This window comes from Pagrus major, chromosome 2 (assembly GCF_040436345.1).
Source record: "Pagrus major chromosome 2, Pma_NU_1.0".
Classification (NCBI taxonomy): Eukaryota; Metazoa; Chordata; class Actinopteri; order Spariformes; family Sparidae; genus Pagrus; species Pagrus major.
In genome coordinates, this window is record NC_133216.1 from 5249657 (window position 1) to 5320761 (window position 71105).

Below are 71105 nucleotides of genomic sequence, written 5' to 3' on the forward strand. Positions count from 1 at the left end.
GCATGATTTTAATATGAAGGGCAAGAGGAACACTTGATTGTTGCTGACTTTACCCATCTGGGAAACCACCTGTTTGAGATCTCGGTCCTGTGCATCAGTGCCTGCACCAGCCGCCACGGCAACCGCTTCTCCCCAATTAAAAATATGCTCTCTGAAAACACACACACACACACACACACACACACACACACACACACACACACACACACACACACACACACCATCGTCTGACTGACTGACTGAACAAACAAACAAATCTGCACATGGCGGCTGGTTATTAGATTATTCGAGCTATTTATCAACGTCAGCCACTGGTGCATCTTTGTTTTGCGTTGTGCTTCACTGCATCTCAAGTTGATACTTTTCTGTCTGAGGTATTCAAGATGATGTAGTTTCATTCTGTTTGTCATGTCCTGTATTTAACATGCACCTCAATGCTTTTCTTTTGTTACTACATTGTACGTTCCTGCCTCTCGCGGGACTATATCTCACAAATGCCTTTGGTTCATAAGCCAGGAAGACCCCTCAGATCCTCCGGCTCTGCTCTTTCAGCTGATCCACAACGCACCACTAAAACATTTGGTGATGCTGATTTCAGCCATTACGCTCCGAGCTGTTGGAAAAGCTTTACAGAGGAAAGAGAGGAGCTGGAAATATTGATCTGTTCAGTCTGACTTTTATCTAGTGTGTAATGATTTTATGGTTTTAGTGTTTTCATTTATTTATTTGTTCTTTTTCATAATTATTTATTTTTGTTTATCAACATTTGACTGTTTATCATTAATATTACTATATTCATTTATTTTATTAAAGGAGACATACTGCATATGCTTATTTTCAGGTTTCTAATTTTACTTTGGCTTATTACTCAAATAGGTTTACATGTTTTAAAGGTGCTATTTGTAAGAAAACTTGAATTTTGAGTGTCATTCCCAACTCATCAGATAATGATGCTCTGGGATTGTAGGACGGGTCAGCTGCCATCCTAAAGCATCATTATTTGACGAGTTGGGAATCAAAAATCAGCTTTTCTTACAAGCAGCACCTTTAACGGTAAAAAAACCCCCCACAGTTTTCTCATGCTGTCCAGTGCAGCAGCTGTATTTACCCTCTGAAACGCTGTGTTTCAGACATCTCACAGATGCACTGCTCACCGTGTCCCCGGTCGCCTCTGTCATGTTTTCAGCTTCCTGTTAGCTTCATTTCTATGATGAATAAAGGCATGTTTAAGGCAAATGTGTGACATTATGACGAAGTGTGATGTCAAGAAGTCACGGGATTAAAGGCGGGACTACTGACGAGGTGTTTCAGGCACTTCCACACCCACTTTTTTATCCATCAAGACCTTTTACATGCACAAGAACCTGTAGAGCATACTGAAGGAAAGGAAAAATAATCAAAAAATTACAATAGAGCTCCTTTAACATTTATTAAATCTTATTATCTTTTATAATGTGTAACTAGTATGTTATGTATGTTATAGCTGTTTTGGTGTGGATTAGTTTTTAAATCCATTTATGTTTTTTGGTTCAGTACCTCATGTTTTTATCAATCATTTGTAAAGCACTTTGAATTGCATATTGATTTGCTTGAAAGGAGCTATATAAATAAACTTTAATTGATTATGTGTAATGTATTGTATGCATCATTTTGCAACCCAAAATATTGAATACATCGCACAATTTCAACATGCACATATACATGTGTTGCATACAGTGTATAATAGTTTAATTTATGTGCGTTTAATACGAGAAAACAACCTGAGGATGTTGATACTTTTGTACAAAGAACAGACACACATGCGTATTAAAGCACCTGCTATTGTCTGTGGAGTACAGGCTGTTCTCAGATGTAATGCTCCACTCTGAAAGCAGTGCTACAGAGATTGTAGGTGAGGGACTTGACTTCCTACATTGCTACGCACAATGGCAGGGGTAGTGTTTGTCACCACGGAAACCATTCGTTTCTTGGCAACATTCCTATCATTTCTAGCCGCCTCTAAAATCAAATCTAATGATGGGATTCCAGCAGTCGAGTGAAAAGGAGAATGTTTGCAAAAGTAAAGTGCCGGCAAAGGCTTTGTCGGTGTGAAAGAGCTCACAGGTGAGAGGGGAAATAATGATGAGGTGCAGAAAACTTTTGCTCTTTTTGTGTCCCTGTACCTGAATGGGTCGGCACAGGCTCACATTTTGGGCTTGAATCCCGTCATCTGCAATACTCTTGAATGATAAGTGTGAAGAGGGTCAAGGTGCGTCTCCATCTCCAGCTGCAGCCGAGCCACAAGTTGTTTACCCACATTAGTGATTCAGCCGCTCAGACTGACCTCTGCACCTCTCAAACTGCTGCTTTTTTTTTTTTTTAATTAGTCATTTATGGAGAGCTGTGCAGCCTGGAAAGATGAGTGGTGATCCTCCCCAGCTGTCTCCAAATATGATGTTTGAGGTCAGTACATTTAAAGATCTGTAGTTTGTCACCATCATTACTATTGTGATTTTACGTTTGTTCCAAATGTCATTATTTGCATATAATGTGATGGACGGTCCTCCCTTAAATACATCTCCCTGCTTGTTTCTTCCCTGTAGCGCCATCACATTCCCTAAGGGTAAACCAATTTACATTCTTGTTTTGCTCTTCAGATCCATGCCAGTTTCCATGACAACATAGTTTCACTTTCTCATCCTCTCTGTCTCACTCCCTCTATCTCCCTCCTCTCTCCCTCTCTCTCATTCCCCACTGCTCCTTTTCTTATGTTCTCTTGACCTTCCTCCAATGTTTCATTTTCTTTCCCTCCAAATTCCTCTTCTCCTCTCATTTCCTCACCTAATTGAGCTCATTCCTCTGCTTGCCATAGCCCAGCGGAGAATAATGGACTCAGATAAAACATATCTCGGGGGGGGGAGGGAACGGTGGGATAGGATTCACAGCATCTTTTTGCATTTTCATCATAAAATACAAACGCTGCATACTGTGTCTCCGGGCTGTTTTATTCCCTCTTAAATATCCCCGGGCTGGTCTATTTGGCAGGAGTGACGCCTGGAGCCTAAAATTATTGAATCAAAACAACGTGCAGCAGAGTATTCTCGCCTTTGATTAAAACAATACTCTTGTTCGACAGTTGTCTACACAATAGCACACACGCAACTCAAAAGGGAGGGGGAAAAAAAAAGAACAATAAGAAATACAAGACGTCTCCATTAAATACCCATATACGTTTCCTCATCCTTTAATTTAGTCATTCAAACAAAAAAAAAGAGGAAGCTTTCATCCTGAATCCAGCCTGAGCTCCCTTCTGATTTGGCACATAACAGCAGAATAATGTAGAGTGCAGATCTCTACCCAATGGCATAATTAAAATCTCAAGCTATTTAATTACTCAATGATTAAAAAATGTCTGATGCCAACAGGTGTGATGGCGTCCTCGGCTGATTAATGCCAGTCCTCTCTGCCTCGTCTGGAAGGAGAAGGTCGTGACGAATGTGCTCGGTCTCCTGCACGACTTTGACCGGTCTGCCGGCTCCCGCTCCACGTCTGCAGGTCGGGGGGTCGCAGCAAGTCACCTCTGTGCTTTGTGATGATTTCCACTGCTCCACACTGACCTGTATCTGCTGCAGATTTGTGTTTTATTCAACTCCCTCTCGATATAAATCATTGCAGCTCCCTCCTTGTGAATGTAGGACTCACCCTGTATATGTCCTTCTCTAATATTTAACTGGTTGCCTCAAGAAAATCAGAGCAGGGTTTCATGTTCAAACTTCCTGCACGAAAGGAGAAAAGACTCGAGCACTGTGGGTGGTCCAGAAACCTACATTATCAAGGTTAGAGGAGCAGCTGTTGCAGGTGCAAATCCTTGCAGCAGTGGAAACATCTGGATAAGGATAGGACGTGCTCTCCATCAGAAACATGTCTCCTCTCCTTGATTAGGGCTACACATCTGGCTTACTGTAAGCGTTCTTTCCTGCATAAATCTGCAGCAAAGCACGTTTATCCGTCAACAAATGGCGTGAAACATTTGCTGGACTCGCACTCTCTCTGTCAGCACACGTGCAGTAGATGCATCCATCCCATAAGTTCACCCAAGTTCATGTTGCCAAGCCTACTTCTGCTACCCATACCACCAGAGGGAGTATTCAACTAAAAAAAAAGAGCAGGTTTAGCAGAGCAACAACTGGATCTTCACTCTGAGTAACTTTATAATGAATCCTCCTCTTAAAACCTAAAAGTGTCTGAGCTCAGCCGAGTGTTTCTGATGTTGCTCCTCTGACAATTTGAAATCATCATCAGATCCTCTTCTATCAGAAAACATCTGAGATGTAAAGGCTGATCTAAAACATGTCATATCTGGTATTTCACTGATTGATTAATTCGCCTTCCAGGAATAAAAAAAAAACAAAAAAAAACACCCACAGTTTATTTTAAGTCAATTTCATGTCAGTGTGTTGACATCATCTTTATCAGGAAATATTAGGATAATGATATAATAATAAATAATAATCCCACTGTGATCCAGCAGCAGCAGCAGCACACACACACACACAAGTCCAGTGTGACATATCAGCACAGTGACATACGGATGCCCGTGTGGCCACACTAATTATTGTCAGCGGCTGGGAGTGAGACATGGACTCGCAGAGAAATGCAACGTCCTGCCCTTCTTCTGCATCTTGAACAGTGGGAGTCATGAACCGCTGCAAGGTGACGCGTCCTCTGATTTCAGCCGAAACTTCAACCTAGACGCTGCCGTGTTATTTATCACCCATCTGAACCATCTGAACTGCACCAGCTCCCTTTTTTCTTCTTCTTCTTCTTATCAAACATCGGGATCGGGACCATCTTGCGCAGTGGTACGGCGGAGCGGAGCAAGCGGTGGCGGCGGCGGCCACTCCGGGGAATGTCGACTGGCCGTCAGTGCTGCCTGACATCGGCCTCTTCTGATCTCACACACCAGGTACAGTAACACAGCATTTTCCCCAACAACACTGTCACCGCCGGAGCTTTGCTAGCTGTTCGCGTATTTACGCAGCCCGTGTCTCCTTTTTAGTGTGTGTGTGTGTTTGGGACTCGTGTAACTTTCTCTTCCCTTTTTTTAAATTTAAAGTCTTCGGGTCGCCAATAACAAAGTTCACAATCCCGTTAGCTAGCAGATGTGTGCTACGTCGACGTCAGGTTTACAAAGCAAGTAGAGCTAGCGAAAGACGTGAATTAGCATGCTAAGTTAGCCCCCCCCCCCTCCCCGGTTTGGACCCTGGCTGGCGCAGCAAGTCGGTGGGTTCACACCAGGGGCACGCGTCCTGAAATCCTCCTGACGAGGTGCTTTGCTCCACTTTCACAGAAACATTTCAATCCAGATGTGTGTGTGTGTGTCTAACTGACTAATATTAGCTTGTCAGGAAGCTAATGTTGTCGGACCCAGCCAGAGCAACGGGGTTTTTTTTTAGCTGCTTTAGCTCACAAAACCTCGTCCACACAAAAAAAGACACCCTCCGTCGAGGAGGTGACGGACTGCGTAACGATACCTGGCTGTCACCTCCACGCAGCGTGCGGGCATGTGGACACCGACATGTAGGTTAATGCTGCCGCTGCTCAACACCGCGTCTGACACTTGTAACGTGCTCCACGTTAATTCAGTGTAGGAAAAATATGTGTTTTATAATTACAAAATATGTTATTTTGAAAGTCATTTCCTGCCCCGCTGTGATTCAGACACACACGCACAAGTCAAGCGTACAAGCTGGACGTCAAGCTGCAGGTTTATAAAGGTTGTGTTGGTTAAAGTTAGTTGTCAACATGAATATGTTGAAGATTAGTGTTGGTTTATTATAATTTTGTAGCTAAATGTTGACATACAGCCGGTGGAAAGTGCTCTAACACACACACACACACCCTTTTTCCTGTCTCTTCCTCCCTCCCTCTCTCTCTCTCTCACTGTATATGTGTTGTGTGTTTGTGTTTGTGTGTTTGTGTGTGTGTGGTCTCAGCCTTATGACAACCCATGACCCCTGCTAGTTCAGCCTGTTGAATATACTGTGATAATGCTGCACTTAAACCTGTTCACACACACACACACACACACACAGACACACACAGAGATACTACAGCTTTTCTCTTCCTGTGTGTGTGTGTGTGTGTGTGTGTGTGCACAGGCACGTCATGCTGTTTGTGTATCTACAATATCCTGGTGAGCTATATATAGCACCTAACAGAGTTTGCAACTTGATCCGAATTGTCTTTCAGAGCCACAGTACACTGTGCGCTGCTTTCAGCTGGAAGTGAAATATCTCCTGGTTCAGAGCATCTTCTTCTCTCCTGACTTTCGTTTGAGAAGGACAGCCCACCGGCGCCGACCTGTAGGCCTCCAGACGAGCCTGTTGTGTTGTGTTTTTGTACGTGTTTTGTCCTGAGTTGGTCCCCGTAGATTTTATTGTAGTGAGTAATGAGGAAACCTTGCGTGAAACAGTTAATCTAGTATGTCAGGCAAGTTACTTTCAAAATGCAATATATTACGAGTTACCTTTATTTTAAAGTAGTATATTAATTACAATATTACTGTCTGCATAGAGTAATATATTACTTATTACACTACCTTTTAGTTACAGTCAACAAACCCTATATAGAACAATTAAATAGCCTAGATCTTTTTAAATAAATGAATGGCCTTGGACACGGTGATGAGCAGGCAGACGAAGGATCACAGTCTGATATATTATGAGATAAAATATTTTATTTTAAATTGTAGGCTCAGTCATATGAAACACAACAGACCTATACCTTCTATAATGTAGCCTATAATGACGTGACAAGACAAAAATCTCTTTCTTTTTATTTTAGTCCACAGAACAAGGAATACATGGTGCGATTCAAGAATGTAAATTAAAGTGCGCTCGGAGGATGACGCTTCATCATTAGGCTCATTTCAGTCACACAGAGACTCAACAAAGAACTTATAGGCTCGGCTATATTAAACACACAGAGCCTATATTAATACTCCGGTCGGTAACGGGGTTATATTACTCTGTACCCCGTATATTACTCAAAGGATCTCACCTGAGGGTAAAACCTCTTACCTTCATGGACTCTAGATCTGTTTCTTGGCTGTGCATTGTCAAATAGAGGTATTAAAGGATAAGTTCAACCAAAAAAATTTAATTCAGTCTTTATCTACACACCCCCATGCTGATAAAAAGTTGGCTGAAGTTTCATACTAAACATTTCTGTAGCTTCACAGCAAAACAGCGTTGTGGCTTTCTCCTAAACAACTCAAGTAGATGTGGACTTGTTTTAAAGTTTAAAGAAACAACCTAAACATCATAACATGGCTCCATACAGCTCATCCAGCGTAATCCAAGTCTCTTGAAGCCCAGAAATTGATTTGAAAAGACATATTTACACCCCTTTTTAAGCTGAAATCTTCACCGTATCTGCTTAGTAAAAATGTTAGCATGCACCCCCTGTGAAGTGGGTGCACAAGCTCGACCGCACATCAAGGGTGCATATAATATCTCTTCAAATTAATTTGGGATCTCAGAGACTTGGATTATACCAGACCATAAGTCCCCAGCTTCTTCAGTTGTCTCCTCAGTTGGCTGAATGTTTCATTTTTGGGTGATCTTATCCTTTAATAGGACTTGAGTGGCTAAAAGAAGTGACACAAAAGGTGATGATGCGGCAGTCACAACACAAAGGCTGATGTATCTATGATCGTATAGTAAGTTCCTGCCTCTTTTGTTTTGTCCGGAGTCGATTTGAATGAACAGGCATGTGGCAGCCGCTGCGTGTCCACACAGACTGCTCCAGTGCAAGCAGAGACAGATTTGGTGAGCTGCTGACAAAGTGTTTCTTATCTGGTTAGGTGATCTGAGAACTTTGGGGTGAGTTACAGGGAGCACCGCTAAGGTGAGCTATGAAAGAATAATGTGATATTGAGAACGTTTCCACACGACAGAATACGAAGACACTTAAGTAACGGACTCTATAGGCCTAGTGAAGAAAAAAGGGAAGGCCTCGGTCTAATCCTTAACTAGAAGCAGGTAGGCTAGGCATTTTTGTGACACTTGCGTTATTGTCCCAGTGTCTGTTGTAGTTCTGTGCCTCCTTGTGTGCTCGTCTTTTGCATATGTTTGCATACAGTTTTTGCTGACAAAAGTACTCTGTCCACACGGCTGCTGGTCCTCAACCTTTCCAATTACATTCTTATATTTAGTCACACCAGGAATTGTCAGAGCGGGCGTTTTAACCTCAGTTTGTTCATTCAGATGTGAACAATGCCATTTGATCTCAGGTGTGCACCAGGTTACCACACTTGAGACCTTGTGAGACTGCAGTTCGTGGTTCTTGTTAGAAGTGAGAATGTAATATGAACCAACTACAGGATTTAACCCTCAGATACTGTACACAGTTTCGTGACATGGGTGAAGGAGGTCGGATGTTCACCTCTGTTTGTCAGCACTTAGTTATGCTCGGAAGGCATTGTGTAACAAGATGAGTCTGGTGTATACTTAGAAGATTAAGATTACGGCTGCAACTGATGATTATTTTCATTTTCAAACAATTTACAGATTATTTTCAAAAATAATCGATTAATCAATACAATCAATTGTGTAAAATGCTCATCACAATTTCCAGAGCCCGACTTCAAATTGATTGTTTTGTCCAACAAACAGTCCAAAATCCCCCACATTTGATATAATAAATGACAAAAAAAGCAAGCAAATCCTCAGCAAACGTTTGACATTTTACCTCTAAAAATTACTGAATCGATTATCAAAATAGTTGCGACCTCATTTTCTTTCCATCAACTTATTGATTAATTGTTGCAGTCTCAAAACTGATGTGAACATACGAACATGTACAATCTACTGAAGAGTGAATCCTACATGATCACAGGGAGAGGAGTCCTGATTTGTTTTGACCCCTGTCGTACCGCCATATTGTCTCAATATCCAAAAGAATGACATACTTTTGGGCCTGTGGGAGTTTTGTTTACAAGTTTTTGAAACCCGTCAGTGTTAGACTAGATGACTCAAACAGGAAAATGCATCAAAGTAAACTTTTCCACATACAAAACCAACCGTAGGTGGGATTACAGGCTCGGTGAGAATTGAGCCCACGTTCCTCCTTTACCATGAGGCTCTGATCATATCCAACCAATGAAAGCTCTTTAAGCAGTCTTACAAACAGAGTGCATTAACGTGGGAACTTAGTACTGCGTTTTACACGTTAACAGATAACAATCACAAGTCTTGTTGAGGAGGCTGTGACTGCACATCGCATTGCATTTTAAAGTGCCTTATACATTATTAAAACCATCTGCAATATCATCTTTTCTTTGGCTAAAACTTTAGGTTGGTAACAAAAATCAAATACATCAAGGAAGTGGTGGACGATCTTTTACCGTACTTGATAGGAAGTTTAAAAAAAAAGTGTTAAAAATGCAACAATTAGAGAAACAATGCACAACATTTTGATTCATACGCTGACTAGAGAAAATCACTGAGTTACTTCCTGGTATGTGAATGTTCAACTCCTCACAACTTGGCAGAGGCTTGTTTGACTTGTACAGTCTGCTGTGTGAATGCACAATAGTATTTGATCATTGTGGAGGTCTCATGGAGCTCTGTGTGGCTCCAGCAGTGTATACCATTATTCCCTCTAAGTAGGGTGTATTGCAAATTGTATTACATACAAATACACAAACAAACAAACAAGGATCTAACTGGGATTATACATCCGGATGCTGCGTCTGTCACCACCTCTATCCTCTTAAGCTTTCTTGTCCTATGCTTTGTAATCATGCCATTACTTACAGTTGGTATGTATTATTAGAATTTGAAAAGCAATCTCACTGTTTTACAGAAAAACAAGATAAAGAACATTACTTTTAAATTAAGATTGGTTACTTCACAAAGTGTCTGATAGAGTACATACTGTGGATTAGCCAGTAAAGGCTAAACATGTGCAAACACTTTGATAATGTGGAGGTAATTTCCCTTGTTTTAAATCCATTGCAATAATTGCAAGTATACTTTTTAAATCCAGGTGAATTTTCATCTTGTCTTTGGCTTTCTTTCATCTCTTTTCCATCTTAAAGGGACAGTTCATCCCAAAATCAAAAATGCATATTTTTCCTCTTAACTGTAGAGCGACTTATCTGTGTATTGTTTCGACGTGAGTTGCAGAGTTTTGAAGATATCAGACGAAGAGATGTCTGCCTTCCACGAGAGAAGTTTCATGTAGGAACTATTTTCTTTCAGCTGAACTACACCTGCAAACTGTACCACCACGCAAAATAAAGTGTGCATCTACTCATGGACGAGGGCACATACTTATGCCTGATGTAAACATGAATTAATGGCATCCTCCTTGGCTGAGCTGTAGTGTTAGCTAGCTTAGTTAGCTTAGTTATCTAGCCTCTCATCAATGATTGAATGCACACTTCCTACTGCGTAGTGATACGGAAAGAAAACGGTTCCTACATGAAACTGCTGACAACAAGGTCTGTGGGTTATCTTGAGTAACCAGGTCATGATTTCTAGAAACAGACAATGCTGTTGAGGTTTTAAAATGTATTTTTTAGGCACAAGCTGTGTGCAATCTAGTTCCATTATATTCCTGAGAAGTCAGACATCTCTACGGCCGATATCTCCAAAACTTGTCAACCCACATCAAAGCAAACATGATGGAAAAATGGTACTACAGGAAGGAGGATAAAATATGTATTTTTGATTTTACTATTTTTACTAGTTTCTCCCAGCTTGCATCATTTCTTCAGGTGAGGACATTTACCTTTTATTTCTACCTTTACCACTCTTTATGACCAGTTTAAAGTCATAGTAGGGTGATATCTAAGTTTGACTGTGGATTGGACATCTGTAATTGTAGTCCTTCTGTCGCTCAGCTGGGCTAATGTTAGGGTAAGTTATTTTAGTGAAGGTCAGGTTATGCTGGCTGGTCACTGTTTATGATTTGTTCAGTCTTGTTTTGGGAAAACGATGCTGTTTACAACCCCGACTGCTCCCCAGGGAAGCAACAGTTTCAGTCAGAAAACAGTCCACAAACCCACAGATTGTTTAGGGCTGCAACTGCACATTATTTTTCAACATTAACTGATTCATTTTTGGTCTATAAGATGTCAGAAAGTAGTCCAATGTCCATCCCAGTTTCTCAAACTTTAATGTAACGTCTTTATATGTCTTGTTTTGTCTGACCAGCAGTCCAGAACCAAACAATTCAGTTCAATAGGATATAAACCCCAGAGAAGCAGAACATCTCCATATTTGAAAGGCTGAAAGCAGCATTTGCGGCCATTTTTATGCCAAAAATGATCAAAGTAGTTTTCTGTCAATCTACTAATCGATAAGCTGACTCATCAGTGCAGCTCTGATAATGTATGTGCACCATGTGTGGAGTGCTTTCTTTAACTCATTTCATTGATGATGATCTTTGACCCGTGGGGAAAACCTGCGACACTGTATCTGATTGGACAGACTGGTCGTCTTCTGATAGGTGTGTGTTCATCTTGACACTGAATGGCTTCCGTCCATCAGCCCTCCGTTTTCCGACTGCTTCTGTGCTGTAACGCCTGCACCGAGGCTGCAGTTAGGTCTTTTTCCTTGCTCTACTTGGCTTTCTTCCCAGAATGTGTTGGAAAGGATACAACCCTTGACCCTCTGTACAAAATGAGCCCAGTACTTCCCTGTCCCTGAGCTGAGCTGAGGCTAAACCATGGACGAGGTGCCTACAGTCTTCTTACCAATTAATTTTCACTCTGTTGAGAAGGTGTTTGTCTGAAGTAGCCAACAAGTTCTGTGTAAACTGCTCACATTTTCCAGATCACATAGAAGTGCAGTATCCACCTTGGTCGTGGTTTCATTAAATTAGTTAGCCTCATATTTTCGCTTCCTCCTCTGCTTAGCTCACTGCTTTTTGTCTGCTTCATAATGTTTTCCCTTGGGGTATAAAGAAAGGTACATCTCAGGTCATCAGTTTCATCAAAAGACAGAAAAGCTTTGAGATCTTCACAAATGTCTCTGTTTTTCTTTTTTCTGTGGCCTTTCCTGTGTTGCAGGCCTTCTCTGTGCACATCGCCTACTGGTTAGCCTATATTTACTCAGCCCCGTGACATGTTTTGTTGCCACAGCAACCTGCCACAACCCCCCTAGTGTGCTGATTTTTTTCGTTGGCTGTCACCTGTGTACTGTCCCACAATGCACTGCAGTTTACCCCCAACAAGTATGAGAACTGTGAGTGCAGAAGGAGCAGCAGATCCGAGTTTGTGGATTAACTTCTCCTAAAGTAGAAATACCTTCTTTTTTTTTCAGCTGAATCTCATTTTTAGATGTTTATTCAAATGGGTGCTGACCTGAGGTAACCTCTTGTTATGCTCATAGACTGATGCATTCCTCCAACACCAGGCTGCAGAAAAACAAAGTGCATGTCGGGAGAGGAGAAAACACGCTTGTGATTGAAGGAAAGGGGAAGTAAAAAAACAATGTTATGAAAGGGACTAATAAAAATCAGGCAATAAATATGGGTATTGGGCTGAATGTGGTCAACAATCCATGGACTGGGTTTCCCAGCCTATTTGTTACACTTGAATGCTCTGACCAAAAATGACAAAAATGCAGTATACTTAGTTTTTTTTTCCTCCTGCGAGACTTTTGAACAAGTTCCAGTTGTGTCCTTCCCCTGCCTACAGCCTCTGACAGCTTACGAATATAGTCTCCACCTCTCCTCTTAAAAGTTACGAGTTTTGGATTCACTGCCTCTGTGCAAGCAACACCCGCTCCGGCTGCATCAACACCAAATCATGTCTCCGGGATCGATAGTAGTTTCTCAGTTCATAGTTTGGAAACAATTGCTGTATTATCAGACATTGATGATTGGTGCTTTCCAAATAAGTGCCTTTCAGCTGTCACATTGGTAAGAGGGAAATATTTTTTTCACTCACTGGTTTTGTATGATTCCAACAGAAGCCTGCAAAATCTAAAACCTCATTCCTCAGAGAGAGTCTGAGGGCTGTAATTTATTGGGTGCTGCCTCTGATAATCATTCAAAACGTACTGATGTGTGTCACTTAGACGCTGCTTCATATTATTGTTCTAGGTTGGTTTTCCATGAGTGAAAGTTGGCGGGGGCTTGATAGCTTATTTAACATCTCTAAACCAAGTAATCTCTAGTCAACATCTGTAGCTCGCCTGTCATCATCCATGTTGATTTTTCTGAAAGTTTCACGCTGTGCAAATCAATACAGTAGCTGACAGAACTGTTCTGTTTAAAATTCAGCTCTCAGCCTCTCAAGAGTGTAGCGCAGTGATTTTTAAAAGGCTCATGCAGATTTCAGATCAGAGGAGTGTCAGTTGTGATGTTTGACATTTATTGTGTTGAGTTTTCTGTACCACTTTAACACATACAATTATAAACTCCTTACACCAACAACTCCTTATACTTCTATACTTCTGCGTTGCTGCAAAGAAACTGAGAGTCCTATCTTCAGTTTCAGTCGTGTAATTGCTGCTTCGTCTGGGTTGTTAGCTGTATGTGATAAGGCATGGCTCCAGAGTAACTTCTTTCACAGACGTCCTGGAATCACCCTGAAAAACAATTCAAACCATCCAGAACAGATTGTAAACCGTCCTGAAGCTATTAACATCTATAGTTGTTACTTAAAAGTATTAGCATTCAAAGTACTTTTACCTCCAAACTGTACTTCAGTACTTTTATTTACTATAAACCTGTTGTGTTTAATGCTTTGTGTTTCTCTGAACAGTGACTCTCAGTCTTGCTGTGTGTTTAGCTGTTAGCTCTGTTAGCTCTGTAGCTGTTAGCTCTGTGCCCTAGTCCGTGCAGTGTGTCCCGCACTAGACAGCCTTCGTCAGTGGCTTTTTGGCTGATTGAGCACGTTCAATCTGCGGCGGCTCGTTGGTGAGAGAAATCCCTCCGATTGGCTGTTCAGGTTAGCGGTGTTCGTGCAGGAAAGAGAAACGTAAAAAGAAAGGGAAAGCCCCTTGAGTCTGTCGCTGTAGTATCCATGATTTGCCCCACTTCTCTTTATTTTTCTCCTCTGCCTCTTCGCCAGCGCAGTTTTCAACTTTTTATCAGACATATTCTCCATTAGGAACAGCTGTCAAGAGCAGTGTCAAAAAATGCTGCTTAATCATAACAACTGTTTGTATATTGGCAGAGAGGTATTTACCTTCACGCAGGCGCAGATCATACAAGCTTGTTGGCCACCAGCTTTAGTCTTTGTGATGTTTTCAAGCGCAGCTTTTTGACCAAGATGAAGGAGAGATGTGGGGACGCAACAGTCGGTCTTCGTCACCGCTAGTCTACTTTTCAAACAAAGACTGTTCAAAACTGTCCGTGTCACATCACCTTTCACAAAGGTTGTCACATAAAACTTATCAGAGAAGGCCCGCAGGTAGCTTCACCAGTACAAACTCGGTGAAATACTGTGTATATACTACAGATGTAGAACAACGTCTGTGTCAGTGGAAGGTGGTGATAAGGGTGACAATTTTGGGCTTGTTTGAATCCTTTGTGTGTGGACATGAAGGGAGTGATTACAGCAGCCACATAACCCACATGACATGAGTGTGACATAAGAGCAGGCGAGGGAAAAGCCCGTCAGAGGTGTGTTGTGTTGTTCATGTGAGCAGGTTGTGTTAAACCGGGGTTGTATGTTCACCTTTTAGGAAGCATTGCGTAACAGTGAAAAACACGTTTCATAAGTAGTTTTTCTGAAAAACGAAACCTATAGTTAATAAAGTTTAACAGTCAAAAGCAAAAAGCAACAGAAGATGAAAGTTTCAAACTTGATTTAACTTGTCAACAATGTACCTGCAAGTGAAAGAAAAAAAACATCAGGTCTGCTATTAAATGTGCAAATTATAGCTGTGATAAATGTTTAATTGGACTCTTAGGTACATTTTATTGCACAGGAATCAGGATTATGTTGGTAAAACTGAGCTTTCTAGAAGTTCTGAGTCATTTTTTCTTGACAGTTTGAATCTCAGTATTAGGGACTTTTCCATCACTTTAAAAACAACTAGTTGATTATTTTCCAGAGTGCATAGTCCTGACACATGATTTCATACTTGTTACGTGCAGTGAAGATGTTGGCTAGACACTGAGATGAAGATGGGAATATTTTGATCATGATGTGGTTGAGTTGAAACTTTATCTCAGGTGGCGAGAAGAAAAAAACAGTCATGGAAACAAAGCAAATGTGAATGAGAGTTCAAATTTAGACTAATCTTTAAAAGCATGTTATAGTTACAGCACTGTTTGTTGGAGAACTCTGTGTGCATGAAGACAAACGACTGACTTCAACAGTGTGGAGATGTTGGATTTGTTTTCTTTTACAGAGATCCTTTGTTTTTTTTTTTCTTTTTCTTTTTGGGAAAAGTGTTTACTCGGGACAGATTGCAGAAACCAAACTTTGTAACAAGTTTGAAGGTGGTGGTGACTGCAGACAGACAGACAGACAGACAGAGAGAGAGAGGCGCCTGCATCAGAGCCGAACTAGGACATTTTTAAATTAATTTATTTTATTGGTTATCGGACCAAAACAGCACTGATTCTGATAATTTGAAAAAGGCTGAATATAGGATCTTGATAAAGGTTAGATAGATACAAATGACCTGAAGCAACCCAACTAATGTCCTCTGGTGAACCTGACATGAACGTTGGTCGTGGCTGTCCTCTTAGATTACCATAACATTTGATAAAAGCTAAAGAAGAACTTGATAGACCCTGGAAGGACATGGTTTAACGCTGAACTGGCTTTCACAGAGGATTTAAATTGTGAAGTCATACATGTTGTGTTAGCCGCGGCCTTGTCCTAAGTGAGAGTACAGAGTGTCCAAGCACGTTTAACTTATTTGCCTTCTCTTAGGCTACATTTCGACTGGCGCCATGTGCAAATGCAGTTTGTGAAGCAGCTGATGTCAAAAAAGTCTCGACTGTGTAACTGTGTGGGCTCCTGCGTCATACACATTATTCATTCATCAGTTCTGTTAAACAGTTTGGCCTCAGTGTTTACTGGTGTCGGTCCACAGAGCAGTACTGTGGCATCTGTGTTTTGGACTTGGCTTAGTATTTTGTTCTCACTGTTGGCCCTGACTTCCCAGGGCTCTCTGGGTCTATTAATACCAGCTCGCTCTAAAAATACAGAGTACTGTGTGACCCACTGGGACTAAATAGGAGCTCAACCTCTTACCGTAGGCATACTGACACACACACACACACACACACACATACACACACCCCCTGCAGTTATGAAATCTGATTTTCTTAGAATACAAGATCCCTGGATCCGTCTGAACAAAACAAATGGAACATCAGTATTTTTTTTCACACTAAATGGCAAATTAATTTAAATCATTTATCAAACCCTCAGGCCGAACTGAGAACACTGATGTTTGTTTCCACTGACGTTGAAGGAATGCAGGGGTGTGTGTTTGTGTGTGTTGGCCTGCTTAGTGTGTATATGTACTTCTCATCACGGCTCTAAATGAATTGGCATTATGTGTAAAGACCACATGCTATGGGATTTAAAACTCATTGAATTATTTCCCTAATTTGTTTGGAGCAGTGATTGGACAAGGTCCAACTGTTAAATTGAATTTGTTTCCCAAACAACTAGTGAAAATGTCAAATGAGGAAAGCCAACTGGAGAACATTTTGTACCCTAACACATTTGTTGATTGGATAACAGCTCAACTTTGCCCAGCTGCTTTAAAGCGAGCAACTCCATCAACATGTTTGATTAACCGCTCAATTAGTATCTCACATACTTGAGAGAAGGCAATATAACAAAACATGTAGATCAGGGCCTGAACATAATAATACCAGCCCTAATATCTTTGTTTTCAGTGTCTCTGCTGGCTCTCCGTCTCGTGGGCAACCGCTGATTTGTTTGTGAGTCCATTAAAATGAATGGTAGAGAAACAGTTAGATAATTTCTTAAAGGCATTAAAGTAATGAAGGTGTGAATGCGCAGAGAGACGGCCGTTATTAGAAAAACTTCTCCACATCATCAACAGGTGTTAGTTGGACATTTTACCAGATACATTTTTGGTATCTTGATTAGTAATGTGCACATCGGGAACATCGGCAGTAAAAATCTTTCATGAATAAGAACACGTTTTATAACTGCACACAGCTTACTTGGTACAGTCGGTGTAACACAATAACTTTTTTGTTCTAACCAAAGGCACCAGCCTATTCAACCCTAGCAAACAGTGATTATCTCTCCTCCTCCAGCTCAGACATTTGACCGAAAAGTCTTGAAACATTTTTAATTCACTATACGTACTGAAAAAATAGTTACTGCCTACTATGGAACATACAGGCGTGTCTTTTAAGGTCTTAAAAACCTCTTTTCACAAGCAGTTTTAAACTTTGATTCTACAATTGTCCAGTGATTGACGTGAACTCCAAATATTTCTGCCACATGTTTCAATTGAGAGATTTCTGTATTTCTGTTTTTGTCCAAATGATTCATATTGGCTTCAAGCGGGCTGGTTGATGTTGGGAAAAGGTGATTCATGTACTTCTGAGCAGAATTTGAATCAAAATCTGATGACAGTTTGTTGGGTTGTTCTGAGTCTGATCAGTCCAAACTCATGTAGCCCTGCTGAAGCAGATTAGCTGAGTTTATGACTGTTAAACTCTTAATTAATAATGCATTGAAGTGGAATTGTTGTTTGCATTGCTGTTGCGAAGACAATTGGATTGTTTTTGTTTTCCCCAGTGTAGTAACTAAACAACACAGGATGAAAGCGAGAGTTGATTCATTAATTTAGTTTATAATGGAGACATGAAAGCAGACAGAAATGGTGCCAGGCTGCCAGCCTGACTGCATCACCGGTCAGCCTTCACTTTTCTAGCAGATTTTGACAAAATATAGTGAAAGTGAGGTTTAGGACTTTGATTGTTACATATTTGGCCATGAATATTCAAGGTTATAGTGAAATAACTTAAAAAATTTAAACCAAGTTTTAACAATAAGAATGTGTCGCTTGCACCTTTTCAGCATCTTACAAATGTGGTTCTTGATGGTTGTGTGGTCCGTCTTGCTTTCTTAAGTGACACATGGGAAGCTCATGTTGGGGTGCTGTAGGGATAAAACTTGAGAGTTGTTATAATTTGTGACACATGTCAGTATGATGGAATATAACTCAACTGCACCGTAAATTGCAGGCTTCAAAATGACCTTTAAGTTGCACCTTCTAACCTTAATGAAGGTAGATTTATTGCAATAATTGCTTAATTTCATCCACTACAGTTGCCTTTGTCCGCTTGGCACACTTTCTCTTGATGCTCCATGGAGCTTTGAGCTCTACTCTTGGTCTGCCAGCGTTGGATGATGGATTCACACACGTGCAGTTGTATAATGCAGTGCATTGACGGTAAGGGTTGTCAGGTCATGGACAATCTGAATGGGTTTAATACGGTTGTATTGACTGAGATACATGGATGTACTTGAGCTGTTGAATACTGTGTTATCTCAGACAGCCCTTCGATGTGTTGTACAGGGTGGCTTTCTTTCTATTCTGTTAATTCATGCACACAAATTTATAATTTAGGGGAAAGATTTATAATGTGTGCACATGATTTGATACTTAAAAACCCAGAGCAGCATGGGCAGACCATTTCAGCAGACAAGTAGGAGACTCTGGTCTGTTTCTGCCCAGAGGTCTCTCAGCGACGCCTCTCAGTCTTTCACAACATGATGTTCATCTTTTTTGTTGGTTCTTCTCTGGAGGACTGCGGAGGAGGTTCAGCATCATTCAGCATCTCATCCACACATTACCACTGTTGTTACTTTAAGCCATAGCACCGTGTAACAGGCTCAGCATCTGTGACCTTCATCATGAAATAGGGATGGCACACAGTTAAAATCTGAGTATTTCATCAGCTTGAATAGAGCAGGCCTTCATAAAGGGACCTGCATTGGTACTTGGCAGACCTGCACCCATCTGGTTGCAACCTATGATGAATTATGCGATTATTTTAATCTAGCTTCTGGGAGCCTGCAGGTTAACGTCTTATCCACTGATCACATGTCTTAGCTGTAATTATTTTTCAAGCTTTTAGCACTGTGAGAAATGATTAATGATTGGTGTCTTTTTCATGTGTTTTCTCAGTAACTGGTCACCTGCAAGTCAGCATAGGTGATGCCAGGGGTGTTGTTAGTCAGTCTCTGTACACTTTGCACACTCTGTACCCTTTATATAACAAGCTTGCTTGGCTTGTACCTTTCCAAACTGTGTCACCATGCTATTTTGCACAGTAAGACTCTGGTCTCTTAATCAGGTTTCATCTATCCATCCGTCCATTGTCTCTTCTCGCTTCTGTCTTTATCCTCGGTCATTTTACCTTATTCCTTTCCAATCTATTGGTTAAAGGGCTTAAATGGCGCAATTGGCATTTTGGACGTGCAGATACCAATATACGAGAGCAACATATTTTCTTGCCATTGAGAAGTTGTTAAACCATTAGATGAGAACTGCAGGAGACCCTGTTTGATTAGGAAAGCTACAGTCTGTGAGGCCAGATGGAGAGCTGCAACCTTGTCAACATGAACACAAAAGCTAGGCTGAAAATGAGCGTTCAAACCTGCTTTGGCAGAAATTAGTGGGAGCGAAAGGGAGAACACCTCCCTTAAGGGACATTAACTCTGATTTTACAACCTCGATTTTATTACAGATTAATTGCATAGCAGCCAGGTTGATTTGATTTAATTCCATCATTCAAATGTCACCATAATTAAGCACTAATCATTCCTCAGTCTTGGTTGTTAAATGTCTTGTTATGCTGGTGTGTGTTGAGGTCAGGATGTAATGAATGCAGATGACACCAATTAAGTGTAGTGTTGGTACTTAAGGTGTGTCTGATTAGTCGACGCCCTCTTTAAACAAAAATGAGAGCTGATGGCAGAACACGCCAGTCAGATTTAGCTTTTGTACTGCTGCGCAATAAACAGTACTGAATATATAAAATGTATTAAAGGAACAGTGCACCCAAAAATGAACATTCAGTCATTAACTTCTCATCCTCATGCCAATGGTCAGATGAAGTTTCGTAGTCCAAAAAACAAAGAAGATGGGGAGAAAAAAAAACGTCCAAATAAACAAAAAAAACTCCATACTGCTTGTCCGATGTAATCCAAGTCTCCAGAAACCCCTGGGATCCTAAATAGTTCTAAAAAGACTTTATTTACGCCCTCGATGCACGTTAAAGCTTGTACACCCGCTTCAGACGGCATGTGCGCCAATGTTTTTAGCTTAACAGCCCGGTTAAAAAAAGGGAGTTAATTGCATCCTTTCGAATCAGTTTGGGATCCCTTGGCTTCTTGTTTTTTTTTTTTTTTTATGTTTTAAAACAGTCCCCAGCTACTGTTTTGCTGTGAAGCTCCAGAAACTGACTACGAAACTTCACTTGACTTTCCATCGACATGGGGGCGAGTAGATAATGACTGAATTTTCATTTGTTTGGGTGAACTGTTCCTTTAAACCCCATGTTTTTTTTTTTATGTTTTGTGGCATTGAATCTCATTTTTTACACTGATGTTCAGAAAGAAAGGACCTAAATGTAAAAGTGAAAGCAAATGGTTTAAAGTGACTATGAGGAAGTTTTAAGTGTTATGAAACAGTCCCCTGGTTCCTCTGATGATTATAAATGACCTGTAACAGCAAACGAGACCATGAAAAGTGAAAAGACCTTTTTTATATAGTTATTATTAATGCCTGTGCTCAGGCCCGATCACATATATCACATATAAATACATTTCCTCATCACGATCCATCCTGTGGTCTCCCCGTCACTCATGTCCAAAACAAACGCTGGAACGCACTAGCAAAATTCTTTACAACAGCAGGTGCTGGTGTCGTACTGCTTTTGTCAAAAGTGGCCGCTAGAATTGACAAACTGAAAGTTCCTCTGAGTCACTTTAAATTAAGTACAAATAAACAGTACAAAATACAAGAAGTCCACACTGCTGACTGTGATGCAATAAGCCATAAATGGTGCAACCAGTTGTATTAATTATTTGCATAATGGCATGAATGGAGATCGGCTGTGTGTAGTCAAGGTGTGACAAGAGATTTTTGAGGATTAATAGACCTCAAATGAATAACTTGTACCCTCAAATTACTTAATTTGCTTACTCAATTTAATAATTTGTACTTTAAATTATTATTTTGTTTAATCTTGAGCCAGACTTTCTTTGTCATAGGTCTAATCTAAAATAAACGTAATGTTTTTTAATTGTACTCTCCTGTCTGAAGCACTTTTCTCCAGATGTTGCAACACAAACTGGGTCTTGAGACTCTTCAAAATAAAATGTGCAGCCTGTAAACAGCACTGTACAAATACACTTGGCTTGAATTGGGAAACCTGCTTTGTTTGAGAGATGTGACTGCACAACAGCTCAGTTAAACATTAATGTGCTAGCCAAAATTTCTGCTAGTCACACCAGCACATTGTCTAGCTACTATTCAAGAAGGTCAAGGAATAACATTTGTTACATTCTGTAATATTCATCGAGGGCGGATTGCTTTGAAAAGTTGTAATCATTTTCTTACATTGGTGAATAACCACTTCACAGCACCTCAGAACCCTCTCAAGTAAAATCTCCTCCAGCCCTGAAAACACTGTTGTAAAGTCACTGTAATGTTCCTCGTGGCTGATTACTTAAGTATAGGCTCCATACACGTGGCACAGAGTGGGGATAATAGTAGTGCAAGGCCTAACTCCAGGTTTACAAAATGTTCAAGTGAGACACAACATTTACACTTCAATGACTTGTACGTGCTTCAAAGTTTTCCACTCCAAACTGGACTCAATATTCTTCAGACTTTTCTCTTGTTGATCAGATCAACTACAGCAGAAATGACAGGGTGTCTCTGGGATATCTACCAGACTAGATTTAGATAGGCCCGTCTCTCCTAAACTGTCCACTCGAAGGTCACCGACTCACCATATGATTAGTCTGCCTCCACTTTGTGTTGCACAAAGCAAGTGAGTCACACTTTGTCAACAGGAACGACGTCTGACTGTCCCCGGGTGAGTTAATGAGTGATGAAGTCCTCAGCCAGCAAACAAGGCGCCTTTCTGTGCAGACCTGAGCCTGTGTTAGTTAATGACTAATTACAGCATTGTGTTTACCATTACCTGTCAAGGTGAGTGAGTGGTGCAGATGGTTCTGTCAGAGCGGGACAGCTGACCTGACTGAGTACGCCGTGTGCTGCGGTGGGATTGTGTCATCGGCCAAAAATGGAAACCAGTGGAAATGTTTACATGAGATCGGCATTATGTCTGCCAAATATCTCAGCTAGATGTTTTTGAACAAGCTGTGATGACTGTTTTGACCAACTATTGTTCGCCAGCAACAGGTGTGGAAGGGTCTTGTTCAGACCTGCAAATTCTGAAGAACTGCTCAATGCTCTGTGCGTGAGCAGCTTTTGTCGGATAGACGGCAAGAAAACTGGTGTACAACTGGTTTGTAGACGGCACACAAATTCTTCAACACACAGAAAGGCACACTCCAGTTGCAAAGGTTAAAATCAGAAGCTTGGGGTTATGGACACAGGCAGGTGGCAATGTCAAGAGGGCGTCAGCTTGCAGCTATGGACTTGAACCCAGAGTGAAGCCTCACGTACGGAGAAGTGGCCTCCATTCTTAATGTTGAGAATCCTACTAGATATGGAGCTGTTTTTATTGCCAGGTAAAGCTAGAAGTAGATGTCTGAGAGCTGAGGTATAGTCCAGTCTCAAGTCACACTAAAATAGATTTCAAACAAACCCAAGTAATGCTGACAAACCCTTGAGATTTGTTGGTGTATCTAAATAGTCCTAAGATAAAATCTGTAATAAGCAGATAATGAGTTTTTGCCCATTAGTGCCTAAAGTCAACGTGTGAAACTGGGAGAAAGAGCCTCTGTGAGCGAGGGAGGGAGGGAGAGACAGGTATTGCTACAGACAGTGTTGTGGAATGTGTGGTGGAGTTTTTGTGGTTTGCAAAGTGTTTGGTTGGAGGAGGGACCTAAAACTCTGCTGAGCTACTTCTGAGTCGCAGGTCCCTCCCCCAGCTCGAGCTCAGTCGTTGCTCTCTTTCCCTTAAAGGAACAGCTACCTCACACTGTCTCTTTGGCCTCGGTCTGTTATCAATGTTTTGGCATCTTGTCTCTCTTTTCCGTCTTCGCTCGTGAAGTTGTTGTTGACCCACAGGCTGAGGACGCACACACTGACAGATAGCACTGACTGTAAAGGTTGCTATCACATCCACTAATGATATTACTGTCTTGGTTTCCCCCAGGTCCATGTGTGGTCAGTGAAGTGTCCTGGAGAACAGCATGGCAGTGTTTCAGCTGAGAGTCTGGGTGAGATGAGGTGAGTGAACAGGCTGAGAAGTTTGCTTTAGAGGCCTGACCTGGAACCGTAGTGTGTTACTAATCATCCAGCCTCAATATATGGTTTAATTTTTCGAATAATCCAAAATGGACATAGAAACTACAAAACTATGTATTTATAAACTCTGTCCAGATGTGTCTTACTTCTACATCAGGCCTTGTAGAGAAAATAGTTTGAGTTTGTCTTTCAGTTTTGGGCCCAAATAGGGGCGTCACGATATACCGGTATTTATGATAACTCTGATATTAAACAAGGAAATGCTGATATTATTTTATTAATACACTTCTGATAATATTGAGTAAACATATCCGTTTCTTCAAAGTGTATTAAATAAGCTAATATTGTGTGACCTCTAAGATCAGTCAACTTAAAATTTAAACTTATAGAATGCGAAAATTTGGTTTTGAATCTCCGAATAAGGCATTGAGAGACTCACTGTTTCATATGCAGTATTTTTTTGTCTCCCCACACATGTGCCTCATCCCAGAACTCACCACCACTGATAGCGATTTCTTCCTGGAAAAAAAGAAATAATAATATGGACGAAACCTAAACAAGGCACGACATACAAACATGATACACTCCTGCAACAGCAGTTAATACAAGACTGAAATGTTGAAGGTGAGGCAGACATCCCTGGGCCAGGTTAACAATAATAATAATAATAATAATAATAATAATGATAATAATAAACAGCAAGCAATGATGCAACATGTAAGCCTACTGCAGCTGAGGCCAGCAGGACAACAGAAAAGTGTCAAGCAATGGAAGATACAACAACTCAAGATGTTACAAACTAATGTTTTCCTGTGGTACAGTGCATGCTTTTCTAGAAGTTTTTGGACTCAACTTTTTAGTGTAAGTCGCAATGCTGCACTGCTTGTCATTGTGACACTTAGCCCAGGCAACTTGTGCACACAGCCTGCCCCACAGGTGCACCACGCACGCCATCAGAGCATGAAAAGGAGGTCAGAATAGACAAAATGCTCTGCAGCATTTGTGAGTGGGCAGGTAGGACAAATCATAATGGATCATAGTGATGTTGTGTTTTATGTTTAATGTTTTATTGCTGTTTAAATGTAGACCATGTTGGGTGTCCTGGTAGCTCGGTTGGTAGAGCGCGTGCTCCACGTACTGCAGCGGCAGAGTCCGAGTCCTCGCTTCAGAGACCCAGGGTTCGAGCTGACCTGTGGCCATTTGCTGCATTTCATCCCCCTCTCTCTCATCCTGTTCCTGTCATCTCCTGTCGACCAAAAAATAACTTTGAAAAGAAATTAAAGGTCTAGTGTAACTCTGACTAATAATCATAATCATGTCTGAGGAAATTACAGAAGAGAGAAAGATATTCTACCCACACCTGAAAAACACAAGCTCGCCAGTATGGGAGGTTTTTGGATTTTGTATTTTCTGTAGATATCACGATAATATCATTTTTGTGAATTCTTTGTTGCAGAATAATCACTTAGCGAAAATCTGAAATCTGAATTATTGTTGATCATGATTTTTCTTCCCTCCATCAGTGTCGCCTGTTAGCGATGTGAGCTCAACTGACAAACAGGCACAGCTATTCTCCATACCAGACCTCCACCTCAATCACCAGCCAATCAAATGCACCAGGACAATAAACTGGCCAATCATGGCAAGCAGGTCACCAGTGACAGCCGATCCCAGATACCCAGTATAAACCAGCAGGCTCAGCAGCAGCAGCAGCAGCAGCAGCAGCAGCAGGGAGCTGCCGGCCACCTGGGTCCAAAGGGCGTGGGTGCCGGCAGCCATGGAGTCAAAACCAACCAGATTTCCCCCAGCAACCCTGGGCTGAAGGCTGTCAGCCAATCAGTGAGCAACGTTGGAGGGATGCTGAAAACCAAATCCAAGCGCGAGCGGAGCATCTCCATTGACTCCGGCGAATCAAGAAATGCCATTCCTCCAGCCCTGGAGACAGATGCCAAAGGAGGTAAGGCATGCACTCACAGAGGAAACTGTGTCAGCTTCTGGGACGTATAGACTAGGTGTTTCTGTTCTAAGTATGCAGAAGTTCACTTCCTTTACCCTCCTATCAGCCTAATCTTAACCCGAAATACCAGATTATGTGCATTCACCTCCTCCACAGCAGGAAGTGAATGTTAGGACTGAGAGGACAAAATAACTTGTTTTCTCTCTTGTTGAAATGCCCTGACCTTTCAGTGAAGCGTCAGAATTTCCCCCTGGCTTTTGATAGTTTGTGCCATGCCTGCGCTGCAGTGACGTGTCTCAGATGAAAAAGCATCTGGGCTTTTCTGTAGTCATGTCATGAGGTTGCTAAAACTTATTAAGCCTTGAGAAGTTGTTATTAGAGTGGGAGACAGTGAGTGGGTGGGAAGAAAAAAAACCTTTTTGTGAATGTCCCAGTAAACATTTGTGTTCGTGTGTTTCAGTACAAAGTGTTTGATGTGCATTTGTTTGCTGTTCCTTATTTAAGGGTTTGTGTGGTCACGTGAGCGTTTGGCTGCAGATGACATTAATTTGATTATGTGAAACTCGTCTTGGCTTCCTGTACATGACTTGAACCTCCTCTTTAAACACTCACACACACAAAAACACACACATACTCACACAAACACATCTTGACACCCTCAGAGGCAGAGGTGTGTTTCTGACACAAAGAGTGACGGAAGCTGTCAGACGGAGAGAATGAAAGATAGGTTGGATCACTTGAAGGGAAATATCGTTTGACCTCGACCCTACACACACACTCTTGTCTGTCTGTTTTTGTCTTGCTGTGATCTAATTTCTGCATGTAGAAAAAGAAAAGAGCACTCAAAATGAAACACAAGCCTCCCTCCTCTTTACTTCAAATCACACTGCCATCAAACTGACAAAATCTTGTCTGTAACAAATAGTTTGAACACGGTAGCAGACGTGACTCAATAGCTGTCTTTCCTGTTAAGATAAACCAACTGCTGAAAAACATTCAGACAAGACAGAGGTCAGCTCTTTTCTGCTGCATCGCTCTGTAAAGGTAGCAGTCCTCCCTCTGCTGTTCTCTCTGCATTGTCACTGCACACTTCCTTCCTTCCTTGCTTACTGTACGTTCACAGCCTTAAAAGTCTGTGGTTACCCAAGCTCATCTGATGTGTTTATCAGAAGGTAGCTTTCTGCCACAGAGTCAGTGAGATTTTGAGTAATGAACCTGAAAAATCTTTACTGATTTGTTTATAAAGCTTCTCTAAATATGTGACAGTAATCAGGGATATTGCCATTGTACTTTTCTTTCCTGTCACCATTTGGAGTTTAAACCAGCAGTTGTATTTGCTGTCAGAAGTTGGTTCTGCCTCTTCACTGCAGGTTACCTTCTGGAAGTGTTAAAGCTGCTGCATATTTCGTGCAGCTGTTTGCACCCACCGGAGCACAGCAGCTCGTGCATCAACTAAGTCTTAATTGCGCCATGTGAGAAGGCTCAGCACATGCGAAACATTGCATCTGCAGATGTGATTAGCATGCATGGCACATTGTCGTGAAAAGAAAACCAAGACAGAGATGAGCAGAAGAGCAGATGATTTATTTTTACTGTCATTTTACATATTTCATACATCAATTATATAAAATGTTTTAAAATAAATGTGTAGGTCAGCTCAGTTTATTTCAGGTTTTAAAAACAGCACATTTTTGTATAAGAATACATTGTGGTCACAACAGCAGGTGCGTATTTGCAAAAGGCATGGTTCAAGCATTGGTGCCTGCATTAACCTAAGTTTCACCTCATAGGCTGCCAAAGTTACTCAAAATTTTGGTCACAGAGACCAAACATGGTTAACATAATCCATAATTTTACATGATATGACTTTTACTTTTTACTAGTTCTCGACCGATATATCGGTTTAAATTATTGGTGTATCCCAGAAAGATTGGGATCGGCGTATATTTTGTCCAATATGCGATGTGCTGATTAGCATTGTCAAAAATATTGATGAATATCGATATTGAATATTTGAAACTGTTTCATGCCCTCAATGTTGTGTCAATTTCCCCCCATGGTATCGAACATGGTATCCAATATCGCTATTTTTAGTTTTAGTCAGAAATTCCAGTATCGTGACATCACTAGTGCTGATATGGAAACTTTTTTTTACAGACCACGATGCACAGTTAATTGTCTCACATAACCTTTGTGTACAGACCTTTTTCACAAGTATTTGTACACGCATTTGAGGGATCATTGCAAAATATGTATGATGTACTGATAAATCAATAAAGGAATTTCTTTACTCCCAATATCGGTATCAACCCTAAAAATCCAGCATCGGTCCGGCTCTACTTTTTACAAACATGGCTTTATGAAGTAGATAATTATTGTTTTTAATAAAGACCATTTGATAATTGATGAAAAGGGATTCTTCATTTGGCATTAGTCATTAGTGGTGAATGTTAAAAACAAAATAACATTGGTAATAGCCTTTAAAGGGACAATACTATGACAGATCTGATCTCCAACTGTTGATGTGTGTGTATTATCCTCTAGAGGGTGTTATGCGCAGTAAGCGGCGCTGTGTTCTGGAGAAGAAGCAGCCATACAGTGGAGATGAATGGTGCTCTGGACCTGACACTGAGGAAGATGAAGACAAGCCACACACTGCAACCCACCGTGAGTCTGTCTGCCTCCACACAGGGGGAAACACATTGCAGGTTGCCTTCACTTGAATGTTGCACAGTCCTCACTAACAGTCGTGTCATCGTAACCACAATTGTGAAGGGTGCATGACTTGCATGTAGAAATCCCCTGCCACATTTTCTCTGAAAACATCAGGTTAAAGCTATAAACTATCCATAGCTGTTTTCAGATCTAGCACACACGCTGAAAGGAAGAAGATGTCAGCTTGGAGTGCTGTACTGTCCCTTTCAAATGATTTCACTTTACATGTGTTTTAGCTCCATCTAGTGTTTAGATGTTGCAGCCAAAAGGATTTACTGACATTGCAATTATAAACCTGGATACCACTTTAGACAAATGAAACCAGTGTGTTGTGGATTTTTCTCAGGAGAGCGTGGTCTGGCAGGTCCTATCCAAGGGCTCTCTGATCGCCTGCCTACAAGGCCCATGTCTGAACCTGTGGGTCCTGTAATGGGATGTGGAGTGGGACCAGGGATAAAGGCAGAGCCACCTCAGCCTTCACAGCAAGTGGTGTATGTTTTCACAACCAGCCTAGCCAACAGGTGAGAACTATGCTGGTGATTATTAACATCTGAAGAGGAGATGCAGAGTTTTTTCATGCTTTTTAGATTTTGACTAGAACGCCCGCTCAACACTATATTATGTTACTGCAGTAACCTTTTAAGTTGTAATTTTGCTATTTTTGTTTGACAGTGCTGCAGAGGCAGTAATGAAAGGACAGAGCGATTCCATCCTCCTGTTTCACCAGCAAAATGTTCCACGCACCAAGTTGGGGCAGGTCAGACATCCTCTCAGTGGCAGATTGAATAAAATGTAAAGTTTGTGTTAAATTGTTAAACCACGAGGGAGTAAAAGTGTTGGCCGCAGCAGAGACCACAGGTGCAAAGTATGTGGGAAGCTTAATTTGTTTAGCTATTTTGATCTCAGATATGTCTTCGTTCCTGTTTTCATTAGCAGACATTTTGTCTGTTGTGAATATTTGTACTGATAAAGGGGAAATGCACCGTGTTGTTTTGGCAAAAGAACAAAATCGACATGCTAAAAAATGTAATAAAAGCAATAAACAACAATTAAAAATTACAATAATGTAACTGTAGATGTAATAATAGAATTTTATATATTTTTTTGTCCTTTTTTTATGCCACAGGGCCACCAATCAGGGAAGCCTCCTAACCCATCTGAGAAGGTAAACTCCAGCAGCTCTCCACCCATAGGCACCCCTAAATCCCAAAGTGGAACTCCACGGCCAGCCTCGGCAGGAGTTGTAGGCCCATTGCATCCTGTAGGGACACCGTCATCAGCAGGACACTCTGATAATGAAACCTCTCAGACCAGACCTGGTGGAACCTCCAGCAATAACAGCATCGTCGCCCATAGGTCAGATGGAGGAAGGGCAGCCACACCGGCAGGTCCAGTCCCTGGAACTGGAGATGGGGAAGGTGCAGGAGCTATGACTCTTCCTGTTGCTGCTGTTTCTCCCTCGGGGAGTCCCTCCATCCTATCTGCACACCTACAGAGTGATACAGGCCAGAGGAGTGGCCCAGGGAACTCCGATGGCCTTTCCAAAGAGCAGCTGGAGCACAGGGAGCGCTCTCTGCAGACCCTGAGAGATATAGAGAGGCTGCTTCTGCGAAGCGGGGGAAGTGGTGGTCCTGGAGAAACAGGAGGCTCCAATAACAATGCCAGTAGTAACTCCTCCAACCTAAATAATAATAACAGTACTGATAGGAGTGGTATTCTCGAGGACGGTGATAATGGTACTAATAACTCTGGAAATTGCAGTAGTGGTAATATGCTATCGTCAGCCTTGGCTCCGATTGGAGGGATGAAAAGATATGAAGAACCACTCCAGTCCATTATTTCTCAAACACAGTCCCTCGTTGGACCTGCCCTTGATAGCCCTCAAATGGATGCTCACCATAACCTACCACAACACCCCCATCACCAGCTGTCTTCACCTGGTGGCGACATGGGTCCCTTACTTGGACCAGATGGGCTGACACCAGAGCAAATGGCGTGGAGGAAACTTCAAGAAGAATACTACCTAGAGAAAAGACGGCAACAGGATATTCAACCCCCCACACATCCCCAGCACTTTAGAATGATGGCTGAGATGGGCATGCATGGCGGTCCCATGATGATGAGAGGACCCCCTCCTCCCTACCACAGCAAACCTGGAGACCAACAGTGGGGTCCTGGTAATATGATGAGTGGAGGAATGGGTGGAAATGCACGAATGATAGACATTCATCAAGATGGACCACGTGGCCCAAGGTTCCTGGGACAGATGCAGAGAGGGCCACCTGGGGGAGGTGGCTTTCCTGGTAGTACAGGGGGAGTTTTATCAGTGGAGGGTCTAGGACCCCAAAGGCCCACCAGGCCAGGGATGATTTGGCTCGATGATATGCCAAATAACATGGGTGGTGGAGGTCCCTTTCATGGCTGCTACCCTGGTGGACCTCCCCAGCACTTGCAAGGTGACCCAGAGCATACGTTAACCCATGAGGAAATGTTTCGCATCATGGAAAAACGGCAGTTGCAGATGCAGAGGCTTCCTAGGTTTGAACTTGACAGATTAGCTAAACAGCAGCAACAGGGCAACCTTGGCTCAAGACTTATGGATAACCCTGGGGACCCAGACTTTCCTAATTTGGCAATGGGCCGGGGTCCACCCTCTTCTCGAGGTGATCCTATGGACTTTCCTGGCTCACGGGAGATTATGGGCTCTCCTGGAGGGGGTCCTCAGATGAGAGACTTGGTGGATTCTCCTCTGGGTAGCAACCTCACGATGAACATGAACCAACAGATGAATGTTCAGCAGCAACAGCAGATGATGCTATCTCAGAAGCTCCGAGGAGGTCCTGCAGGAGGATTATCTTTAGGCGAAATGTTTAGCCCTGGAGAGATTGCACGAATCAGAGCTTCACAGAATGGAAGAGGAGGGAATAAAGGAATGATCCCAGGACCTGATGGACCCTTCCAGTATCCCAATCAAGGTCCCTTCTCTGGTGGGCAGGTGGAAGGACCTTATCTTCAACAGTCTGGTCCTGAGATGTTTGGGCCTGACCATCAAGGTCCAAATCAAATGGGAGGTACACCACGGCTTAGTCATATGCCTATGACTGGAGGACTTAGGGGACCTGACCTCAGTCCAAGGCACCAATCTGACCTATCAATCAATGTTAACCCCCTGACATCTCCTTCAGTGCCTCCTCCTCATCAGCTCAAGTCTCCATCCCTCAACCAAGAGCCATCTCCTCTCCTACCTTCCCCCTCTGCTCCAGGACTGAAGTCACCCTCACAGATCTCCTCGGCTGGGCATCACCCCCCTCTTCCCCCTGCATCTGGTGCTGGGACTCCTTCATCTGCTTCCATGAAGTCTCCCCAGGTAATGGGGTCTTCCAACCTTGTGTTGCACTCTCCATCTGCCTCTCCTGGACGGCTGAAGTCCCCAGCCATGGCTGTGGGCTCTCCAGGGTGGGCGTCTCCCAAAACAGCTCTTCCAAGTCCAGGTGGTCCACCCAGTGGTAAAGTAGTGGGCAATGGAGGAAGTAGTTCCACCGAGACAGGTACACTCAAAATCCAAGATGAAGTTGGTTCATTATTATTGCTGATACTTGTTTTTCTGTGACTATAATCATTTTTGTTTCTTCTTTGCAGGCCAATCGCTTCCTCCGAGGAGTTCCAACTCTACGCCCATTAGCCAGCCAGGATCTATGAATCCTACTATGCCATTTACTTCCTCTCCCAATGCCCTTCCATCTCAGAATCCTTTGTCTCTCATCATGTCTCAGATGTCCAAGTATGCCATGCCCAGTTCTACTCCTCTCTACCATGATGCAATCAAAACAATTGCCACTTCCGATGATGAGATGCTGCCGGATCGACCGCTTCTATCTGGTGTCAGCATTGGAGGTAGGAAAACGGAAAACACTGTAAACCGTTGAGATGAAGCGGTAGAATGGCTCTGGTTCAGTGTGTTATTTTTGTAGGTTTTGCCGTGCCATCAGAAAAAGATTGACGAACTAACTGGATGTGTAAATTTGTAGAAGGAAGAGCAACACAGAATTCTCAGCCTAAACTCTTATATTGTAGTAGTGCTATTTGAAAATAGACCTCAAAATTATATTTAAGTCTAATGTGTTGATATAATAGTGTGATTTTTTTTACAATGCTGGCTGTGTTTTATCACCAGGAAACATGGGGAACCCCCAGACCACCCAGATACTCGTCTCCCAGGGCTCCATTGGTCCCCACAGTGATCCACAAAGCCCCATGGGTATTGTAAGCCAAGGTCAGCAGCACCTGTCCCACGAGGCCTCAGGACCTGTGCTTTCTTCCCCAAACCAAATGGGCATGCCTGCCATGAATTCTGCCATGATGGGAGGAGGCGTACCTGACGGAATGGGGCCCTGCAATGTTTCACCTTTATCTCAGAACCAGATGGGAGGTTTTACTCGCATCCAGCAAACACCTCATGGGCCCATGCACTCACCAATTGGAGCAATGTCACAGAATTTCCCTCAGTCTAATGAGGATATTCTACCACCTCAGCAGTTACACCTGCTTAGCAAAGGCCATCCTCTTCAACGTCCCCCTCACCCCTCAGACTCATTTGCATCATTGCCCATGGGGGATGGCCCAGATCTAAGTGAAGTCATACGACCCACTCACACAGGGATCCCTGAATTTGATCTCTCCCGCATCATTCCTTCTGACAAGCCCAGTAGCACTCTTCAGTATTTCCCAAAGAGTGACCCACATCAAAATCCACATCAGGGGCCACCATCCCAGCAACCTACTCCACAGCAGCTCCTCAAACAGCTGTCTTCTGGCCCCCCACACAGCAGTGGCCCTTCATCCAACCCCCACTTAGCAAACCTACAGAATATGATGGCTGAACAGCAGCTGCCACCTCACCCCTCGCATGGTGGAATACGCCAAAGCATGGGCATTCCTCAGGGGGGCTCTAGGGGTATGGTTTCTGGTGGCATGGGCCCTATGTGCCCCCCTGGACATATGATTGGAAGGACAGGCATGGTGCCTCAGCAGCAGCTCCAGCAACAGCAGGCCATGATGGCAAACAGCCTTCTCCACCATCCATCCAACCCATACCCTGGCATGATGTCCACCCAGCAGCACCCACACAATCTGATGACACAGCAGAACATTATGATGATGCAGGCTAAACAGCGAAGCATGTCAATGTCAGGGGATCCATTTGGCCCCCAGGGTCCTTTAATGTCCCCTCAGGGTCCCATGATGGCCCCTTCTCACCCACAGTCTGGTATGATGGGCCCCCAGTCTCTCAGACAGCGTGGAATGTCTCTGGACAGTCCCATTGGCTATGGCCCCGGAGGTATGGCCAATATGCCGTTCTGACCCAGTTCACATAAACTGTAAAAAAAAAAAAAAAAAAAAAAAAAGTGTCTACTAGGTTACCTTCCCATTGTGTCCAAGTTTTTTCATTAATGTTATTCCTGCAGTTGTATGAAAAGAGGATCTGTAAAAACAATAAATCAGCGATACTCAAATTTTGGTACAACTGATTTAAAATATTGAATATTTAAAAGCACTGTAACACGGTCCAATAACAAATCTGAAGCCATTTTCTAAAATACTGTAAAATATGTATATTTCAAAGATGTGTGTATTTGTTGTGGGAACAGAGTGACAGTCAGGAGAGGAGTGCCTCAAATTTCTATTTGTTTTAATATCATTGATTTATTTTCTCCAGCTACCAAACTGTTGTGCAAAGGAATTATATATATATATATACATAATATATATACTTGCTGTATATAAGATGCAATTTGTGATTGTTTGCAGTTGTTCTGTATAACTGTGTTTTAATAGAAGTCTAAAAAATAGAATAATACTGATCTCTAAGGTGATTTTAGTTTTGGTTATTGTGTTGTCAATTATTGTTGTTTGATAACACTGACACAGGGACATGGTTGCTGTATATATGAAATCTTTATTAAGTTCAGTTAGCAGTAGCTAAAATACAAGCAAACGCAGATTTTGGCTAACAATAACATTTTTTTCTTGACTGGGTAAATAAAACATCTTTTAAATGCAGTCAAAGTAGCATTGGGTACTATATTGTCAGAACATTTGATACAATTAAAACATTGTCCAGCATTACAAACAACACTCTGTAGATCAGAAGCACTTACAGCTGACATTGTACAAGAGTTAATACATGTGGACGGAGGTGGTGGTTGTTAACCCTTCTCCATCAGAAATGGATTGTCGACTGTGACCCTGAGCTCTGATGATTGGCATGCAAACACGGCTGCAGCCCAGTTTGCAAAGTAACTGAATCAGCTCATTGCGAAAGCGCACCCCAACAAAGGCATACAAGAAAGGGTTCAGACAACAGTGTGAGAAACCCAGGCTTTTCGTAACATAAAGAGCAGGTTGCAATACAACATAAAGGTCACATTCTTTATACGAGATAACTTGCAGGTCCACCATAGTTTTTATCAACGAGGTGATATTATATGGTAGCCAGCAGAAAAAAAAGACGAGAGTGACGAGTAAAGCCAGTCGAATTGCTCCTTGCTTTGCTTGGCTTTTCTGGCTCTTGATCAAAGTAACTACCACTGCTGTGTAACAATAGCTCATTACAGCCAGAGGGAGGAAAAAGCACACATGATCCAAGACTCTCATGGTCAGAACCCAGTTGTGTGCGTGAAATTCATAATCATGAAAGGAACAAGTGAAACTTGAATTGTCTGTGCCTTCCCCTTTTACAGTAAGAAACACAACATTTGGCATGGACAAAGCCAAACAGAGCAGCCATAACGAGGTGCACGTCAGGTGCACTGTTCTTCGACGTCGACTTTGCAAGCTAGTTATAGCATGAACGATCGCCAAATACCGATCAAACCCAATGCAAGCTAGAAGGAAACTCCCACAGAGGAGGTTGAGCTGTTTCCCCAGGCCGATCAGCTTGCAGAGAAAGTTGCCAAACAGCCAACCGGTGGTATTGTCAATTATGTCAAAAGGAAATGTGAAAAGGAGCATGAGGTCAGCCAGGGCAAGGTGCAGTAGGTAGATCTCAGTGATGCGCAGGAGGCGCCAACGTCTGAAGAGGACTGTTATCATCAGGCCGTTCCCGGCCACACCCAGCAGGAAGATGAGGCTGTACAGCACAGTTTGGAACAGGACCTGAAAGGTTTGCAGGTCCATGTCCTCGTTGCCACAGAAGAATCCTGGCTCGCTTGACGGATACATGTAGTCTGAGTCATTATAATCAGCGTCTGATGGCTGTAAAATATAAAAAAGGGACTTTAATTACCTCATCACAGTTCAAGAAACACTTTGTGTGCTGTGGAATAATACACAATTGTAATTTAGGCTAAATACTAATAGTTGTTTTGACAACGAAATAAAAGAAAAAAGAATAGCTTCAAAATGAGCACTTTGATTATCTTCCCCTGTTCCGTGCAGATTTCTCATTAAATCTGTTTGGCAGGAAACACCGAATAACCAGATGATTTTCACTTCCTCTTTACAGTAACTAGGATGTATTTTAGACCAAAAATAACAAAACATCCTACTATGACTGAATACTTGTGATTTTTTTCCCCCCAATCAGCAACTAAGTAAATATTATATCTGATGGGGAAATTCCAGCTATTAAACCCTAAACTGAGTAAATAAATAAAAAATAAATAAATAAATATGAGGTGGTACAAGATTAACTTTTATTAATTTGCTAAAAAAAATGTATTCACAATTTTACACACAACAACACTGAACACATCCACTTGAAATATAACACTAGTTGCAGAACATACTCTGAGATACAGTTACTTGAGTGTTTTATGTAACTCCTAGAAGATTTTGTGGAAGACGGAGAAGTAAATATTTCTGTGACATTTAGATATAATCACGTTTCCCTCCTTTAAAAATGGGGAAATTTAGTTCCATTAAAATGTAGCTCCCTCCACAAATGTACTTTTAAATTTATATTACAACCGATACATGTTGTCCTTCACGCCTGTGATTTGAAATGTGAAATAACCACAGATATGATTGAATTCTGTTAATATATGTTATTTTAACGTCCTACGTCAAATTAATTTCAGTCTATTTGAAGCCTGTGATCTAAAAAATGTCATTTATCACCCTCTCATGAAAAAAAAAAGGAGGATGTTTAACAGTGAATTTCTTCCTCGCTTAAATGTCTCTTGGGAGTCAACAGGAAAGAAGATATGCATCGATGTAAGTAACTCGCTTCTGTTTCGGGGCAGTTTTTACGGTTCAGTAATTCAAACTACAAGTTTATGTTTCTCAACTTACTGTAAGAAATTAAAACGTTTTTTTAGTTGAGTCCTAATCTGAGGCCGCTACATGTTGCTCGTTACCTTAAGATCTCTTTCTTTAAGATGCCTGATGTTGCTGCTGAGGCTTTGATGATGTTTAAGAGTAATGCAATTATGTATTAAACAGAAAACTGTAGCTGCTGGAAAGTGTCCACGAGCAGTTAAAGGACATCTGACCAAAGGCTAAAGCAAAGTAACTAAATACTTTTAGATTATAGAAATTATAATTTAACTCACACATGCCACATTTGAACAACTAAACTTAAAATAAGAGCAGAACAGTCCCTCTGTTTAACCTAGAACAACAAAGATGTCTAAGAGACAAAGGAAATTCACAATTCAGTATAAAAATCCTTACTGCCGTCTTACCCAGTTATCTGAAAAGATCACTGTCACAGCCATGTCGATGAATCTTGGTCACTTGGATGTATAGCCTGGAACGCCGTAGTGAAAAGTGCGTGTACTTCCTGTTTGTGCTGCTTCTTCTATATTTGCTGTGGTGATTTCTTTGCTGGGTGTGCGTTTTGGTTGACACACAAAGTCAAAACAGGCAAATGTTTTATATCAGGCTTTCTATAGTGAGGATGCAAGAGGAGTAATGCAATTCTTAAATACCCTGCAGTATATTCTGGATTTTGACCAGCAGGAGACCATCACACTGAGGTGGTCAGATTTATTTTATTTATTTTATTTATTGTATTTATACCAACCACACACCCTTACAAATATTATCTGAATATGACATCAAGCCATCCTCTGACAATGAGCACATACTGGCGTGAGATCCAGTTACGTCACTGGTGTCAGTTCTGTGTTCTGATTGCGATATTTATCACAATAACAAGGTAAACATGAAGTTTATTGATATATTGTAGATACTTGTGGGGCAGTGGAGAGAGAAAGGGGCTCGGGGAGAATAATCTCAGGTGGAGAAAGCTTCTTGAGCAAAACCCTCAACGCAGAGCTTCTCAGCTGTTAAATCTAAATGTCTAAATATTTATTAAAATAAATAATAATAGAAACTACTAATAGAAAATAGGCGACAGGGACAGAAACACCATGTCTTGCAGCAACACAAATACAGCACGGCTCGATCACCTCGGGGTCGGGGTGGGGCTGCAGATGTGGGGGCTGCAGATGTGGGCAGCTTCCTGTGGGCCTGACAGACGTTTCCATCACCTTCATCTCTTCACATTTATAAACTCTAGTTTAAGAAGAAAGAGAAAATTTGAGGAACATGCACAGATTTGGTTGTGTGAATGTGGAAATACTGTGCTTTGACCCAGGGCAGGTGACAGCTGCCCCTCAACACACACACACACAGTGAGTATTGGCAGTGATGACACCCAGTGACATTTATATTATTGTATTAGATGTTTGCAGAGCACATTATGCAGCATTGATCCTGAGCAGGGCTGCAGACTCATGTTTAGAAAGTAGATGCATGTCAGAGAAACACCAACAAACACTCAGGCTTGATGGAAGCAGTGGATCGGTTTAAGTATATAACCTTAAAACAGTGTGAAAGTATGCTTTAGTTGGGACACCCTGCAGGTAAACCCTTGATTTGAAATGAAATCAGCTGATCAGTCGGATGGGGGCGGGTTCAAATACGAGTGGAAGCCATCTTGGACGGTCGGTTGACAAGACTCTCTCGTAGTCAGCTACACCTTCACAAACACCGCATACAGAACCGGTTATTTCAGGTATTCAAGGTAAATGCGTGTACGTCTAGACGATGTATGCTTTAGGCAGCGCTTAGCAAGATATGAATTTGTTAAGTGGTGATTTTTTACAATCAACGTTGACTGTTATTTCGCCATCGTTAGCCGGTTTGTCTTAGCTGCCTAGCTGAGCTAGCACGGCAGCTGCTACGACCGAGCTAGCGCAGGCTAATAGTCGCTGATTGTGGGTGTCTAGCTTTGTGTGTTAGCTTGGAAAAGGTGTCAGTCATTATTTTCACTGTCGTTGTAACACGACGACTGGATTCGACTGTTTTTTGAATCAAGTATCGCAGCGTTGGTTAGCGAAACGCCACAATATTAGCTTCGTGTGCTAGTTAGCCAGATGTCGGCGGCTAGCAGCAGAGCTAGCGGTGAGTTCACTTGTAGTTGGTTTGATTTAACGGAGAGAAAATGCCCCTGGGCGGTCAGGTGTTTAAATATTTATCCACTAGACTCCTCTGACATCACAGTCGGAGGTAAGTGTAGGGTTCAAACCACTGATGAGCTTGACTGTCCGTGCATCAAAGCTGTTTCTACATTGTTAGCAAGGGTTAACACGGAATAACATTACCACCACCGCTGTGTCGGCTAACTTCTGACGCCAGGCCAGCTGTCTACTTGACAGCTCGTTAAATATTGACTCAGTCGGTCTCACTACCAGCCCAGTACAAAATGTTGCCCTCTGCCACACAGAAGCAGGTAATCGTAATATGTTATTTTCCTTCAGGGATGCTGTTCCTAACACTGCGTCTCGTTATGTTTCAGGGTTGGAGAAGACTGTGGAAGGACGCGGCGGCTCAGTTGTGCTACACTAGATGGCTAGCTAACCAGTCGGCCAGCACTTGAAAGCTAGCTAAGCCCTCCTGGTGTATAGTTTTACAGATAGCAATGGTACAAAACATCTCTGATCAGCCCTAATTTACGCAAGAAATCGATGCTCATGAGTTTAAATTGATACGAGGAATTTGTTTGATGTCCCAGAATCAACACTACTGCTGAGGAACCTGCTGAGAGAAGATTTGAACAATTTATATTTGGATAATTATTATTATTATTAAATAAGTCTCAAGAGGGAACGACAATCTTTTAAGTTTGAAGTGGTCCCAGCAGAGTGGATTCACAAGAGACTATAGGAGGTTTCATTGCTTATTGGAACAGAAAAAGTCAAGCTAAGTAAAGATGAGTACCGTCAGGACAGAGAACCCAGTGATTTTGGGCTTGTCAAACCAGAATGGACAGCTCAGGGGCTCAGTGAAGCCTGCAGGAACACCAGGCGGTGGAGGTGGAGGTGGAGGCCCTCAACAACAGCAGCTTAACCAGATAAAAGGTGCAATCAACAATGGTAACTCCCAGCCGGCCCCAACAACTAACGCTGTCATCAAGTAAGTTATTTTATTTATTTATTGTTTTTCTAAAAAAAAAATAAAAATTATTGCTTTGTCATGCTCGTTACTTACAAGAACGTTACCCTCCACAGGCCTGGAGATGACTGGAAGAAGAATTTAAAATTGCCCCCAAAAGACATGAGGATGAAAACTTCGGTTAGTACAACAGTTCTCCTTTTACTGTGCAGAAAAACCTCAAACTTTGGAGGGAGAAGCTGTGGATAGCTGTGTTGCTTGTAAATTTGATGCCACTGTTACTGATTTTATTTTAAAACTGTTCAAGAAGATTTTCTTCACAATGTGAAGCCAGTGTTGCCCCAGTGACGACTGTCATACTGCTGACCTTCACCCAATACTAGCAAATCCAGCTAAGCTTAATTATGGACTGTTTTATATGAAGAGTAGGAATTTCTCATGTATTCTGTTACCATAATGAAGATGCTGAATGATAAAATGCATGCCTTTGTTTGTTTTTTTTATCTAAAACAAATACCTTGCAATATGTATGCATAGTTAACTGTGAAGTGGTAACTGTATATTTACTGTTATGCCTTAGAAAGCATTCTGTACTATGATCTTGGATGCTTAACTTGTGATGTAGTCCTTTTATAAAGTATATACATAGTCATAAGAAAGCCACTGTACCATTTTAAAGGTGGTAATACAAACTTCATCTTCATTGTAACTGATGCAGTGGTCCTATGTGGAGTTATCATTGCTTCTGCTACAGCTATAAGATGGATCAGAATTTGATTTCAGAAATACTTTATTTCTAATTTGAGATTGTAGTTGATGACAGTTGTCATTTAGTTTGTGGGAAACTGACCACTTTAGTCTATAATTTAATTTGTTTTAATGGATGATTTCTTTACATCTTGTGAACCGAATGCTAATTTATATATTTTATGGTCATTACAGGATGTGACTGCAACTAAAGGCAACGAGTTTGAAGATTATTGCCTAAAGAGGGAGCTGCTCATGGGAATCTTCGAGATGGGCTGGGAAAAGCCATCTCCAATTCAGGTACATCCAGACACTAATCAGATTTGAGCCCTTCTCTTAAGGAAGTGCACGTTTTGATAATTCTAGAGTTGGTTGTATTTTATAATGAAATGATATAAAGTACTACCTTTATTAAACAATCAACATAATTGCAGTCTAATCCCTTTTGGACTGTCAGTAAACTGGCCACACTCTGACCTTCTATTATTAAATGACTGTAAAGTCTCATTAAAACATAAAATACAGAGGTCATATGGTGGAATTGTAGTTTCAGCATCTAGTTCAAGGTTAATCCTAACGTGGGGTTTCTGTCTAAAATATGGTTTGCGGTTTTGACTCACTCGGGTGATGCAGTAAGAAAATGAGCCGTTACACTGGACTATTTTTAGCCTGGCAGGGCAAAGTTTGTTGGCTAGTCCGTCCGAAGTGCTTAAATATCTTGACAACTGTTTGTTGATTGACCTTAAATTTTGCACAGACATTCAGAGGATGAATTATAATAACTTTGGTGATCCCCTGACTTTTCTTCCTGTTGGTCAAAGTTTTCATTTTTTCCATGAATTATCTCTTTAATGAAACTGCACCAAATTGTGTACAGACAGTCATGGCTGCTAGACTATATATTGTAATATATCAACAACTATTGGATTGAGTGCCATGAAATTAATTACATACATTTGTGGTCCCCAGAGGAGGAATTATAAGCGCTGTTGTGACACCCGACTTTACCTCTGGTGCCATCATCAGATTAAAGTGTCTGAAAAGGGTGTTCATGAGCCAGTGAAGCAGGTCTTTAAAAAAAAGATATTTTGCTTTCCGTCCAGTCTCTCTACATGTGACTTTAAGTGACCAAACAGTTGAATTGTATTTTCAAAAATATTGTGAGAGCTGGCCCATAGTTAACTGACTGTACCCAGCCATACAATGTAGTATTGTTGTATTAATCTGTTACTGCTTTTCTCAGGAGGAAAGCATTCCCATTGCACTGTCAGGAAGGGATATCTTGGCAAGAGCCAAGAACGGCACGGGAAAGAGTGGAGCCTACCTCATTCCCTTACTTGAACGCATTGACCTGAAGAAGGACTGCATACAAGGTAAGAAGGTTTTCCTGCAACAGTTGACACCAGACTCTCACTTTATCTCCAGCAGTGTCATTCATCAGGAGGATGGGAATGAAAACTGTGGACTGTTTTTAAAATGGAAAAAAAGTAAAGACAGAATGGGAATAAAATCAGTACACATACCACTGCTAATCATTCACAGCCATTTGTGTAAAAAAGAGTAATTGAACATGATGAAATGTGAAAGGACTTTCTGTTGGCTCTGTATGTTAGACATAAATAAAAGCACGACTAATCGAGGTCTGTAACATTCTGTGTGAATCATCCTCTGGTGTTTCTGAAAGCTTTGTTTATATTTCAAGAGACAAAGCTGGCTCAAGTTTACAAAATGTTTCTGTTTGTCCAGCTTTGGTCATAGTGCCCACCAGAGAACTGGCTCTCCAAGTAAGCCAAATATGTATCCAGGTCAGCAAACACATGGGTGGAGTGAAGGTCATGGCAACCACAGGTGGAACCAACCTACGTGATGACATCATGAGACTTGATGAAACAGGTAAATGGTTCTTCCTTAATGTTGACATAAAAATGTCCCCAAATCAAAATACAGTTATACTAAAAAAGGATCTTAAGTGGCTGCGAGGTGAGAGACAGAAGGGGACTAATGATGGCGGCTGTTGGCTCATTTGTTTTGTCTGCAGTCCAGAAAGTTCTCCGAGCCCTCTCATTATCTGAGTCACATACTGTCCTCTTTGGTGGGATATTGGCACTCTACTCTTTCAAAAGGCAATCTATTTATAACTTAGTGGCATCATCACATGAGCACATTGTGAGGTATTTGTTGTTCAGGTTGTAATTACTAACCACACCGTTGTTTCTATGGAGTATCAGGAAATGTGTCCCGATGTCAGTTTGTTTTTAATACCTCTGGTGGTTGTACTGCTAAATTATTGGCAGGCAAGTGGTGTTGATGATTGAAACATGGCAGCCAATTGAAACGCATGCTCTGTGGCTGAGTGATACTGCCAAATAATTTCTCCTGAAGTACTGGATACAGCTCTCTATACTGCAGTCATGGGTGGCTGTTGCCAATTATGATAGCCATGATCCAAGTAATAACACTGCCATCCTTTACTGCAAATCCTGTGTACCCTTTCAATTGAGGGTTTGTTTTGTTTTACAGTACATGTGGTCATTGCCACTCCTGGGAGGATTTTAGACCTCATTAAAAAAGGAGTGGCCAAAGTCAATCAAGTGCAGATGATCGTTCTGGATGAAGTAAGTTAAATAGTTTATTTTCATTCTGTTGGACCCACATTGCTTGGTTTTAATAATTGAATTTGATTGAGACGGCTCTTAATGTGTCTCTCCCTCTGCTCAACAGGCTGACAAACTCCTGTCTCAGGACTTTGTGGTGATGATGGAGGAGATACTGGGCTTTCTGGCCAAACAGAGGCAGATTCTGCTTTATTCTGCTACCTTCCCTCTCAGCGTGCAGAAGTTTATGGTGCATTTTTCTCATCTGTTTTAAGTACTTGTTTAATCATTTATCAGCTAAAAAAAACACAACCTGATTTATAACCGCTCACGTCTCCACCTGCTTTGTAGAGTGCGCACTTGCAGAAACCCTATGAGATCAACCTGATGGAGGAGCTAACGCTGAAGGGTGTGACTCAGTATTACGCTTATGTAACTGAAAGGCAAAAGGTCCATTGCCTTAACACCTTGTTCTCCAGGGTAAGTGTAGCCTCTCTGCCCTTAATGATACTGTTTTTAAATAACTTCTGTTGTGTCATGAAAACAGCCGTGTAAAGGGCCAATTCGACTACATCAGATGCTCCAACACAAATGTCTGGCAACTCACAATTGAAACATTGGTTTCACCAGTATTCACTGCTGTCTGTTCTGTTTTCCAGCTCCAGATAAACCAGTCTATAATCTTCTGCAACTCCTCTCAGAGAGTGGAGCTCCTTGCCAAGAAGATCTCCCAGCTTGGTTATTCATGTTTCTACATTCATGCCAAGATGAGACAGGTCAGCTCAAAGTACTGCCTCCAGAAATACAAAATTTAAGACCAAAATACACTGGTTGCTATAGATGTATGCCAGAAAAGCAGCTACTATGACTTCGTTGTGCATTAAAGTGGTGCATTGTGTAGACTGGAATGTGTCCGTACTTGATCTGCTGCTATAGTTCACACCAGTGCTCTATTTCTGGAGTGTTGCGACCACTGCCAAATTTTTTTTTTTTTTTTTTCCCTCAACGAGAAACTGTACATGTGGTCCGGTCACAGAGGTGCCTTGTTATTTGTCAACGAGTGTTACAGGTTACCTTAAATACATGAAATGTGTTTACATTACAGCCTAATTTTGTGGCTTAGCTTCTACTTAATGTAGTATCAAGTATGAACAAGAAGAGAACCTTATACACATTGTTTTTCCACACCCCAAGAAATGTAAATGTCTTAGTGTATCAGGGTGAACTGACATGTTGCTGTATATAATCTTTCTGTGAAGTAGATGTCTGCCTGTGAGTGAATGTGGCACCTTAATGCATCGGTCGCTTTTCTGCCCTCCAGGAGCATCGTAACCGTGTGTTCCACGACTTCAGAAACGGCCTCTGCAGGAATCTTGTCTGCACTGGTAAGTGGTGGAGACAAGTGTGCACATCTGCTGCATTGTAGAATTGTGAAATACTCTAAAAGCTGTTTTGTTGCAACCTGAAGCTATTGCGAGGCTGATGACACATCAACACCAGACGTTCTCTGCCCCAGTCTGTGTCATATTTTCCATGTGGAGGTTTTCAATGCCCACTGCTGCGATTTGAAAACTTCACCACAGAGCTTATAGATGAAATATCAACCCTGTTTGCCTCTGACTTTTCAGGGCATGTCCAATCAAATTACAGTTGACCTAGATCCTTGGACGCTAAGTGTCTGAGTTGCCTGAGATGTCATATTTCTGTAGTTTAAAATGTGTTTAAAGGCTCCTTTTTTTGCATTAATTGTAGTTCTTGTTTAAAAGTTGTGTGTTGACATCTCCGCTTTGAGCTGAGCTCATGGTGTCCAACACAGCAGTGTGTACAGCTCATCCTGTGTGAGAAGCCAAAGTCCCTCAAGTGGCCAGTCATTGTCTCTACTCTATGCAATACATCGACAAATACAGAGCAATAGGCTGCTCCTTACTTTTGACATATGTGCCTACATAAACAAAACTGCACGGAGCTAAAAGACTAAAGGCTGTCAGAGGGGCTGTAGGAGGACATGCACATAGGATGGCATGCTTTTTCAGGCTTCAGGCCACGTAGTGAGATTTATTCAATATCTGGTTGCCACATAGCCATAAACTGGAATTGCATACTGGCTCATGGAACAATATAGCACTATGATAAGTTTATCTAGTCAGCCCGAGCACGCTGATTAAAACCAAATGGGGTGACGGAGCCGGACCACAGTGAGCTCATGTTGCCCGTAGGATAACACAAAGCAGGTTTGTTTAGAGTTTACTGTTGACATTGGATTTGGTAAACGGAACGTTTGCTACAATGACAAGTTGGTGAGAGTTTAAAGACAATGAGACTCATTGTGACACGTATGCACACAGCTTGTTGGTTAGACTTGCTCTGCAGGTGTGTCCACGTTTACTGCTTTTATGGTGGAGGCAAACAGCTGTTGTTTACATTGTTGAGATTCAGTCCGGAGGGACTGGGATGTAATAAACTATTTGTTATTTTTCAGATACTTAACATTTGGGTTCAGATGTATAATATCTTGGTGTTGGTCTTTCTTTTGAATTCCTGCTTTGTTTCCTTTAGACCTCTTTACGAGAGGAATTGACATTCAAGCTGTGAATGTTGTGATCAATTTCGACTTCCCCAAGCTGGGAGAAACATACCTTCATCGCATTGGTAGATCTGGTAAGAGCCTGTATTGATTGTTGCTTTTCAGCTGTGCAGCTTCTTTTGCAAGGATTTATTTTAGGCCCAAAAAAAAATAATGACAAAGCAATAATTTTAAACCATGTTCTTATAATCCAGGCCGGTTTGGACACTTGGGTCTCGCCATCAACCTCATCACTTACGATGATCGCTTCAACCTGAAAGGGATCGAGGAGCAGCTTGGAACAGAGATCAAGCCCATCCCTGGCATCATTGACAAGAGCTTATATGTGGCAGAGTACCACAGCGAGAGTGGTGAAGAAGTCAAGCCATGAGCCAGTAAGTACACATACAGATCCAAGTACTTACTCTTTCAGGAGAATTCAAGGATGCTTCCCTTTTTTTTTTAGTGTAAATATTTTCAGCCACTTTAGTTACATATTTACTTGAATGCAATCTGGTCTAATTTAGTTTCCCTCCTCTCTCTACAGATCAGTCCATCCTCCCTTCCCCTTTGTACCTTTTTTCATCCCCCCCGTCTTGGAGTTCCTTTTCTTTTTCTTTTCTTTTTTTTAATGTACAGTTTGTCTTCCTTTTTTGGATGCCACCGTAAGGAATGTGTATTTTGATGGACGCGTTTTGGAAGAACTCATTTGCCCTTTCATTGGGGCGCTGTGCTGCACCACCACACCCTGAAGACATAAGCACCTGGAGGAAAGCATGGGACCAAGTTGAGAATATATCAATGCACATCGTGACGATTCATATCCACCGGTGACACGAAGCCAGCACCGACAGACCGCTACATGACACCCTCCATTCTACACGTTTTATTTTGAAAGTTTTAACCAATTTGTATCAAGTGCCTTAACAAGCAGTTCAACTCGTTCTAAAGTAATAACCCGTCATTATCCGCCATCTTGCTCACTTCATACCACACACACTCACGTTCACCTAATTGAAAATTTGTCTCACTAATTTAATGTCCGACCACATAGGTGAATTCATAACTGTTTTTGGTTTGGTCATCCGTTTGCAAGGAATGGAGATCATTAAGAGGGGAGGCTGGTCTGAATGATCCTGTTGCTGGCTTAGCTGCACTTCTGTCTGGCTGACAAATGAGGACAAACTTGGACATCCATGGACAGAGATGCTGGATTTCTTCCAAGAGACAGCCAGACTGTCCAGTTACTTGTGAAGAAGCGTGTGCTTCTAAAAGACCCAGACCCTTTCCTCTGTCTTCAGCATCAAAACACTACAAATGAATAAGCAGCCTGTCAACACCATGAGTCATGAGGATTCCTGTTTCGGTGGAGTTTAATTGTAGGGAACGCTTTTTTTTTTTTTTCCTTTTTATGTCCTGTGTTTCACTTTCCTATGGATGGCCATACTTAATTCTGCGAGACGTGCAGCCAACATGTGGGCTGCACCCGACACCTTGTGTATATACCTTCATTTTAAGATTGTTTTAAACAAGTTCAAAAGGCTGGCTGACAAACTGAAAAGCTTTTTCCCCCTTCTCTTGTTAGCACTGGAGATTGTTTCCTTAATTGCCAGTTTGTTTGATCTGCAATATTGGCCTGTGAATTTATTTATAATTTTAGAAATTGCAGAATTTATTAGAATCTGAAACATTTGAATGACTTTGTGCATGAAATGTTTTTGGAGGCAGAGTTCATCACTGATAATCTTTTAGCCCCTCCAAATTTTGATGGCGAGTGCAATTCTTCAAAGCTGCACTTAAACGATATTGTTTAAATTGTTGCCCGTGTTCTCGTGCTACCAGTGTTAACAAGTGTTCAGTCTAGACAGATGGCTTTGTTAAGCTTGTGCATTGGAGTCATGAATTCTTTGTTGTCACCAGCCTTAACTTGTGAAATTGACTCTTGAGACACACTCAAAGATCTCCAGTTACAGTGAGTGTTGTTGTCGGAAGAGAAAATAATATTCTATCATGTAGTAGTACTACTCGCTGCAGTGCAGCTGAATTGGCAGAGGATTTGTTTTTCCGGGGGAGGTTAGCTGTTACGTTGATCTACGTGCTCTTTAAGCACAGCTACATTAGTTCACAAATGTTGAGGAAGCTGTGGATTTATTTTCCCCCTTTTTTGAAGAATGTTGGCCGAATGCATCAAAACTAACCATCTGACCTAAAATGTAGCAGGAATTCATTCTCTGTGCATTGCAAGTTAGCCGGCATTACTAAGAGCCGCTAATAAAAGATGCCTCACTTGAAACAACCTGAGCAGGTTTGGCTGCACTTAACACACAGAGATGGGTTCATGCAATAACACTGACTGCACTGCTTTTTGTACACTCATGATGCCCAAATGAAAAAGAAGTGTATGGTGGTGCAGAATATTCATTTAAAAAAAATTTGGCTTGGAGGGGGAATGGGCATGAAGGATTACAAAATGACTATTAGTCAGACTGCTTGTTTAAAAAAAAAAAAGAGACGGGGCACCTCAGACTGCTGAGGTTTTGGCTTCTTTCTCTGCCTGTTATTGCTTTTGTTATTTTGGGTTTGGGTTACTTTTTTGCATTTTTTATGCAATTTGATATAACCCCGTCGTGCATTAAGGTTTCTGAACACTTGTTTGTTCAGCTCAAACCTTTTTGCAAATGAGGTTCCCTTTGTTATGGTGAGATGCTCTCTGACTGTTCTAATCAATGAGAATTGTTATTGCACATTTAATTTAAGCTCTTTTTAAAAGAAAAACCGTGTGACGATATTGATCAGTTTGAGAGAACCATTTTATTTCTCATTGGTTAGGACTGAGATCCCTGTTCACTCAGCTCTATTGTTGTCCCCTAAATACTTGCACATCTAATTTGGCTCATTGTTTGGGGGGGTGGGAGGGTTGTATTTGTTAAAAACATGCAAAAATAAATCAAGCATTAGCTGATTGAACAGGGATCTAACCGTGCAGACACTTGGCAGCTGTCTGCTTCTTGTCAGCCCACTGGCAGTAATCGCCACAGCGAATGTTTTCAAGGATAAATCAACGGTCCTACAAGATTCAGTGCGTCGCTACGTTTGATGGGATGCTGCTTTACTGCCAGTGGCTGCCATTTTGAGAACCTTAAAGACTGAGACAAGAGCATCTTGCCCCAGATCGGGTCACTAATTGGACAGTTTGTTGAACAAAATTGTCTCATTCTTTAAGGTCTTTTTAAATTTGTGGGGTGGTTAAATTAGTGCTCTTGCTGCCCTGATGCACATGTTCATCCTCCCTTGACAGCGCTGACACATTTATGATAACACAGCTTTTGTGTACAATTTGGCCGTCCTATCACGCGTCTGTTGAGGAGGATGTGAGAGGAGTCCGTTATGGATTTCTTTCAAGACAGATGCATCAGTTTAAAAAAAACACGGGGAGGAGCCTTCGGGCGTTAAAGAAACAGGATGACATGATCTAAAGATCCAAAGTGATGGTAACGGGTACAAAAAAAAAAGGTTTGAAAAAGTTGCCCTTAAATTTGGATTTTTTCTTTCAAATGGAAATGTTCATGTGGAGTACACATTATTTAAAAAGTCTCCAAATTTAAGTGAAGAATTTAAAGCCTGAGTTCATTTTTTAATTTTATTTGATGAACAAATTGGTCGTTATTTAATTGGCAGATTTTTCAGTGAAGCTAATTTTACGCTGGACTTGAGTTTAAAAGGATGTCATCAATATTATTGGATACAATTTGAAAGTTTTGTTGAAATAAAGCTCACTGAAATTTATTTTTGTGTCTGAAGCTTTTCTTTTCCTTCACCACACTGCAGTGTCCTGTTGCTCATCTCAGTGGAAGCTAGGTGTCAGTATGTTGCTGTGTTGTGTTCACGTCATGTCTCAATATAAACTCTGACCTGGAGGCAGTTCTCAGACCACAGCCTTACTCATACTCTGGTGTCACTTCAGTTCATAGCTCAAGATGCATAACTTCACGGTGTTCTGCTTTTCATCAGCAGCTCTTCTGGCCTGTGTAAAGAGTGTTTTTCCTCCACCATGTGACAGGTGAGAAACGTGCCTCAAAGGGTTTTTCCTCAAACTTTTTTTTTTTTGTGTAGAAGAGAAAGTGAAAGTTCTTAATTTTTGGCTGTAAAACCAACCAGTTAATCAAAACATGTCTCCAGGCACCTCTGACAAAACTAAACTAAACCTTTTTAATTTCAATTTACTACCAAAAGTAATTGATGTGTAGTTTAAAACTAATGCCTCCTTTTTGCTAAATGACTCTAAATGACTGATTTTCTGTCCTGTTTTATATAATTTCCTACATTTTGTTTTCTGTTTAAGCAGCTTTGAGCTGTTTTCACTCCTGTTTTAACAAAATGTTAGTAGGATAAAATCTGCTTTCTGCTGCTGCTGAACACCCTGGAAGGGCTGTTTATTTTTAAAAAAAATGCTGAATCCATCAACTGCAGCTGGCAAACATACATTTCCAATAATGTGTTTTATTTTCTCCTTAATACTGTGTATGAAGCTGTCAGCAGACCTTTGCCCTCACCTGCTTATTTCTACTGATTGTTATGGTTTTATTGCTTCCTTGTGGGACTCTGTAACTTGGTGTTTTAATACAAGCATGGCCTTTTATGATATCTGTTTAATAATTTACAACTATAAATTAATTTCAGTGAAATCTACTGCACTGGGCCCATCTTACATCAGGTCCAGGAAGCTAAACTATTCGATGATGACAAGTACTTTGTTGACATGAAGCTGAGGGAAACTCCTGGTAAGTAGAAAGTTGTTAAATATTTTGTTTTATTCATGAGTCCAGTGGGTGGCCCCACTTTTTTTTTTTTTGCTCCCTCTGTTTTTTCCTGCAGATGTTGTTTTGTCGGCTTTTCATAACCTTTCACAGGGACATCCGAACATGACTGTCCCGCCTGGTGAACTGCAGGAGTTCCTCACTACGTACTTTGAGAAACCAGGGACAGAGTTTGAGTCGTGGACACCACCAGACTGGCATGACAAGTGAGATCCAATCAGAGGGCTTGTACTCTAATCATTACTCTAATCTTTTTATTGTGCTTGGTTGACCAGAGTGGATTTTTCTTTCCAGGCCGAAGTTCCTCGGACGAATAGCAGACCAAGAGCTACGTAACTGGGCTGAGAAGATACATCAACTGTGGAAGTCTCTCGGCAGAAAGGTGACGATAACGAGTAAATCTCAAACGATCAATCAGCCACAACATTTAAAGGACTAATAGGTGAAGTGATCAACATTGATCATCTGGTTATAATGCGATGTTGTGGAAACTTTGGGTCTTGATCACACCCACCCACCCAAACACCGTTTGAGACCGAGTTCACCCCATCATGACAATGGCACTCCCTGATAGCAGTAGCCCCCCCACGCAGGACCATGAAAACTTCTTAGGAATGGCCCGAGGAACGTGACAAAGAGCAGAAAGTGTCGACCTAGCCTCCAAATTCCCCAGATCACAATCCAATTAAGCTTCCATGGGAAGTCCAATCAATGGAGGCTCCACCTCGCAACCCACAGGACTCAAAGGATCCACCACCAACGCCCTGGAAGAGAAAGAAACCCAAGGGACACCCCCAGAGGTCCGGTGTTCATGCCTCCACAGTGGGGCCTCCATGGATCGGACTTGGTCTGGCACAGAAGGGAATTTGGTGGCCAGGTCGACGCCTTGAGCTCTTTTTCATGTTCCTCGGGCATTTCTGAGCAGTTTTTGCGGCATGTCAGAGTCCATTGTCCATCAATTTCAGTTTTTAGCTTCTTAGTGAATTTCTTGACAGTTATCTTCATCTCCACTGACAGTAAATCGATCGTCTATGGGTTTTGTTCTGTTGGTTAGACAAAAAAGAAGTAATGTTAATATATGAACCTTGCGGGCTTTAGGAAATTATTAGGTCATCATTCACAATTTTCTGATATTTTGTAGACCAGACGATTAATTGAAAGACAACTCAGATTTATCTACAATAAAAATAATCTTTAGTTACATGTATACTGGGTCCAAAGATTTGAAATAAAACCTGATTTTCTCCTGCAGATCCGTGCCAGTGTTAAAGATCACCCAGAGCTCTACTCGCAGATATACACCCCACATCCTGTTGTTGTGCCAGGAGGGCGCTTCAGGGAACTCTACTATTGGTGAGTGAGTGAGTGAGTGAGTGAGTGATGAAGCCCGTCTATCAGCTGTCTGAGTGTCAGAGCTGAGCGAGGTTTAAACAAGAAGAGATCACAGCGAGACCCAGCCAGGGGTCTCTGCTGAGAGCCCACCTAGGCGCTGTGTGCAGACAGTGATGCGAGCCGCTCTGTGCCCAACAGGGACTCCTACTGGGTCATCAACGGGCTCCTGCTGTCAGAGATGACAGACACGGCCTATGGGATGATTCAAAACTTCCTCTACCTTGTCAACAGGTGAGCCTCAGAGCACCTTTTCATCTCTCGCAGCAGTTAAAAAAAGGAAAAGTCCAGCTTGCTGCAGGTCGTTCAGCCGGCTCATTTTGAATAAGTCATTTAGAAACCTAACTTGTACACTCTGGATGTGGAGCTCTTGGGGGGTTTCATGATTTGTGGAATAAAATATTTTTTCCTATCGCTCCTGCAGATATGGCTTCGTTCCAAATGGTGGGCGGATTTACTATGAAAGGCGCAGTCAGCCTCCATTCCTCACTCTAATGGTGGAGAGCTACTATCAAGCAACCAAGGATAAAGATTTCCTCAGGTGATATTTAGGCCTGAGCTGATGTCCTGCCAGACACATTATCATTCTTCAGCTGCTGCGTGTCTCCTCCAGAGCAGAAAAAAGGCACATTACACATCAAAACCTCAGTTCTGGTGTCTCTCTGAGCCTCTGGTGTTTCCTCACATGCTTAATTAGAAAGCGACACCCTGACGTTTGTATTTAATGTTAAAGAAAACTGAAATTCAGTCATTATCCACTCACACCCAGGACAATTGAAAGTCGGGTGAAGTTTCATAATTAACAAAACATTTCTGAAGCTTTTACAACAAAACAACATTACAGCATTCTCCTAAACAACTGACAAAAAAAACAACTCAAAAAAAATTATAAATATAATGATTCAATGTCAGAGAATACTACAACACTGTTTTGCTGGGAAGCTCCAGAAATGTTCGGTGGACTACGAAACCTCACTCAACTTCTCCCTGCTGTCTGTACAAATTTTGCACGTTGTAGATCAGCTTTACCGGGTCTGGAGCAGGAGTACCGATTTTGGATGCAGAACCGTTCTGTGGCTGTGAAACTAAACGGAGCATTACATGTACTGAACCGGTATCATGTGCAGGCTGGCTTGCCCAGGTATGTCTGAAATAATCTAGTGAAAAATAAAAATAAATTATTATGAAACAACTCTCCCCAAAATCAAAAATACATATTTTTCCTCTTACCTGTAGTTCTAATAATAATAAGCCTCTTGTCCATGAGTAGATGCACGTTTCCTTCTGCACAGTGATGTGGTGAGTTTAGTAGAAAGAAAATAGTTCCTACAGGAAACAGCCATCTAGTTCCAATATTGAGCGAAGGCAGACGTCTCTACTGCCGATCTCTCCAAAACTTGGCAACTCGCACCAAAACAATCCAGATAGATAAATAGCTCTACAGTTAAGAGGACAAATATGCGTTTTTGATTTTAGGGTGAATTGTCCCTTTTAAGTTACGTGAGTATTGTAGGAGGCCTTCATGCAAACTAATCATGTCGTTCTAGGCCTGAATCCTACACAGATGATCTGGAATTAGCTGAAGGACTCACTGATGGTAAGAGTCTGTGGAACATTTCCCTGCTCGTCATTTTGCACAATGAGAGAGAAAATACGAACATAATGTAGTTTATAATTGCTCCTAAGTAGAAAGTGGAATACATTCCCCTGGATTCAAGGATCATCTGTGCAAAACAAATTTGCTCTGAAAATACCTCAGCACCATGTTGTAATGAATATTTAATGTTAACACATTCATTCCTTCACATCGCCGCTGAACAATCTGACTTTTAAGAAAAGCTGCTGAACATTCTGCCACCAGAATGTTTCCTCTTATTTCACTTCAGAAGATTTCTCCGTTTTTATGTTAGAATATATATTTTTATTAATCACAAATAGTCAAGGACATTAAGTTATTTCTTCCTCCTTGGAAGAGACATTTTATGTTTTGTCTCAAAACAAGAAAACAAACATGTTATTCAGAGGCTGCATATTTTACTTTTTCCTAACCCAGCAAACAAGACAAACATGACTAACAACCACATTTTAGATACTGATTTGTTGCGGCTCTGCTCGTGAGTCCATGTTTTTTTTTTTTCTTGCCCTCAGAGCGTAAAGAGCAGCTGTGGATGGATCTGAAAGCGGGAGCAGAGTCGGGCTGGGACTTTACATCCCGCTGGTATATAGATGGTGACGGCCACAACAACGGCACCCTGAGAGAGACCCGCACCAGCCAGATCCTGCCTGCTGACCTCAACGCTCTGCTCTGCCTCAGCGAGAAGACTCTCGCTTCATTTCACAGGATTCTGGGTGAGTACACAAGCAGCCTTTGACCTTGGCACTAACTTTGGTCTACATGCTGCTTTTAGCTCCTAACTGGTGTTACGTAACCGTGATGTGCCGTTTCCTGACAGGTGATGGTGACTCAGCTGCACTGTATGACCAGGCTGCAGCCCGCAGACTGCAGGCGATAGAGTCTGTGCTGTGGGATGCTGAGAGGGGAGCTTGGTTCGACTACAACCTGGTGACGCACTCCAAACATTTTGAGTTTTACCCCTCCAACCTGGCACCTGTTTGGGCGCAGTGTTATTCTCGGCCTGAGATGGGAGAGAAAGCAGTACAGTATCTGAAGGTTGGTGGACGTTCTGGCTTCTTTGCGGTCTCAGTTAACAAATACATGTGAAAGAATGAATATATATATTATGTGATTAATATGTGATATTGCAACACATTGTAATAAAGTGACTGTATTGATGCCATTTGTGTGGAAGAACCCTTTAACCTGGATTCATGGTTGAATGAGCGCAGAGGATTTTTTTCACCGATGCCGGCACAGCTGCCCAGTATGACTCGTCTCCTTCTGTCGCAGCTCCACTCTGACAGTTTAGACTTTAAAGTCCAGCTGAAATGAAATGATATTTTTTGGTCTGCCACAGGATACATACAGTGTTTCCCCTGGTCTGTGAAAGAGCTTGTGCACATATTTGACAGCGGGTTTGAGAGTCCTAACCCAAAAAAAACTACTATTTTTCAATTCTTCCCTGATATACACACCCACACAGCATACATGGACAGTATGTGAGTCATTTGTCCTGTGTTGGCCTTTGAGAAAAGCATCTGGAACCAAAAGGCAGAATTTTGCTTGTTGAACGAACCACGACACAAACATCTCCTGTGGAAACGTTCACTGCCAACATCAGTCTGCAGGTCAGAAAGCTGGTCAGTGGCTGTGTCACTTGAAAAGGAGCATTTCTGATTCTTCCCCAAAGAAATTTCACAAAAAAAACCCCACACTACAAAGCAGGATGAATAAATGTAATTTCAGCTGGACTTTAATAATTTGCAGAAGTGCTTCCTGACATTTGTTCAAAGAGGAGAAACTGCTCATTTTATTTCACCTTCTGAACCCCGCCCACGAGGATGTTGCATGTGCTTCATGAACTGTGCTCATGTGCTCCAGCAGATGGCAGACACACACTACACTGGTTTCATCCGTGCATGCTCATGTGGTTGCTCTTGCTCGTCATGTCTGTACAGAGGAGCGGTGCCCTCCGGTTCCCTAATGGAGTTCCTACGTCGCTGACAGACTCTGGGCAGCAGTGGGATTATCCCAACGCGTGGCCTCCTCTGCAACACATGCTCATCAGCGGTAGGTGGCAATACATTGATCTGCCATCATGGGAATTTCCTGAACCCTTCACTGATTATTCCCAATTGTTCAGCGTGGTGCTCTGTCGTCTTTGCATAACAATGTCTTTAAAAGCACAGTGTTAGTCAGCCAGTGCTTTCGTTTTGTTTGTTTGCTGGAGCACTCACCACAAGGATTTGAAACTAAACAAAAGCAGGTTAAAAATGACCTTCAGGTTTAATTTGAGGCTGTTTACGTCCACACTTTTAGAGGTGCCCTGTGGAGTTTCCTTGAAAACAATCAAAAGTTCTCACCAAAAAAAACACAGTGTATCCTCGAGGTCTAACAAACACGGTGAATGTATTTCCCTCCCTCAGTTAACATTTGCAAAGATAAGAGTGTTAAACTGCTATTGTCATCATCCACATTTGCTTGCGAGCGGTCTTCTTCTCTACTGGCACGAATATGTATCACATCATTCACAGGCACAAAAACATTGCTCTGCAGTGCGAACTGAAAAACTCCCAGGATACCTTTAAAGGTTAAAGGGGACAGAAAGTAATTGGTATAGTTACATAAAGTCATCGTAATTATTATTCAACTTCAAACTAACCACCCACAGACATCAGCAGACGCTTGGCATCTGCCCTGGTGATGATCTGCCAGAGCTGCACTGAAGCCAGCTTCACTTCCTGCTTATTCTGAAGGATTTTTGCCTTTAGTCAGGTCTATGGAAAGTGTGACACATGATCAGAGAGTGACTGATTTCCTGCCCTAAAAACTCCTTCGTTGCTGAGTCTGTATGATTAAGATCACTGTCCTGCTGAATTTTCCTCAAACTAGGGAACCATTAGGACTTTTTCCATTTGCAGAGTCAAACCATGCCTTGTTGATTTGCGTCTCCATTACCAGTTTAAATGACCCAAGTTAAAGTGTGCCGGACCGCCTCCGAGCAGGTTGCGGTGACGTCAGATGGGCTTTGTCTTCATTCAGGGAGGAATGGCAGCTCCCTCTTCCAGATCCATCTTGATTTCCTGTCGCTGTTTTGTGGTAGATACCGAGCAAGATTGTAACAACAGCCTGAAAATCCAGGATGATACGCAGCCTGGCGACCAACAACTCTCCACATTGTAGTAGTAAACAGTACTAAGAGGATGCTGCTTTTAAATGTCATCGACTTAAGACACGTGTGTCATCAGTTAAAGACATATTATGTAACATTTCTGTATCAAAATGTCTAAAAACTAGTAGACCATCATTATATATTTTGTTTAGTTATGTGTCTACATCCCAAATGTTTCCAACAATGCTCAAACCCTGAGAACGTTTACTCAATGTTTCATTTGGTCGCCATAACTTATAGGAGACAATCAGAGAGTGAGGAAGGAAGGCAGCGAATAAGACTAAACATAACACGAATAAAAGAAAAAAATTACCTCGTCTGAGTCACATCAGAGAGATTTTCATCAGTGGTTGTTAAGTGCTGTGTTTACCATCAGCAAGCATTTTCCCCTCGCATGACTTAAGGTCAACCTCTCACCTCTCCGCACTTATCAGAGACGCCGATTCTTCCTCTTCTTTTTTCCTCTCTCCTCTCTGTAACATTATGTTCGTGAAGTAAAGCACATTATCCCTCCAGCTCCAGTCAGCAGTCAACATTACAGAACATAAACACCCAACAATGGAGGTCACCTCCACAGATCACTGCTGCAGCCACGTTGATAATCGGCAGTGAGGATAAATCCACTTTGTAATCCGAAAAGTTAAAGAGTAATCTCCTCCCATTGGAAACGGCTCCGGATCAGAGCAGAATCCAGTGCACCTCTGGACTCTGGGTGTTTACTCCTCCAGAACGTCCGGCTCTACATAGAGGTGGCCGGCTCTGAGCACTGAGTCAAGCCATGTCAGCACATATGTATGAAAAAGGGCTTTATGTATAACCAGAAGTCCCACCTGAAAGGGGACTTCACATGTTTACTTAATCTGCTGGAGTACAGAACCAACACGATTAAAACATGTAACCTACCTTATATTATTCATATGTATGAGCAGCCTAATGTTAAAAAAGAGTTTTGTTGGTTTGTGTAATGATTGAAATCTTCTCACATCTCCAGGTTTATCCAAACTGCCTTCAGAGGACGCTAAACAGCTAGCACTCGACTTGGCCCAACGTTGGATCAAGACCAACTGGTTGGCGTACACGAAGTACGAAGCCATGTTTGAAAAGGTGAATCTTCTGAAGTCTCAGTGTTTCCGACCTGGTGTTGCTCAGTGATAACACAGCTGGCTCAGAATGTGTGCTTTTCCTCCTCCTGACAGTATGATGTGAACGGAGATGGCAAACCTGGCGGTGGAGGAGAATATGAAGTTCAGGTATTTCCTTTCATGTGTTGATGGTAAAACTAATATGCTTATAGTCACACACGTCTTTCTAATTTCACGCTGGGCCCTGTCACTGCTTTCTGCCTCACGTCTGCTTCTTAGCTTTATCACATTTGCATACTCACACACACACACGTACAGTATACTCTCGCTGCTCCTCACGTCTTTGTCATTATCTATCTTCCTTTTTTGTGCAATTTTCTACCTTGTTGGGTCTCGTTGTCATCAGCATAAATTAATTGTTTCACGTCTTTCTTTGTCATGTATTTTTATCAGTGTTTTTTTTATCACCATGTTTTGCTGCCTTCTAAAATGCTAAACAAAAATAAAAACATCCCTTGTGCTCTGTTGTTTTGCCTTGTTTTGCCCTGTAGCTGGGTTTCGGCTGGACCAATGGCGTGGCCTTGCAGCTCCTGGACCAGTATGGGGCGACTCTCACCTCAGGAAGCAGACATCTGTCTTCTGGCCCCCTCCTGCCTCTGGTCATCTCTGCCACTCTCATGCTCCAGTGGATCAGAGGTGACAAAGGAGCCTGACTGGAGGTTGGATTTTATTATTCCTGGTTTCCCAGCACGAACTCACTCTGGACCGCTGACAGACTGACAGACCGACAAACACACACCGACATTAAAAATTAGACTAAATTGTGAATATTTTAACCAGATCTGATATTTTTCTATAATCCTACACGATCAGGATCACTTTGATTTGCGGGAGTAACCAGATGTGATTTATCATAACCAAAAATTCCTTCTATGAATATTTTAGTGTTTATCCTCAGAGGTGGATGGTCTCTGGTGATATCAGAAGATGCAGATCATATAGGCTCCTCTGGACTCTCTCCAGTAATGCAGGCTGTTGGCGCTTCCGTGCTGCTCAGATCACAACATTAACTTGTCCCAGATATTGAACTGACATCACAGACAGTTATTCACCTAATTCAATTATGAGGTTTATTGCTGAACTGTAGCTTAACTCCCTCTGAGGCCGTCTATTGGCACACAAGCTGCAATGTAGACGAAACGAGCTCATGTGAGAAATAAAATGTGAAGTGAATGCATAGATTTAATTTCTACATGTCGACCGAAGGATGTTAGATGACGATGCTGGTTTCATATCATGTGTGAAATAAAGTGACGACTTCCTGCACACTGTCAGCACTCACTCAGTTTTTTTAATGTAATGTAACATTTTTTAATTCATTACTCGCCATGATTTCACCTAATTACATATCCCTACCAACCTTCAACATTATAGATAAGATCCCATAGTACAGGTGTATATAGTCGTATTTTCACAACTCTGCCAACCACAGTGACAAACACGTTGTTTTTCTGCGGCTGCTTCACAATAAAAAGCCTCCTTGTTTTCTGCCAGATGAAAGATTTTAATGTTGCAGAGCAGCAGCAGCTAATATTAGTAGTAACTTAAAGGATAACTGTGGTGTTTTTCAACCTGGACCCAATTTCCCCATGTTTTTGTGTCTTAAGTAACCAATGGTGACAATTTTAAAAATTGGTCCAGTATTGAGCGAAAATAATCAGACTGATTGCTAGAAAAGAGGAAAGGAGATGGTTTCTGTGAGATTTATTTTGTTTTTCTGTGTTTTAAAATGGAGTCTGGTGGCTTTGGCAAGCAGTTGTTTCTGGTTCAACAAAAAAGGATTTTATTCCTGAACAAAAGGGTCCATCTCTGCAGGGATCCTTTCCATAATGTTGTCAGAAACGGTGGAAAGTACTTTAAGTGTACATACTTTGACGGTGAGCAACTGCCTGGGGGGATTATTATCATTACAGCCTGTTTTGTGGCTGCCGCTGCAGGAGTCTCCTTCAGTACTGGACCAGTTAAAAATTATTGCTGTCCCCTTTAGTCACACAAACATGGAAAAATCTGGGTCTGGGTTGAAAATGTTACCCTTTTAATGACTCAGACATGATGTAAAGAGTAAACGGTAAGCTGTGAGGATGACATCAATTAGATAAAATCACACTGGACTTCATGCGTGCATTGTTTTCCTGTGAATAACTTGCGCAAGTGAAAATAATTTGAATCAAGCATGGAAATGAGTCTGATTTAATGAAAATTTTAAGGATTATAACTTTAAACCTGCAGTGTGGAGCTTTTGTTTCCCTTTCTGGCTCTAAGAGTTATTATTCAAACACTGTCGACGTGCTCATGGCTCTCTGTCGCTCCAGCTTTTGTGGTTGACGTAAACTTATTTCTTCTGATGCACCAGCGTGGGAAAGACACTAAAGACCCCAGAGTTTAAAAGTCTGATCTACTGCGAAATAGAGATTTTATAAGTAAAAGGTTTATGAATTACAAATGGTCGGTATCTACTTTTTCCTGTGTTGTGAAATGTTGTGTTAAGCACCTCAGGGCCACTGTAGTTATACAGTTAAACCCCCTTCACAATAAAAGAGTCTACTTTGACATTCTGGGTTATTGGTTTTAGATGACTTATATAATTTTACCTCAGTTTGAACTCGGGACAAAGAGTCAAAGGGCTTAAAAACGATTGTAACTCTCGCAAAAGTGGCATCGATTTAAATGGAAAACAAAGACGAGGCAACGTTTTTTAGCCATTTCTGATTGTTCCAAGCAACTCATTCTCTCTTTGCCATTTCTGCTTACATCTTTGGTGAAATGCAGGTCAAGCATGAAATTAAGTCCATATAGATATTCAAATAGTTGTCAAAAAAAAGAAAAGTAATGAGAAATTCGCTTCTTAAAGACGAAATTGCATCCCTCTCGGCTGTGAAGATACGACGCCCAGGCAGGGATTTCACTGCATCTCTCTCCTTAGCATGAGTGCACACAACAGATTGACTATGCAACATAAATGGGCAAAAGGCCAATAGGTGCAGCGGTCCGTGCAAACCCAAAGATCACACTGTGGTATTGTGCTATTGTGAGCCTCCATCTACAAGTCATATTGCCGGCCCCCACGCATAACTGTGACACCCATACAGTAGCAGCCGTGTGTATTATGCTGTGTTTAGAGAGGTTTAAGCAGCAGGCAGCCGTCATTATGTTTTCAGTCCTCGCTGACGGCAGTAACTCAAGTAGAACCTGCTCCTTTTGATAACTCGCACATTACCGGGCCGTTTTAGCAGAAATGTGCTGTGTTCAGTTAATGAGATGGAGCTGTAAAGTGTGGGACAAGTTGTCCGGCAGTTAAGTGGCGACGAGGTGAAAACACAATGCGCTTGTGTTTGTGTGTGCACGTGCGTGAGCCTCTTAATTACACAAATCTGAGGACTTTATTCTGAGCAGCACGTACCATGGGCGGTCCATGAATTGTAAAGCAGCAGTGACAAGTGCATTACATGTTGTTGTCGAAGTAAAGGTCAGGGTGTCTTGTCCTCGCCAGTCATCCACTCACTGCCACTGCATACAAACAAGCACGCTCATACAAACTTGTTTTTTTGTTGTTTAGAAAGTGCTGCACATATTTTGTCCAGAATCTCAAGATTTATTGTTTTTAATGTTGGATTTTCTGGACAGTGTGAGGACGAGAAGATGCAGCTTGTTTAAGGATTAAATGTTTAAGATTTTGAACATTAATACAACAGCAAGCAACTACGTGAGTCTCTCTCTGTCCCTCCTGTGTCTTTACGGGTCCCACTGCTGTTCTGGTTAATGTCTGGGCCACTTTACCTACGTGAGCAGCTCATGAAGGATTGGCTGCATGTGTGTGTCTGTCTGCACAGACAGTGCTGCTGCTGCTGCCAGCCCTTGTTTATTCTACATGGAGTTTACCTTGATGATCAATGATCAACAATGATGATGACATGATTTTTGAGAGAGGGAGCACACCAGAGAAAACCTGCCCTTCACCCAGCGTTGCCAGATGATTTGTGCGCTAATTTTGCCCTCTGTACAATATACGGCAAAGACAAAATGTAGTATTATCTGAACGTTCTGTGACATTTACATCAGTAGTTGGTTTTAGTCTACACTCTCTCAATTTAATTAATTCTTGGCAGCAAAATATGCTAAATCTTCCCCAAATACAATCATTTTCAGCCCCTGGTGCGATAGTTTAACATTTCCCATCTGGCGTACATTTCTTTCATGTCTGTGACATATTCTACACATATAGACACTGTAACTGTAGTTAGACGCTGCTATGCTGTCAAAATGTCTCGCCTCAGCTCATTAGATCTATTTTTAATGAGAACAGAGTGTGTGACATGGAAAAAAAAATAGGCGACATCGTGAATGTCTTGATGTTGCGGCGCTGCTCACGTGGGCTGTGTGGCTCCTTTAACCTGTTAACACGGGCAGCGGAGTAAAAAGCAAGAGGTTCTGCAATCGCTCAGCGAGCAATGTGACCCTCCCTACTCTGCCTCTGATTGGCTTACGAGTAGGGAAGATACTAGCTAGAAAAGCAGTGGGATCCATGATAACACATCCGTTTCCAACATGGCAACCTACTATGACATTTTCTCATATTACAGCTAAACAGCACACTCAGATATATTTCTGAAACATCTGAGGCCAGAACCAGACTATGCAGCAACAGAACAGTGATTGATATTTGATCAGCGCCACCTTGTTTAACAGTTTGATCTGAGTTTGCTGAGCTTTGTTTTGAAACAACACAATAGCTGAACAGAACACTAAAATGTGTTTCTGCTTGTTTTCTTGCTCTGGTTTTGGCAAGTAAAGCAGTGGGATCCACAATAACGCCTCCTCCCCACGGCTGTTTCCAACAAGGTCTCTGTTAAGAAACTTTCTCACATTACACTAAAATGTGCTCTGAAAACATTTTGAGCCATGCAGAAACAGAATCTTGATCCATATTTGATCAGCGCTGCCTAAATTTACAGCATGATCTGGGTTTTGTGCCGTGTGTGTTCAGCTACTGCGTGTGTTCTGAGTTTGCTCTGAGTTGTGGTACAGTATATCTAGTGGCAATGAATGTTGTATATTTTACTTTTAAATGAATGTAGTTAAAGACGGAGGAGTCTTGTTTTATTCAAGACGCTATTTCATTTATTCATGCGACTATAAAATTCTACATATATCTCTACAAGTCGTCTTTACTGCTTGGACCTGTGGCCATAGAAAAAAAAGTACTTTGGCCAACTCAGTCCCTGATTTCCATAATGAGAATAAGATTCAGGATGATTAGTGAAATCTTTTCAAACTGCTGCGAAGGTGGAAAAAAAAAAGTCGCTGTGGTGGACAATAGAGGAGGATTCATATCTGAGTGTCTGTGTGGCTTTAGATTGGAGGCGTGAGCTTCATTACTGTAGCCTGGCTCAGCCTTCACTGGCCCCTGTAGCACACATCACAAAGACGGCTCATTATCCACTGAGTCCTCGCGGTGCCGCTGAGACCCGCTCGGCGCCACAGGAACCCTGCTCCACGCTGCCAGGTTAATCCCCACCCACATCCCCATAGTCTGTGAAGACCCTCACTGGGGATGTGCAGGAGGCTTGGCCGTCTGTCGTCTGATGGTGGATCAGAGAGCTGGAGATGGTTCCTCAGCTCTGCCAGTGACTCCCATTCAATAAGCTCCCATCGATAACTCATTGAGGGACCGCGCTCGTCTTCCTGTGTAATATATTTCCTTAATTATGGCCGCAGCCTTCCCCCAAAAAATTGGTTTGTCTCCGGCTTAGCAGCTAAATTGTTTGGAGATTAGGCCAACTCCTTGACCTCTAAACTGGAAGGTTCGGCTAACTGGAGGCATTATACGGATAGATATGAGATAGCTTAGTAATATTGATTCTGCACTGTCCGGAGATATCAGGCTTTTTTATAATCAATAACTCTTGAGGAATCGTTCCTATAGAATTTCTGCTGCTTAAGAGGAGATTTTAAAATCCAATCTAATGGAAGGAAGAGCTATCAGGGAGAGAGAATTTAATATTGTCTCAGCTGATCTGCACCCTTGAACTCGACGGGGAGGAATCTGTGGAGAAAAAAAGGGAAAAACTGCATCAAAAGCAATTCACCTTGCTGATGCAGTTCTCAAGTTTTCTATTCCTTTGTGAGGGTCCTCGTTGGCTCTTACATATTTCTCTCTGATATTTTCAAGTGCAGCTGCCTGCTTTGTTTTATATGAATGGATAAACTCACTCACACGGCGTTTCTGTTTTAAAGTTAATGTGTTTTATATTAAGGTTGTAAAGAGCTCACTTTGCTCTCTTAATTATACAACTCAAACAGAGACTTCAAGACCCTGAAAACTTAAACATTAAATATTCATCACTATGCAGCAATTACAGTTCTGAAGAATACCCTTAGTTATTGATAGTTTGACGAGGATTGTGTGTGTGTGTGGTTTGATCAGATAAAACTGATACTGAAGTTAGCATGCTATCCAGCTAGCCCAGGCCTTTCCCAGTTCAAAGCTCCTCTGCCAGCGGTGTGAACATCAACACTCCCCGGACGCTCCGATCTCCCAGTCCGGACCACTATGTGCACAGCTAACCGAGCTAACCAAATAACAGCTGCTCTAGTTGGCAGCAGTTAGCGGTTACTCTGGTCGTATGCTGCGCCCTGTTTGTTTTGAGTATGAATTGGACATGTGGTCAGTTCTTACATTGGGCAGCACCTTCTACAGACTGAGTCTCACCCAGACCAATGAAAAAAGCGGGAAATACACAAAACCTCTGCAGAAAATAGTGTTTTCATGTTCAGGCTGAGTTTTCCAGACCTTTAATGTAAGTGAAAATGGCTTCTCTAAATCCCATTAAAATTTGAATATACCATTAAAATGAGAAAGTTAAATCATCGAAGCTATATACAGACATTCTCAGTCACTAGAAGGGCTGGACAGACACTTCTCTCACAGCTCCCATGTTTGTTTCCTTCAGTCAGACAATTGTTGTTGACTATTTCCAGACATCTCAGAATGATGAATGCACAGTTTGAGTACTTGATGTCCCTCCTCTCATCCAAATCATTTTGCAGTGTTGCCCAAATGTGCCACTGTGAGGCAGTAGAGCTCTTTGTTGTGTTGGATGATACGCCTTGTTTTCTTCCACTCATGCCATTTCGTTCTGGTGGGCATACAATCAATACAGACACCACAAAAGCCTATCAGCATTTGCAGTGTGGCACAGTGTCCTTGCCTGCTGATGGAAGGCTTTTACTAGACACTTTACATGGTTAAAGAAAAGAAAGAAAACTAATCACATACATAGTTTGTCTTCAAAGATGTTTTTTGTTGTGTTTGAACCCGAAGCCAAAAGAATCACACACACGATATTTCACACAGATTTTTCCATTATCCAGCTGAGTGGGATGTTACTGTGATGACAGGCTCGGATCAATAGCGTGCTGCTGGTGAGGACTTGAATTGTCAGATGTGGGGCTGCACACTCTTCAGTATGAGAGGGAGATGGGTTGTTTTGTTGGGGTAATTGAGAGCGATCACGCTTCTTGTACATGCCACGTGTAAGGTTCATCACATTTACGCTTGCAGCATGCGTTCAGCACAAGATGAAAGCGGTGTTTGTTAACTGGCTGGGCTCGCTGAGTAATGGCAGGACGTAATGTGTGACAAGAGGTGCCTGAGCCATTTTTGCACACAGCGAGCGTGGCGGCGTGCTCGCTCCATCGTGGGACGCAAACAAGTCAGTCAAACCAGCCTTGCAGGGGAGGCCGTGCCTGGTGAGAGGGGATGAGCCAGAATCAGGAGGGAAGAGAGAGCGAGGGAGTGAAAGAGAGCACATGAGGAGTCCTGCTTATTACAGCTGCACAGATGGTGCAGCAGATGAGATGGGAGGGATAGATGGATAGATAAGGAGCGAGGGTGAGACAGGGAAAGAGAGAAATGGCACGAGAGCACGTGTTTGACAGTGTACATAAGGAGCACCGGATTGGAGAACTTCCAAGGGAAACACTTTAATATTTATTGTTCTGTGGCTGGTCGGAAACTTTCTTTCCTCCTCCAATTCGTCAGCAAGAAAAATGGCTGAGGAGCCGCCTGTGAAATATTAATTCTATTGCAGAGACACGGGATGCTGAAGGTAGCGAGGATAAAGCGGCATATGGTGAGGAGATCCTGAGGGAAGGAACACCGAGAACGAACACTCCACAGACAAGAGAGGGTCGGAGTGGTGAGGACACGAGGAGGGAAAGGAGGAGGGAAATTAAATTATTGGGAGGAGGATTCAGAGGAGCTCATGAGTCTGCATTTGCAAGGGAGCAATATTTGAATAGCCCAGACTTTGTGCTTTGTAAGCTACTATTCCAGGCATAGTCAATATTCATTCAGTGCTAAATGCAGAGGTAATAAGAGGGAGATGACGTTACTTGTATTGAAAAAGGGCAACCTCAGCCGACACTGAAGCCTCACACTTCTCCTCTCAAGTTTGAAGGAACATGTTTCATGTTTAACATTCAAATTCAAACACTGCAGAGTTCAGATATGTGACATAAATTAACAGGAAGTGAAAGAGGAATAGTGTGAGATCGATGTGCGATTGTTTTTTAGACATTAGTGCAGACACATAAAAAGATCCTCCTCAGTGATTAGGCCCCATCGAGAATTAATGATCTGATCCCCCTGGAATCTACACACTGATGGTGGTGAAGAAAACACTGAGCATATGGCTTCTGGTAGTGTACCTACTGTACGATTCCCTCAGTGCTTTGCACTTTTCAAGCTGAAAACAGTCTCATGTTCCCTTCGCAGACGGTACAAAGAGTAAAATGCACATTCATCTTGTTTAAAGTATTTTCAAAAACTCATGTTATAAAAGATATTTCACAGACAGAACGGTGGAGACAGTGCAGGTGAAAACACCATTTCAGGGCTGTTGGCTTCCTTCACACGTCTTCTTTCAGACCGGTCGAGAGAAAATGTCCAAAAAAAGACATTTAGGTTTATTTATGCTTCTGAACACACTTAGGCAGCCAAATCTGCAGAATAAAATATTGGCATTGTACATTTCTGCAAACCACAGATATGTAACATTAGTACATTTAATACTGTAGTTATTACAACATTTCTGAGGTAATGCAGCTCAGATAACATGTATCTGAGACAACCAGATCATTTTTTTTACGAGATGTCGGGTTAGGCATGTTTTTGGTGACAGAAGCGGATGTTTTTTAACGGGAGGACTTTTCCAGCCTTGTCAACATAGCCACCACGTATGAAACGTACAAATTGAACATATCTGTGTCATATACCATTTGCAGACACCTACAATGCAAACATTTATTCTGGTGATCGGGCTGTAATCAAGTTAAGAACCAAAACATGTAAGATTCTGAATGTTTCCTGCTTTGTGTGGTGTGATAAAACTAAACTAAGAACCAGATTCATCTCTCAAGAAAGAACAAAAACACATCATTAGTGTTGACGATGTCGCCGCTGAGATCTCAGTAATTAAACTGGCGAGTTGTTTCAACCACAGAGACGATAGCCAAAGTACAAAAAGAAGAACAAAGCCGCAATAACAGCGTTTTCCTTTTAAATCCTCCTGACGTTGTGGGAATAATCATTTTAAAACATGTTTGCAGTGAACAATAATAAAATATGACACATGTGTGCAGAATCTTCTATTATTATCATTCTGTTGGCTGAGTGGATTGTGGGAATGCGGGGACGACCCTGCGATGACCTGAATCACTTCTTTGAGTGCTGATCTTCATCTGGAGCGGGACTTCCTGACGAGCATGTTGAGCAGCGCCGGGAGCCGGGGTCCACTGTGGCTCATGATGAACACAGGAGGTGGTGGAGGTGAGTCCCATCAGCAGCGGCCCAGAGCCGACGCCTGGAAGCAGCAGAGAGAGATGTTTTTAAAAGCTCATAACACTGCCGACTTAAAGGCACAGTTTGTCATTTCTGCTGCTAGTGGTCTCTCAATCAAAACAAATGAAAACAAAAGTAGTAGTTTGGTTACATCGTGAAGTAGCGTGGGATCATGGGAGTTGTAGTCTTCATTGTTAAACAACCGCCATTGCAGATTAAAATCTATCTGACGCAGACGTGTTAATAGATTAAAGATTTATACACTTTACGTTAAGTCATGTTCACCGACTTCCTTCTTCACTCTTTCATCTGATGTTTCCCCCGAAGTTACAGCGACCACATAAAACGCGGCCATCATCAAGTAAAATGACAGGTTTCTCTGGGTTTGGACATCGTTGGAAACATTTTGAATAATGTAAGTACTACACGTGTAAATCACCAGTTTTGTCACAAAACAATAGGATATTGGATTCAGTCCAGGCGCCTGCGATCGATATGAGACATGATGTTATTACAGAAGAAGCTGTCACCCCTCACTTCTGCTTTTGGACACAACACATGAATAATTTGAACCACTTGTAAGTACAGTAAAGTTTACTTTAAATTGACTCCACTAACAAATCAAACATGGCTATAAAACTCGACTAGGAGACAAAACAATTGTTATTTTTATTTATTACAGCTAGCGATCTTTTCCTCCTCATACTCAACAAATTGTATTTTTCATACTCTGTTGATTTAAGTCACTGAATCTCTTGACACAACATCCCAGTTGAATATCAGGCTGCATGCATGTTTTTTCAGCCGAACATTGCTGAAGAACACAGCTGAGATTACTGTGGCGAGAGCAACAAGAGAGGGCTGCTGAGTGAGACATCCTGTTTCTCTGTTGACCCGTCTTTTCTCCAAAATATTTTCACACTGCTGATTTATTCCTGAGAGAGACTTAATATCCCTGCCTTGTTTTTTTTTTTTGTTTGTTTGTGTTTTTTTGGCTGCTTGCCTCTACCTGCCTGGCACTGACACTGTCTGAATGTTTAGGAAGATGTTGCACTTGGATGGACAGGGACAGATTTCAAAATGAAGGTGTATCATAGAGTTGAAAACACGGAATGATGTGTCAGTTTGATTATACTGGATCATTGATTTATCGATCCAGATGAATGGATCATTACATCCCTATTCAGTACACAAGGCAACAAAATATCTAAAAAAGGTTTAGTTGTTTTTAGTCATTTTAATGTGGAACTGTTACGTATGTCTTTAAGGATATAATGGTTGAGAGTAAACAGCCTGGACACCAAGAGACGACAGGATAGAGGGATCGCATTGAAGTTCGATATCTAGAAGCATGTCTAAGAAAAGTGGCACTCCTGGTTGAAAAGTTTGATTTCCCGCCACCTGATTTAGCTTTTCAACATGTCTGAGCTCACAGCACATACAGTACCTGCACATAAAGCTCTGTTACTCTTCTTATATCACAGGGAAAGACATAAATCAATGTGCATTATACGTCTAATGCTTTCTATTCCAGTTCAGGTAATCGATACACAATCAGTGTTCTGCTTCACGTGTCCTCGCTCGCGATCACATTTGGGTTCTGTGTTCATGTACAGGCCACATCATCGTGTGACTAACATGCACACCTCGGAGAAATCTGTGCTTGATGAGGAAGCTAATCTATTCTCCCTGCAGCAGGGCGACAAAGGATGTGCCGAGGTGATTTCTGTCACTCTTCCTCTTTGTTTCATGTCCCTCATTTGGGATGCACAACATCTGAATATTTACGAAGGTCAGGTCAAGACCATCTTTGTCCACCGGAGACCTGTTGTGTCCCAGTGGATTGGAATAATGAAGAAACCAATTTCCTCTTTTGTCAAAGCTATGTGAACCATGTAATCAGCAAATCCTGCCAATACACCCTTCAGGAGCAGAGAAAGGGGGATTTCATTTTAAGGAAATATTGGAGCTTCACAGCTTTTATTGCCTTTGATTGTCATCTATTCTAAATGAAAATTTGCTGGGTCTTATGACACATTATAACTCGGCATGTTATTCATTGCTGCACCTTTGTGATTCTCGCATTGGCCACGAGGAAATAGCTCTCAGTTCATTTCATCCACTTCAATATCTGATATCAGAACTCAGATAAAAGAAGCAAAAAAAAAATGTCACCTTTACTCTTCACCTCTGCAAGACGGAGAAAAGGAGGCGCATGGAAATGAATTTTAATGATGAACTCCTCACAATGGCGGAGGGATTCTTTATTAGCGTCGCAGGGCAAGAGTTTCCCTCCTGGTGTGGGCCTGAGAATAAGTGAAAACGCCCTCCCAGGTGTTGCTCCACCAGATGGGCTCGGGATGCGATGATAATGTATTCCCCAGGCGTTGGCTCTGCCTTTGAAAAATGCTGGTGCTGAGAGAAGATGGCCTTGCGCTGTTTGAAAGGCGAGCCGCAGGGGGGACAGATGCTCTGATATTCCAGCAGGGGTTTAGCTGCGGGGCCTCATGGCTGTTCTCTGCCTAGCAGGGGGACGTTCTGTTGAGTCACGCCTACGCAGCTCAGCGGGAGAAGCCGGGAAATGGCAGGCGATGAGCATTGGCATGCTCCTCAGGTCATGTTGCTGCATTTACCAGCGAGGGCAAAAGGGAAGATTCTGATCACAGACTGTGCTAATTTACAGAGTGTCAGGGAATGAGCGTCTTGCTCTGTGCTCTGCTGCTAAAAAAGCAAAACTCTTCTGGCTTTTGACCCTCACAAAACAACAACAGTTAGCTTTCCCTCGACACGAAAGAGAAGAAATGAAAATGCAGCAATCTAACTGGTGAGTCTGTGATGGCGTATAAAAGCAACGTAATCAATATTTTAAATAATCCATATTATAGATAAATGAGACGAGACCACGGTGAGAAAACTGCCCATCCAGTCGAGACATTCTCACATCATTACACTGAGATAAAAGAGATTTCAAAGTCTCCTTCCCTGTAATAGTTACATCATATTGGTCCCAGTTCATTCCTTTGTCTCCTCTCAAGTATCAAGTTACATTTTCATTATCTAAGAATAGATGAGCTAAGTTTGGAAAAGTACAAAAGAGGATGAAAGAATTGTTAAAATGTGACCGTGGCCAGCGTCTGATCGTCGAGCTTTGAATTTTCAGAGTCTGGTGTCTCTGAGGACGCTGGACGGCTTCTTCTGGTCTGTAAACCTCTCGGAGTCTCGGAGGAAGATGATTAACTGCCGTTACGGACGTGCCAACAGCCGCTTAGCCATGACATGAGCCACAGAGAGAGAGAACACAGAGTGAAGTCATAATAATATACCGCAATTCCTTTTACTGTATGTTGAAATGTCCAACTTCCAACCAAAAAATGTTCCAGGTGCATGATGCCAAACGTAAACAAGAAACATGGCTGACCATTCTGCAAGTGTACACACATTTGAACCCTCAGCAGGAAACAGAGGAGGGAAAATGATAGAGAACAGATCTCAGGCGATGTGTCATGTAGACTGTCAGACTGCAGATAAACCCCTCGATAGCTATCTGTTGCTTCTTGGTTTGTGATACAAGAGACTGACTGCCGTTTAGTTACGTTACTCAGATGGTTAAAATGTGCAGGTTGCATATACAATCGATACTTGAATGACATGAACCTGCATGTGTTAGCTGTTAGCTGGCTAGTGAATCTGTTTTCAGTACATTGTATTCAGAAATGTGAAGCTAGTCGCTCTGCCTTTTATT

The 71105-nt window shown here is 41.9% G+C and overlaps 4 protein-coding genes across 5 annotated transcripts; 3 read left to right on the forward strand and 1 right to left on the reverse strand.

The window, feature by feature from the left end:
• The first annotated feature begins 4606 nt into the window (after window positions 1-4606).
• Window positions 4607-34140, forward strand: bcl9l (bcl9 like). 2 transcript variants are annotated; one of them, XM_073481218.1, is made up of 9 exons: window positions 4607-4945; window positions 23317-23390; window positions 24932-25365; window positions 27910-28032; window positions 28427-28601; window positions 28753-28837; window positions 29207-31628; window positions 31720-31974; window positions 32255-34140. In XM_073481218.1, the coding sequence occupies exons 3-9, from the start codon at window positions 25020-25022 to the stop codon at window positions 33439-33441; spliced, it is 4593 nt and encodes a 1530-aa protein (XP_073337319.1). In that variant the 5' UTR covers window positions 4607-4945; window positions 23317-23390; window positions 24932-25019; the 3' UTR covers window positions 33442-34140. The 2 variants fall into 2 exon arrangements, with proteins under 2 accessions (XP_073337319.1, XP_073337320.1); XM_073481219.1 differs by lacking the exon at window positions 4607-4945 and having other exon boundaries at window positions 23142-23390.
• On the reverse strand, window positions 34022-36806 carry cxcr5 (chemokine (C-X-C motif) receptor 5). Its single transcript, XM_073481221.1, has 2 exons — window positions 36765-36806; window positions 34022-35334 (listed from the first exon to the last, which is right to left on the reverse strand). Exons 1-2 carry the CDS (start codon window positions 36795-36797, stop codon window positions 34258-34260), a joined length of 1110 nt encoding a protein of 369 aa, XP_073337322.1. The 5' UTR covers window positions 36798-36806; the 3' UTR covers window positions 34022-34257.
• A 1216-nt stretch (window positions 36807-38022) lies between these two features.
• Window positions 38023-49170, forward strand: ddx6 (DEAD (Asp-Glu-Ala-Asp) box helicase 6). The gene is made up of 14 exons (XM_073482147.1): window positions 38023-38110; window positions 38885-39501; window positions 39597-39660; window positions 40423-40527; window positions 41471-41600; window positions 41974-42120; window positions 42748-42842; window positions 42949-43071; window positions 43173-43301; window positions 43481-43597; window positions 44143-44206; window positions 45378-45479; window positions 45600-45779; window positions 45932-49170. The coding sequence occupies exons 2-13, from the start codon at window positions 39299-39301 to the stop codon at window positions 45773-45775; spliced, it is 1455 nt and encodes a 484-aa protein (XP_073338248.1). The 5' UTR covers window positions 38023-38110; window positions 38885-39298; the 3' UTR covers window positions 45776-45779; window positions 45932-49170.
• Window positions 49171-49292: 122 nt separating this feature from the next.
• Window positions 49293-58796, forward strand: treh (trehalase (brush-border membrane glycoprotein)). The gene is made up of 15 exons (XM_073487935.1): window positions 49293-49444; window positions 50065-50165; window positions 50260-50407; window positions 50496-50583; window positions 51454-51554; window positions 51732-51824; window positions 52015-52131; window positions 52609-52731; window positions 53138-53187; window positions 53739-53939; window positions 54044-54261; window positions 55167-55278; window positions 57372-57484; window positions 57577-57630; window positions 58014-58796. Exons 1-15 carry the CDS (start codon window positions 49362-49364, stop codon window positions 58173-58175), a joined length of 1764 nt encoding a protein of 587 aa, XP_073344036.1. The 5' UTR covers window positions 49293-49361; the 3' UTR covers window positions 58176-58796.
• The last annotated feature ends 12309 nt before the right edge of the window (window positions 58797-71105 follow it).

What these genes read in the sequence shown, in the direction of transcription:
- bcl9l (XM_073481218.1), top strand. Translation starts at nt 25,020, where the DNA reads ATGCACCAGGACAATAAACTGGCCAATCATGGCAAGCAGGTCACCAGT. An exon ending in CACGCACCAAGTTGGGGCAG is followed by an intron (nt 28,838 to 29,206) that starts GTCAGACATCCT and finishes TTTATGCCACAG; the next exon opens with GGCCACCAATCAGGGAAGCC. An exon ending in AAGTAGTTCCACCGAGACAG is followed by an intron (nt 31,629 to 31,719) that starts GTACACTCAAAA and finishes TCTTCTTTGCAG; the next exon opens with GCCAATCGCTTCCTCCGAGG.
- cxcr5 (XM_073481221.1), bottom strand. Translation starts at nt 36,797, where the DNA reads ATGGCTGTGACAGTGATCTTTTCAGATAACTGG. An exon ending in TGATCTTTTCAGATAACTGG is followed by an intron (nt 35,335 to 36,764) that starts GTAAGACGGCAG and finishes TATATTTTACAG; the next exon opens with CCATCAGACGCTGATTATAA.
- ddx6 (XM_073482147.1), top strand. Translation starts at nt 39,299, where the DNA reads ATGAGTACCGTCAGGACAGAGAACCCAGTGATTTTGGGCTTGTCAAAC. An exon ending in GAAGAAGGACTGCATACAAG is followed by an intron (nt 41,601 to 41,973) that starts GTAAGAAGGTTT and finishes CTGTTTGTCCAG; the next exon opens with CTTTGGTCATAGTGCCCACC. An exon ending in TCATCGCATTGGTAGATCTG is followed by an intron (nt 45,480 to 45,599) that starts GTAAGAGCCTGT and finishes CTTATAATCCAG; the next exon opens with GCCGGTTTGGACACTTGGGT.
- treh (XM_073487935.1), top strand. Translation starts at nt 49,362, where the DNA reads ATGCATAACTTCACGGTGTTCTGCTTTTCATCAGCAGCTCTTCTGGCC. An exon ending in TTCCTCTACCTTGTCAACAG is followed by an intron (nt 51,825 to 52,014) that starts GTGAGCCTCAGA and finishes TCGCTCCTGCAG; the next exon opens with ATATGGCTTCGTTCCAAATG. An exon ending in AGCTGAAGGACTCACTGATG is followed by an intron (nt 53,188 to 53,738) that starts GTAAGAGTCTGT and finishes TCTTGCCCTCAG; the next exon opens with AGCGTAAAGAGCAGCTGTGG.